The sequence below is a fragment of the Cupressus sempervirens genome, chromosome 1 (assembly GCF_028749045.1).
Source record: "Cupressus sempervirens isolate cs-2001-9-10 chromosome 1, ASM2874904v1, whole genome shotgun sequence".
NCBI lineage: Eukaryota > Viridiplantae > Streptophyta > Pinopsida > Cupressales > Cupressaceae > Cupressus > Cupressus sempervirens.
Genome location: NC_143118.1, coordinates 634,695,775 through 634,767,863, shown reverse-complemented (window position 1 = coordinate 634,767,863; position 72,089 = coordinate 634,695,775). Strand labels below are relative to the sequence as shown.

Below are 72,089 nucleotides of genomic sequence, written 5' to 3'. Positions count from 1 at the left end.
TAAACATACACAGATTTTGCACAAAGACAGCTATAGATTCTCTCACACAATTTTTTAGTTCTAAGTTGTTCTAGAGAAAAAAAAGAATCGATAAAACCCAAAACTTAAAGCTTGACATTACCCAATTGTAACTCTCCTTGTAATGAGCGAATACAATTTTATTTAGCATTAGTAAGAGAAGAAGAAGATGAACAAACAACAATGACCAATCGAATAACAATGTTAGATTAAAGATGAATTTTTGTGAATTGAAATTTCTTAGCAAAATGTTGGCTTGAGCTCTAATTAATGTGGTTCTAAAGAGAGTTCAAAAAAAGGACAATAAATACCATTAGGTCATTTTGAGTTGTTAACTATGGCCCTCTTCTTGGAAATTTCACAATGAGGTTAAAAAAGGCGAGGAAATAAATTACCCAATAGGGGAAACAAGATAATTGTCGCCCATGTATGCATAACTGCCACATTAACTATTACCTTTACCCCCCATTGGCCACCCTCAAAAAACCCTAGTAACTACACACAAACATGCCGAACAAAATCACCATGAACACCAATACTTGTTACCTTTTACACTAATACATACTCACTGAACATGGGCAACTATTGGTACAAACATGTTTAAAAGGTGTCATTTGTATTAATGAAAAACACAATGTTGTACATAAATGCATATTTATATGATTGGTTTCAAAATACAAAGTAATTGTATTTGTGTTCACTTTGGATTACATTCAAGTGCACACATGCATGGTTATAAGTGTATTACAAATTATTTAACATAAAAAAATGCATAGCTATTGGTACATAACTAGTTTTTTGGCATTCCCTTCTGCATATGGACCAGAAACAAATATGGCAGCTTATTGTTTTCAACCCAAATTCAATTGGTACCTGCATGCACAACTAATGGTGTAAGGCTTGCCACTTGAATTAAATTAAACAGATGCAAGAACAACAAACGAAATTAATTAAACAGGTGGATACAAAAAAAAGAAGGCACTAATAATATAAATTTTAATCCAGGAATTCATCACATGAAGCAAGCATTAAATGCAATTCATTGTATGAAATGACCAATCACTTCCCACCATAATTCAAAAATCAAATCAACAAATCATTCCTATAATGACAAAATTCCTATAAGAATGATACAATGCAACATTTTTATATCTTTGAAAATTCCACAAAAGGAAATTTTTGAAATGTGATATGATTTTTGGTTAAGGGTTTCTAATGATTTAAGGGTTTTGAATTTTGTTATTCTACTCAAGGGCCTTTAATCAAGAAATAAGTAGTGTAGAATGTCGATAAAATCATTGTTGGTTGTTATGTTCCTTTCAAATGTTTGAAGTACATTGCAGGTTTCTACAGAATATTGGGGTTTACTTTGAGTCTATAATTTTCTTCGACGTGTTTTCCAGAATCATTGCTCTAATTATTTTGAATAATTAACTAATGTTTTATAATAGCTAATAATAGTGTACATTGTTGATTATATCATTATTTTTTGGTGTACTATTTGTGTATATCCACAGTTTATACCACTCTTTGTATTAAGTATGGAGAATTCTATGTGTTCATCATTGTCTTCCTTGTACTAATTTTCTATAAAGTTCAACACCCACACATGCTTCCCACCAACCTCATTTGGAATAATAACATTTCCTACAACCTTTCTTATATTGTCATCCATTTTTTGGCCACCTTGAATATACTCATTTGTATACATCTATTCAATTGCAGTGCCTCATTCAAGTAACTACATGCTTTCTTAGGTTGTCATCAACCTATGTATTGTTCAGTTGACATTGACTGTGTGCATTGTTAAGTTCACATTGACTATTTGAGTTCTTTACTCATATTGATTGTATGCCTTGTAAAGTTGACATGACTTGTATGATATGTGAAGTTGACATTGATTGTATGCATTTATTGAGTTACTATTCTTGTAGGGGTGTGCATATTTCCATTAAAATTTTTTCTATGCATATGTGTAAGGATTTATCCATGCTTCAAGTCACATGCATGTGTAGAAGACTAAATCCATTATTCAACTCACAAGCATTCTATGCATTGCTCTAATTTTCAATCTACTACTTTCCATCATTGAGCTAACATTCTTTCCTTATTTTTTTTGCATTATCATGACATATCACTAAATCTCTATATAGTGTCAAGCATTGTTGTCATCAGGATAGTGGCAGTCGTAGACAAGTTCAAGAAAGGATAAAAGTACAATAAGTGCTAAAATTAGACCTCAATAGTCAAGGATGTCAAGGGGATCTCATGGAACTATTATAGTGTCTCCCAGTATAAGTTTGATTGATGAAAAATCTATTTGGGCTAATGTTGTAGGTACAAAAGTATAGCCTAATGCTACCCAACACTAGTGGAAAAACTTCCTACTACTGGCAATGGAGCAGAGGATGATAGTGTTGTAAATCAAGCAATATTGAGAACTACTCATACAAGTGCCAAAAAAATGGAATGAGGAGGACGTGGAAGCTGCTATTGCTAGCATTGGGAAAGAAAGGGGCTTAACTCATGTTGTTGCAAAGAAGTGTGGGATGCCTCCTTCGAATTTGAGGACATGATTGTATGGCATTACTATAACAAAGTCAAAGGGGCCCAAAATAGTGGTCTAAGGAAGAAGAATTGGATGTTATTCATCAGTGCTTCAAGTGGGCATGGGTGTGTAGGTTGTGGACTTGCAACAAACTATTTTTCAAATAACAATAGGGAGGTTTGTTCATTTTATAAATGGAATGCCCGACAGATCGTGGTGGCTTAGATTTAAATGCTTCCACAAGGACTTGGCCATCATAGAAACATAGGGGTTGGATACAGACAGAGTCATTGTGCTTCATCTAGTTGTGGTAAAATACTTCGATGAAAACTTGGAAAGGAGTACAACTACATATCTAGTTGAATTTGGAATTACGATGAGATAGGAGTGCAAGTAAGCCATAACTTTGGAATGAGAGTCATTGTAGAGTTAGGGGCCAAAAATTTCACACATACCATAGAAAAAAAGCAGAGAATGAATTATTGTTCTCTCATGTTGTAATGTTGTTGGTTAGTGCGTTCCAAATTTTTATTTGTTCAAGGCTAAGAGACACATAAAATAACATTGTCAATTGTGAGCTCGAGGCTTGCATGGTAGTGTAGGAACATGCATGGATGACAAAAGAATTTTTTTGAATTGGTTGCACCATTTTGCGTGAAAAATTCTTGATGAGGTGTCTCCCTCAAATAGGTTCCTTCTAATATTTGACGGTCATGGTAGCCACATGGGATGGAAAACAATCAACACAACAAGGAAACTGCATATGGATTTTGTAACACTTCCAGCTCATACTAGCCATTGGTGTCCATCATTGGATGTTAGCATTTTTCCACCATTCAAATGTTACTTCAAACAATTTCACAATGCATGGCTGGATAGTAACCCTCAAGTCGATATTGGTTGTGAAGAGTTGACAATGCTATCTAGCGAGGTTGCCAAATTGGCATTTACACTAAGAAATATAATGAGTGGTTTCTGTAGGATATGGGTTTGGCCTTTGAACATGAATGCGTTAGTGCATGATATTAGCCCAAGCTAGTGCTTCATTATTATTGAGGATGGTATAGACAGATTAGACACAAACCACAAGTAGTGGATCGGATGCAATAATAGTTGTTGCTGATGCAAATAATATTGATGCTAATGTTAGTGATGAAAATATTGTTGATGCTAATATTGATGTGTTTGAATGTGAGGGGGAGTAAATAGGTATTGAAGCCTTCATGAAACTCAATGGCTTCTTAAAAGAATCAATTAACACTTTATTTAGGAATTATGCTTAAAATAATGACAAGTTAGTCACCAATTCACCTCACATTGACCAACCGATGAACTAGGAGTAGCCAATAGACTATAACAAGCCAACAAGCCTTGACAAGACAAGAAACATTGATGTTGGACTAAGTTTTCCAACACAAGCTTCTCAACCAAATTGGCTACAAGAGGCTACCACAAAAATTGGGCACCTAATCACTACTAGGGAAGAGGATATTTTCCTTTTAATGTCATCCCATCCACACGTTCCCCCTAAGGAGGTCATCCACTACTTTGCAAATGGTGGAAATTAGGATGAAATTGGTAGCCAAAAATTTTCTCAGATACAAGTTGAAAGCGATTGTGATGGGGATGTAGAGTTCATACATTGCATGCCACTAGATGATGAATAGCACCATAGTTCAACCAATAGATTCCTATAGCTATTGATGCAAAAGATGAAAGCTTCTATAAGAGTTGTGTGAGTTGGGGCACTTTTTCTAAGTAGGAACTCATAGATTCTTACTTTCGATGAGTATGTTGAGAAACTAAGAAAGCAAGAAGAGACTAAGAAGCAGTCGGAGGCCAATGCACTTCACAAGAAGGAGAAGATTAGGCAGAGAAAAGCTGAAAGAGATGTAAAATATGCAACATATGAGATATTAAGGGCTAAGAGACAATGACAAAGAACCTTAGATGTTGTCGAGAAGACAAAACATGTTGTAGAGAAGACAAAACATGTTGTACAGAAGGCTGCACTAAAGGAGAAGAAGAGGAAAGAAAGAAAGGAGAATCCAAATATTCAAAAGTAGATTAGAGAAAACCATGGAGGTGCTACTTCTACAACCACAACAATTGTAGTGACAACACCAATGGAAGGATGTATAAATGCACCAACCCTAAAGCCAACTAGTATGCCTAAAATGTAGCTTCCCCCACAACATAGAGCACTTATTGATATGTTCAATGCTCTAATTCCCAGATTTGTAGATCTTGTTACTAAAAACGTGCAACAACAACAATTTTCACCATAGTTGGCAATAGATGCCCAAGACATAATGAAATAGTGCATAGTCCAAACTATTGCTAAGTTGTTGCGGTTGATTCCTATATTGTATACATCACCTAGCAGTGGAGAGGAGGAAGATCAGATTGGGAGCATGATACCTATTCCCTTTCCCAGTTTTATGGACAACTGATAGAAATTGAAGCAGTTGGGAGAAGTTCCAATTTTTTGAAATCAGTTAAGTTTTGTGATGTATTCAAAATATCTAAGACAATATTCTTTTGTATCATGAACTAAACCATATTGACATTACTATTTAAATTACTACTATTGTGCTAATGGTTCTATTGTTGGTCATGGTGTGATGTTATTTGAATACAACCAAAAATTAACTATTTTATATTTACTACTGTTATGCTAATTGTTTCATTGTTGGTCATGTTATGGTGTTATTTGAATACAATCAATGTCTACTTTGAATCAATGAATACAATCAATGGTGAACACAATAATCCAATTTATTATTATCATCAATGATGAAGTAACAATGCATTTAACTTAACAACCCAATATATTATTGTCATATTTGACAATATAACAATGCATGTAGGAAATCTAGTCCAATAGAAGTAAATAAAAATATTTCATCATGTCTCCCATTGAATGAGAGTCTCGAACAAATATAACTACTTATGTACTATAACTATTTATGCACTGAAATATGCAATGTATCTACTTAATAAATGACATATAAGCCAATGAGTAATGCAATGTAACTACATATGTCATGAATTATTTGTGATAAATAATAATGCACTATAACTATTTATGCAATGTGACTATTTATACAATAATATTTGTAATGTAACAATTTATGAAATCTAATTATTTAATATCCTTTTATCTTGACATATTTGTTCTACACTGCCAGTGAAATGATAATTGTATCACCCCATATGTACACACATACATACATACATAGATATGTATGCACATACACATACTTATGAACACATAATTATTTATGCATTCACATGTATGCATACATACATACATACATAAGTACATATGTACATACATACATATATTGCCACCTTTTTTAGGAATAGAATGGTTACATATGACTACACAAATTGAATAAAATATGACAACAACATACAAACGAAAAGGAAATAGATGGGTATTCATTGAGAACATGTAATATTTACATCCACATTTTATACTTTACAATTATAAGTATACCAAAATAACACAATTGTATGAAATATTAAATTAAATGCAACTATTTTAGTAATGCAATGACTATACAATGAGTAGACTATTGTTTTCACATTTTCATTCTGTGTAATAAATTATGTATTGTACCTATATAAGAAATGGCATGTGCAATGTAAGTATTGAAGCAATAAGATGTGCAATTTAACCACTTATGCAATGAAATCAACAATGTAAGTAGTTGTGCAATATTACAACACATGCAATTGTTGGAAATCTGATTGAAAAAGATCATTATTGAAGATCAAAAAAAATGTTTTCAATCATTGTTTTGTCATTGATGTCAAACCTGCTATTTGTAGGAATGATAATTTCTTATAAGATCCAAGTACTATCACTTAGTTGATTGATGAAGAGGATTTGATCAACAAGATGTAACAAGAGTACCTAAGGGAAAGGTTGAGTTATGGTTTTGTAATGAAGTGCAAGGATTAGTTAAGACAATGGTTAAATGTTGTATTGATAACATACTTGAAGATATAGATGTTGGCCACACTTATAAACATTGGAGGAATAAGTTGTAATAAGGTTGACTGCAAAGCTTAAACTAAGTTCATCAATGGGTGCCGAGCAAGCTAGTTGGAGCCGAGAAAATTCTCAGTTGGAGTTGAGCAAATGAAAAATCTAGTGTGTGCCGAGTGAATTTCAGGTGTCCAATGAAGTTCAAGTGCTAATCAAAGTAACATGTGGCAAGCATCAAAAAATCTTAATAGGTGCTGAGTGAACTTCAAGTGCCGAGCATCAATAAAATGTAGTTGATGCCAAGTAATACAGTATGTGTCAAGCATCAAGATTTCAATAGTGTCGAGCTACTGCATTATTGGAATAATTGAAGATTCACCAAATCTAAGCCGACATAGTGGCTACCTTGAATTTTGTGAACTAGTTCGAGGATAAGGATGATGAGCTGGTGGCACATAATTCTATTTAAACCATTTTTGAGTGAATTCAAGAGGATTCTTCATGATGTTTCTAGAAGAAACAAAATATGAGTTAGATTCAATGAATCCTACCTAATCCATACAAATTAAAATTAAAGGAAGGAAGAATTGAGTGGGAAAGGAAGTTCTAGACTTCTATTTAAGAAGTCACAGACCAAGAAGCAAGAGCTGCTAGAGTGCCAAATTGTGAAGTGGTTAGAAGGGTGTCAAGGAGAAGACATCTACAAGAAGGAAAAATAGAGCACTGAGACTGTGCTTCAATAAGTGGTCAGAGAAAGATGATTGCACTGGTACATTGAGCATGAAGACTCAAGGAGACTAAGCTTGAAAGGAGGGCAAGCTGTCAAGAGTTGCAAAGACTAAAGACCAGGCAATGTTATGAGTTGAGAAGTGATCTAAAATCTATAAGTTGAGTTGTATGTTGTAATCAGGTCAAAACCCCTTATTGTTACTCTCTAGCAATTGTATCAGTTAGGGTAGAGGAAAATCCTATGGACTTAGGTTGGTCTAACAACCATTTGTAAATCCTTTAACAGGGTAACATTCCAAGCGAATGTTCTAAAGTCCTCTAACTAGGCCCACTTATAACATGGTGGTTAAATCTTTTAACCAGGTCACATTTAATAGTGTGTTGTAGCCTTTAACAGGGCGGGCCTTTCATAGGGCATCACTACAGAAGAGTGAGAATTGAGCAGCATGTTACTGGTGGTTTTTCCCAAATTAGGTTTCCACATAAATCACTGTGTTATGTGTTGATCTTTTTATGTGTTATGCTTGCATGTTGATTTATAGTAACCTGTTGAATAGGATAGTTAAAACTTGGATGAATGAATGGTTTTATGGGCACACTTTACTTGATGAAAAGAAGTTTGATTAGGACATTTGGACCTTGAATAAATAATTCACCCTCCCCTCTCAATTATTCTAAAGAATTTCTAACAATTAGTATCAGATCCATTTGTTGATTTAGTTTCAAGGTACTGGAAGTAGGAAGATCAAAGATGTCCAAGAGAGAAGTACCCAAGCTCAACGAACACAACTTTGTTGCATGGCAAAGTTTGATGAAATTGCACCTTAGATCAATAGGTGATTATGAAAAAACCTCAATAGGACCAGAACATGTAGACCCAACTGGACCTCTTACTGTAGATGATTTGAACAAAAGGAAGGAGCACAATTAGGCAATGCTGGAGATTGCCTTTGCACTCAGTTATGCTAAATTTGATGATATCAAAGAATTTGATACTATATTCAAGATGTGGAAAGCCTTGACATATATCTATGGAGGAGATCAGAATGTTTAGAGAGCAAAAAGAGAAAGCCTCAAAGGAAATTTTGATGACATGAAAATGGAGGAAGGTGAGAATGCTACTCAATATGGATCTAGAATGAAAGAAGTTGTAAGTGCAATAAGAAGTCTAGGTGGTCAAATTGGAAGAAGAGACTATCAATAGAAAATAATTGAGAACCCTTCTCCCTATCTATGCCATTAGAGTTTCAGCCATTCAAGAGCTAAGGTGTGTACAAGGAAACACACTAACCTTTGAAGGAATTGTGGGAAGACTTACTGCATTTGAATTGTCCAATTTTGACAACTACAAACCTAAGAACCTTGAATCTACTTTCAAGGAAAAGCTAACATTGAAGGACACTAAGGAGGTGACATCAAACAAGAAGAGGAGAAAAGGAAAACATGCATCCAGTGATAGCAACACAGATGAGGAAGATGTGGAATAGTTGGATGCACTACTGACTAGGAGATTACATAGAGGCAAAGGTAAATTCAAAGGTAAGCTCCCTATCATATGTTTTAACTACAATGAAGTAGGTCATATTGCTGTAAGGTGTACATAGAAGAAGAACTACAAAGATAGAAACAAGTACAAGAACAACAGAGAAGATGATAATAGAGATTACAAGGACAAAGGCAACATATGCTACATTGTTGAAGAAGATTCTAATGAGAATGATGATGAAGTAGTCTATGTGGCCATGAAGGATGAATCAGATGAAGATGAAGCAATAGCATTGATGACTTGTGTGAACAAGAATGACAAGTGGATCATAGACAGTGGATGCTCACATCACATGACAAGAGACAAAAGTAAGTTTATTACTTGTACTCAATATGATGGAAATAGTGTTAGATTTGGTAATGATGCTCCATGTCAAATCAAAGGAAAAGGTTCCATCAAACTTACTGAGAAAATATCATGTGATAATGAATACTATGTTGAAGGATTGAACTACAATTTGTTGAGTGTATCACAGTTAGGCAATATAGGTTGCAAAGTAGAATTTGGAAACAAAACTGCCAAAATCTATGACACTGATGGAAATCTAATAGGAAAAGGTGAACAAAAAAAAGTAATCTATTTTACCTAGATATGGAAGATGTAACTTGTCTTATTGTTAGACTTGATGATGTGTGGTTGTGGCATAAAAGATTATGTCATGTTAACTTTGACAATCTCATTAGCATCAACAAGAAAAAGAAAGTCAGAGGTTTGCCCAAACTAAAGAAGCTTGAAAACATAATGTGCAAACAATGTTAGCTAGGGAAGATGACTAAGTCTAGTTTCAAAAGAAAAACATACACTTCCAAAGAAGTACTAGAGTTAGTCCATACAGACTTATGTGGTTCGATAGAAGTGTAAAGCTACCTAGGAGATAGATATATAATGTTGTTTGTAGATGACTATTCCAGGATGATGACTATTATATTTTTGAAGTAAAATCCTGATGCATTTCAAGTGTTCAAATGGTATTTGGCCAGAGTTAAGAAGGAAATAGGTAAGAGTCTGAAATGCCTAAGATCAAACAGAGGAGGTGAGTTTACATCAAAAGAATTTGAGATATTTTGCAATGAAAAAGGTATCAAAAGGCAAACACCAGCACCAAGAACTCCACCTCAAAATGGCTTTGCTGAAAGAAGGAATAGATCAGTGATAGATTGTGCAAGAATCTTGATGATGGAGAAAAATTTTTCTCTAAAGTACTAGAGAGAAGCTATAAGTACTGCTGTTTACACCCTGAATAGAGTCCAAGTCAAGAAAGGTACAAATGCAACACCTTTTGAATTGTGGTATCGTCACTCACCTAATGTAAAATATTTCAAAGTATTTAGTTGTAAATGCTATATTCTTAAAGACCCTAGAAATGGAAAGTTTGATGCAAAGAGTGATGAAGGCATATTCCTTGGATACTCCACTAGAAGTAAAGCATACAAGTGTTTGAATACTAACACTAACAAGATTGTGGAGAGTGCAAATGTAAATTTTGATGAGCATGCAAAAGTCCAAGTTGATGAGTCCAAGCAACTAGAAGATTATAGATCTTTTGTATACTTTTATGAAGGAATGGTTGTTGAAGACAGTGTTGCCAATCAAGTTGGGAATCAATAACAAATCTTAGTATCAGCTGAGTCACAACTAATGAATGTCAAGTTGCATTCAGAAGCCGAGTTGCAAAATGTATGAAATGCACATTCTAACTCTTAAAATAGTATACATGAAAGAGATTATGAAATATCAGAAGGAGAAGAGCAAAATGACTCTGAAGCTAAAGCTTCATACATGGAAAGAAGGATAGAACCAAGATTAGCCAAGTATGTAAGAAGACATCACTCTGCAGATCAAATCATTGGTGACAAGGATGCAAGACCAATGACAAGGAATAGATTAAGGAATGAATCATGTTTGCTGAGAAAGATTGAGCCCAAAACAATGAAAGATGCTCTACAAGATGATGACTGGTATAAAGCTACAGAAGAGGAGATAGATCAGAAAGAGAAGAACAAAACCTAGACCCTAGTTCCTAGACCAGCTGACAAGAATGTAATTGGTACGAAATGGGTGTTTAGGAAAAAACTTGATAAGAATGGTGAGATAACAAGAAACAAAGGCAAACTAGTTTGCAAAGGCTATGCACAAGAAAAAGGACTAGATTATGGGGAAACATTTGCACCTGTTACAAGAATGAAAGGAGTTAGGACATTACTTGCATATGTTGCCTACAAAGGTTTCAAAGTCTACCAAATGGATGTAAAGTCTGCTTTTCTAAATGGTATACTGGAAGAGGAAGTTTACATAAAACAACCAGAGGGATTTTTTGATGACAACAACAAGGATATGGTATGCAAACTGCATAAGGCACTTTATGGTTTAAAACAAGCACCTAGAGCATGGTATGAGAGACTGCCCAAATATCTTGTGAAGATAGGATTTGAGAGAATAGATGACAACAACAACTTGTAAATCAAGGTAGAAAAAGGTAAAGACATTTTGATATCAAAAATATTTGTTGATGATATAATATTTGGAGGAAAAGATGTTCTATGCAAATATTTTGCTGATCAAATGAAACATGAGTTTGAAATGTCAATGTTTGGTGAAATCAAGTTCTTTATTGGATTGCAAGTACATCAATTGAAGCATGGCATATTTGTGACCCAATCCAGATACATCAAGGAGATACTCAAGACATTTGGATTAGAGGATTCAAAACTAGTTAGCACACCAATGGTGATAGGACACAAGTTATCCAAGAATGATGAGTCAGCTGAAGTGAATCAGACATTGTATAGATCAATGATTGGAAATTTATAGTATGTTGTACATAGTAGACCAAATATTGTATTAGCTATTGGAATAGTGGCAAGATTTTTTGCAAATCCAAGAGAAAATCATCTGATGGCAGTAAAGAGAATACTGAGGTACCTAAAAGGAACTGATGACTTTGGTTTGTATTGCAAGAGAAGTAAAAAGTTTGAAAAAAGAGCCTACATTGATGCAGATTAGGGAGGTAATATTGATGATAGAAAAAGCACCAGTGGATGAGCACTTTTCTTGGGAAAAAGTTTGATTACATGGACCAACAAGAAACAAAGTTGTACCGCACAATCTATTGCAGAAGCAAAATATGTTGTAGCTACTATCAATTGCACCAATATTGTATGGATCAAACATTTGTTGCAAGGTATGAAGGAAGAAGTGAATGAGCCTGTGATAATTTTTTGTGACAATACAAGTGCTATCAACATATCAAAGAACCCTGTAATGCATGCTAAAACCAACCACATTGCAATCAAGTATCACTATGTAAGAGAATTGGTGGAAGACAAAAAAGTGAAGATGGAATATGTTAGCTCAAAGGAATAGATTTCTGACATCTTCACAAAAGAACTACCTAAAGATGCTTTTGAGTATCTTAGAGGTAAGTTAGGGGTGATACCCCTAGCCAAGGCTACTTGAAGTAAAAACAAGACTGCCCTGCATCAGAGGAATTGATTGTTGAAATATTACACACTGATGCAGAGGATATTTACTTTAGGATTCATGCCTAAAGTAATTGAAGTAATGAAGTTCCAAATTAGTCAAAAGCAAGGTGATAGAGAGAGAAATTGAAAGAGCCTACAAATTCTACACTTGCATGTCAAGATGCTAAGATAGTATGTCTTTCGCATTGTTGTCAAAGAGGGAGAAATGTCAAGAAACTGATCAATAGAAATTATCAACAGTTGAGGGAGAAGATGAAGAAGCTAATTAGAAAAAAAAATAGAAGGAGATGAGCAATGCATATAGAGGGAGAGAAGAAAAGATCAAGGATACAACAGCTAAGAGGGAGAAGCTGAAATGAAACAATCAGGATAGTAGATCAAAAAGTGGGAGATGTGAAAACTGATGGTAACATAATTACTTTTTGGCATTTGACTTACTGTTCTAACCTAGTTAGTATTTTGGTAACTTGGTTAAATAGTTTGGTTTGAGGGTTGATCAGTTTGGTCTGCCATTAATGCCAAAGAGGGAGATTGTTGGAAATATGATTGAAAAAGATCATTGTTGAAGATCAAAGAGGGAGATTGTTGCAAAGAAGTAAGTTGATTGATAAAGAATTTTTTCAATCATTATTTTTTCATTGACGTCAAACCTGCTATTTGTAGGAATGACAATTGCTTATAAGATCCAAGTACTATCACTTAGTTGATTGATGAAGAGGATTTGATCAAAAAGATGTAACAAGAGTACCTAAGGGAAAGGTTGAGTTATTGTGATGAAGTGCAAGGATTAGTTAAGACAATGGTTAAATGTTGTATTGATAACATACTTGAAGATATAGAGGCTAGCCACACTTAGAAACATTGGAAGAATAAGTTGTAATAAGGTTGATTGCAAAGCTTAAACTAAGTTCATTAGTGGTTGTCGAGCACGCTAGTTAGAGCCGAGCAAATTCTCAGTTGGAGCCAAGCCAATGAAAAATCTAGTGTGTGTCAAGTGAACTTCAGGTGCCAAGTGAAGTTCAAGTGTTGAGAAAAGTAACAGGTGCTAAGCATCAAAAAATCTTAATAGGTGTCAAGTGAACTTCAGGTGCTGAGCATCAGTAAAACATAGTTGATGCCGAGTAACATAGTATGCACTGAGCATTAGGATTTCAATAGTGTCGAGCTGCTGCATTAATTGAAAATCAAAGGTCCACCAAATCTGAGCCGACATAGTGGCTACCTTGAATTTTGTGAACTAGTTGGAGGATAAGGATGATGGGCTGGTGGCATAGAATTCTATGTAAACTATTTTTGAGCGAATTCAAGAGGATTCTTCATGATGTTTCTAAAAGAAACAAAATATGAGTTATATTCAATGAATCCTACCTAATCCATACGAATTAAAATTAAAGGAGGAACGAATCAAGTGGGAAAGGAAGTTCCAGACTTCTATTTAAGAAGTCACAGACCAAGAAGCAAGAGCTGCTGGAGTGCCAAATTGTGAAGTGGTTAGAAGGGTGCCAAGGAGAAGGAAAAATAGAGCACCGAGACTCTGCTTCAATAATTCGTCAGAGAAAGATGATTGCACTGGTACATTGAGCATGAAGACTCAAGGAGACTAAGCTTGAAAGGAGGGCAAGCTATCAAGTGTTGTAGAGACTAAAGACCAGGCAATGTTGTGAGTTGAGAAGTGATCTAAAATCTATAAGTTGAGTTGTATGTTGTAATCAAGTCAAAACCCCTTATTGTTACTCTCTAGAAATTGTAGGGTAGAGGGAATTCCTATGGACTTAGATTGGTCTAACAGTCATTTGTAAATCCTTTAACAGGGTGACATTTCAATTGAATGTTCTAAAGTCCTCTAACCAAGCCCTCTTCTAATAAGTTGGTTAAATCCTTTAACCAAGTCACATTTAACAGTGTGTTGTAGCCTTTAACAGGGTAGCCCTTTCATAGGGCATCACTTCAAAAGAGTGAGAATTGAGTAGCATGTTACTAGTGGTTTTTCCAAATTGGGTTTCCACGTAAATCACTGTGTTATGTGTTGATCTTTTTATGTTTTATGCTTGCATGTTGATTTATAGTAACCTGCTGAATAGGATAGTTAAAGCTTGGATGAATGAATGGTTATATGGGCACACTTTACTTGATGAAAAGAAGTTTGATTAGGATATTTGGACCTTGAATAACTGATTCATCCCCCCTCTCAGTTATTCTAAAGCATTTCTAACAGCAATTACATATGCAATGAAACTAATTAGTAATGCTACTTTGAAATGAACCAATATAAACCAACAAAAAACAAAATAGTTCAAAAAATTCAATCGATTTCATAGCCTTAGTAAATTCAAGAAGACTTTACCTTTATAATTTATATGGAAGAGAAACCAATAGAAATCAATATAGTTGAGGACTTTCAATTAGTTTCAAATTGTTGCCCTATCATACAAGGCTACCTACCAATAACAGAATTGTTGAAACAACATATATTGGTGTGGTACATGAAATTTGAAGTAATTAAAAAGAACAATAAATTAACTAGAAATACTATGATTTCCCAAAATATATGGAGTGTACATAAACACAGTTAAGTAATATTGAAATGATAGTGTTGAGAAACACATATACATGGACCTTTAACAATCAACAAGCATGTTGAAGTCCTCACTGCCTCACATAACTGCAAATTGTTTAAACAACACGAAGAAGCAACAATTTTAACTGGAATATATCATTCATATACTATAAGCATTGTAATCTTACACTTACATTAATGTCTACACATAAATCCAAATAAAATAAGTATACTAGAGATACAAGCATTATAAGGTTAAGGTAATGTTGTAAGGCTCACCAATAAAATTATTATTAACATGGTATGTGTATGTAAACATCAAATTGACATATGACTGACTGAATTAAATAATATGCATGCATGTCAACACATACATATATACATTCATATACACACATACACATAGAATTGCAAATTTTAATTTCATCAATATATGCATACATACATAAATACTCATCCATGCAGAACAAATACATATGTATGTACTTATGTAGATGCACATAGAGAACTGGAAAGTTCAATTGCACATATTTGCACATACATACATAAATATGCATCCACACATACATGTACATACGTACACACACACATACATGATTGAAAAGTTTAATTACACACATATATACATACAGACATATGCATCCACAAGAACACATACAAACACATTTATAGACATTCATTTTCATTATATCCCTTGTGAAGCATGAATTGATTGCATGCATGATAAAGTTGACATTGATTATAAGCATTGACAAATTGGCATTCAAATAATTAAAGTAAAACATTATAAATTTGCAACATTACATAACTGTAAAAGTTTTCATTACATAACAACGAACTAAAGTTTAGTTTCTACACATACAAATGAAACAAAAAATATTATTTATATATGTATGTGTGTGTGTATATATATGTATGTATATATGTATGTATGTATGTATGTATGTATGTATATATACATACACATACATATATATGTATATGTGTGTGTGTGTGCACACATACATACATACATATATATATATATATATATATATATATACTTTTATTTATTTTTATACATATATATGTATGTATGTATGTATGTATATACATACACATACACATACATATATGTGTATATGTGTGTGTATGTATGCATGTATATATACACACACATATATATGTATATGTGTGTGTATGTATGCATGTATATATACACACACATATATATATACTTTTATTTATTTTGATCGGTAATAAATATATATTATTAAATGGAAAGAGAAATTACATGAAGATCATAGCCTCATCTAAGGCCATCAGACACCCAATATAACCTCTTCAAACCCACAAATCCATAGCACCCTCATAGTGTCTACCTAAACACAAAAGCAATTCCAAGAATACTATCAAAAGAATTCCAACACTACCAACAACCTCCTACTCATAGGTACACAACCATATCATGCTTTTCTAAATTTGTTTCCCTTTGTATGCAAATGGAGAGTCATATCAAAAGACACCATCTTTTCCTTCCTTCTCCCTTGCCTTTAACAATGTGCCAACCCTCTTCCATTTGAGTTGTGTCTGTATGCCAATCCATAGAAGAATCATGAGTTTGCTCCTCCACAAAATCCTCTTGGGCTTTCTCATCTACACATTCATTCTGTTGTTGGGGAGACACACCTTTCTACTTCAAATTTGTCCAAATCACATGTTCCAACTAGATTTTTTTTCTCTTTTAAAGTTGAAGTAGTAGCCCCATCATTCTCCACTACCTCCTCATCGCCATTTCGCTCATCCCTAATGTTACTAAATTTTTCTTCAGTCATCACCTTTGAGGGAATTTATTTTTTCTCCCTAGAGACAACTTGTGTGAAACTCATTTGATGCTCTTCCCTCCTTTCCACTATATAGTGGTGGGCTTCAACATCCTTCCATCACGTCATTGGTTTCCAAACTCTTCCCTTATTTCATTTCGCTGCAACATGTCTAATCTGAAAATAAATCCTACATTTGAAGGGGATCCCTTCATAATCCACTGGTTGGATCCAACTACCTTTTAAAGTCTTAATCACAATCTCATCTAGGAGTATCGCCACACTTTCCATTTTCATAAGAATTTGAGCATAGGTAGAGTGAAGTAGGTTTGATGATCCTTCATCAATCATTATAAATTTTCCTAAAGCATCCCCTACTACTTCAAGACAAGAATCAAACCAAAGATGTAAGGGTAAATTGGGTAGCCTTACCCATACATGAAATTTCTCAAAAACTTCCTTAGCTAGATTGAAATCTGGATACCATGGTTTTAGCATCAAAGGGAAAAAAAAAATTCCAACACCATTGATAAGCACACAAGATCCTATTTATATCTTTTGCAAGTTCAAAACCAACAATGAAAAAACCTTTGGATGTAGGGTAGATCTACACATAACCTTCCATAATTGACTTCCAATATTTTGAGATCCATTTGTGAAGATTTGTAAAGCTTGGCCAAAAGCCTTTGAATCACCTAATCAAACCAAGCTCAACAAAAACACCAATATGACCTCTTCCTCCAACTCTACCTCCAACACTACAAAGCAAGTCATTTGTGATGGAGAGATGGATTTCAAAGTATGTGCTTCCTATCAAAGCTTAGTTGAACCCACACTCCGATCACATTTTTGGACACCATCTGCCTTCATCTTCGGCTCTAATGGACAAGCCCTAACTTCTACCTCGATTTCCACACGAGATGGACCATAGTCCTCAAAACCATAGAAGTTTGGGCATTTCATCCTCCATTGGAGATACTTAGGGTCCAAACTAGTTGAAGTGGGATTGCAAGAAATGAACTCACTGCCATTGTCACATCGTCATGGATTGTCTCCATGATAGGCATATTCATTTGTAGAAAAAGAAGAAACCCTAGCCTCCATTCGTCCTCCGTAGTCACACACCATTTTTATCATTTGTATATATATGTGTGTGTGTGTGTGTGTGCGTATGTGTATGTGTATGTGTATGTGTATGTGTATGTGTATGTGTATGTGTATGTGTATGTGTATGTGTATGTGTATGTGTATGTGTATGTGTATGTGTATGTGTGTGTATATGTATATATATGTATATGCATATATATGTATATATATATACACATATATACATATGTATACATATGTATATACATATACATACATATATAACATATATAAATATAAATATACGTACAAATATATCATATACAAATATAAATATAAACACACACACACACACACACACACAAGTCTGTATCCACACAAATATATACAAACACATTTAGACACATTCATTTCCATTATATCCATGACAATGTAGTGCCTGCCCCTAAGTCGCATTTTTGCTGTCATTGTCAAGCTCTTTTGGAGCTAGTTTCATGTTGATGGTTAGCAACATTGTTTTGAGACTATTAGATATTGTGCTATGGATTCAGTTTATTATGTGATCAGATTACTTAGACTCTACATTTCATGTATGTATGATGATTATTTTTAGTGTTCGAAATTATTAATGATGATTAGTAAGATGATTTATTACCACATGTGTTTTCTTATGGATATTTACCCCATACTTGCATGTGTATGGTGTGTGTGTTTGTTTTGCGTGTTTGCTTTTGTATGGCGTGTTTGATGTGGTTAAGGAAGGGAGTCGTAGTCACCTGCTAGTCGGGATCTACATGATGCACCACTTCCTGCCATTTCCTATTTAGTTTAGTATATATTGTGCTTATACATGCATGGTTTTATGCAAGTTGCAGGTACTGGGTATCGACTTCCCTAAATTGCCAGGATGAGCATACCCTATCACATCATCTCAATGATAAGAGAGGGGAGATAAATTCTCAAGTCCAAATCCCAACACTTTAAGCCATTTGTTCTAATTGAAAAATTAGGACAAGTATCTAAGTTGAGTACCCTCCGAATACGTCAGATGACGTAATTCGTGATATTAACCCTTGGTTTGATTTTGTATGTATTTTGGCTATGATGGATTTCTGTATTTTATCTTGAGAGTCTTTGGAGTATTTTTCTATTAATTAAGCCTAATTAAAAGATTTAATTAATGGTTTAATTTAATGGAAAATTAATATCATATTTTAATATTTATTTTATTTAATTAATTAAATAAAATAATTAAATTTGGAAATAAGTTATAAGTTTAAATTTGGAATGTGACAATATTTATTTTAATAATAATATATTTAGTGTTCATTTTCAAATAAATGACTAAATAATATTATTATTAAGCTAATAAATATTTTAGCAAATTAAGATTTGAAAAATGAAATTTAAAAGTGGAAAATATATTAAAATTATTAAAAGATTCTAAATCTCATGTGATTAAAATATAAATATATTAAGATTGAAAAGTGGAATTATTAAAGTTAGTGCATGAGATTTAATAAATTAATTAATTAAATTGGAAAGAGTAAATTAATTATTATATTAATGATTGAGCATTATTTTAATATTTGCTCACATAGGAGTTGGCAAATTCTCAAGAGTTGTCATGTAGACAACACAAGGGTTTGCACTCTAAGAATGCATAAGTTGTCTACACTTAGGAGTTAGCATTTTATTTGAGCACATGGTGTCTACAATCTTAAGACTTATCTAGAAGGTTGGAGAAGACTCATGCTTGGTTGTAATGCTTATCTTCTAGTTATTTCTAGACACACTCTAGATGCATCTTAGAGGCCTTTAAATAGAGGCTCTCCTAGTGTGTTTGGATAAGCTGAATGAAAGCTACAAGCTACAAGCTTAATGGAAGCTACAAGCTACAAGCTTAATGGAAGCTACAAGCTACAAGCTTCAAGCTAAAATAGAAGCTTCAAAGCTTACATGCAGAAGCTCATATGCTCATATGTTTCTACATGCTCTTATGCTTCTTCAAGCACTTTTAGTCACGTGAGAATTTTGGTTGGCGTGGATCATGGAGGAATTGCGAATGTTGGAGAAGGAAGGGATTTTCTATGGACTTTTGAGGCATGGCAAAGTTAGCATCAATGTCCAGGTGCACTCGTGATATTCACATACTCTCTTTGCATTATTTCTCCTCGTGTCTTCATCGTGTTTGTTATATGTGTCTGAATACTCTCTCTGATTGAATCTACAATTTGAAATTGGAATCTAGATATTTTATTTGGTTGAGAAGAAAACAATAGAAAACCCTAGATCCAATTAAGGAGAAATAATTAGATATGAATCGGGTTTGGGTTTGAATTTATATTAAATTAGAAAGACAAGATTTGGAATTAAAATAGAAATTTTATGGTGAAAATTCAAATGATTAGGTGTAATCTTTCTATCAATTATATTTTTAGATGCGTAGGGACAAACTTATTAGATGGATGAATGGGTAAATTTAGAGAACAATTACCTTTTAAGAGAAATTCTTAATTTATCACAAATTGTCCTGTCATTGCCCCTTGGATAGACCCGAACTCAGTCATTCATAACTTTTTATCGTGATCGAATTTATTCAATTGCTTCAGTCAAAATTGGCGCAACTTGGCCCTATCCAACATATTTCAATTTCAACCCGATCCAATAGTTCATTAGGGAGATATGGCCCTCGTACCGGGACTATTTTATTCAAGGACAGATATTTTTCCATTTTCCATAACCAAGAGTTCTTTATGCTTAAACTTCACAAAAATAACATATCAAAACATGGAATGAATTAAAGATGTTATTGCAATCTTTCCTTAGTAGAATCTTATTAATATGCATTAGTTTTATATGGTTATTATCTAATCTAATTAAATCAAATTTAATTAAGATTAGTTAATAGTAGAAGAAGTGTAATTAATTATTAGTCAATTTAAGTAAATAGATTTTTAAGTGAGGAAAAATTAAAAGAAAAGAGATATTAATGATTTAGTTGTTATTCATTGATTGGTTCGAATATCAATCATTATAATTGAATATTAAAATTATCAATAGGTTTATTATTTATTAATAATTGTTAAAGTTAGCAATTATTAATGAATGATAAGTATAGTTAGTATAACTATTAATTAATTTAGTTAAATTCAAATTGAGAATAGTTAATAATTGAAGTATAGCAATAAGTTATTGGTTTAGACAAAATCTTAGGAGATATATGACGTAAGGTTAAAGTAGGTATTAGCTAATGAGATTGAGAGATAGTTAACTTTACATCAGTTGGAATACATCGAAAAATAGTTATGAAAGTTTCTATAGATCGAGTGATAATAGTTTTGATGAGTTTATTATTTATTAATGTTTGTTGGGTCTAGCAAATTATTAATAAATAATAGTATAATTATCTAAATGATTATTGATAATACGGATTAATTAAGAAAATATCAGTATTCATATAAGAATGACGAATGTGGTCATTATAGAATTATTATTAAGATTTTCAATATAGCTTGTTATTAAATATTAACAAGTTATTATTATTGAATTATTAATATGATCATTTGAGTATTGAATTATAGTTAACTTTTATCTTATAGAATTCTAGTTAGTTATTAATGGGAACGTTGCTATGATTATGTAATTATTAATTAAATCAATTAATGAGAGTTAATTAGATTTAATTAATAATTAAGTTATGTAATAGAGATTTAATTGATATAATTCTTTTAATGAGATTTTAAAAATACTAATATCAAAGTTGATAGGTCTTATTCTGATGACTTGAATAATGACCTTAGATATTTTAATAGTGAGACTTAGTAATATTTAATTGAGAACTATTAGAATGTTAATAGGTCATGGATGGTGTACCTATGTTAATTGATTGATTTAATTGATCATTTTAATTAAGTTATAATCTTCTTATTCGAAGACTAGTAATTGGCTCTTTTATAAATTTAGATGATTAATGATCCTTGATTTATGTGAAAAGTTGAAGTAACATTATAGGAAAGTTAATCAATTAGAATATGGATCTTAGTTAAATAAAGAAAACAATTTAATTAAGGATCAACGATGATCAGTTTAATGAGTAAATATTTATCCTTAAGTTATTCTTAGAATGTAATTCTTAATAATGGAAGGATAATGCTATCGGGGAACAATGGGTTGACTTGTAGGTCAAATGATGAAACTTAAGACACTTGAAGTATACTTGCAAATGAAAAATTGAAACTCCACACATTATTCAGAACCAAAACATGTGTTTGCATTGTGTATTCTATATGCTTCTTGTTTTGGGCTTTTGGGTTGACTAGTGTTGACTAGTCTTAGGTTGTTACCAAAGGCTCGGGGGTTATGAGATGTGATGGCATGTTGATCTTATTTGGTCTCGATCTTTATAATCGCAACCATGGTTTGTGATGGAATGCTCTATGTATTGGATGTGATTACTGATTGTTATAGTTGAGATTCTTGTGTATGAGACTCTTGACCTAACCATTATTTTGGTCATCGATCAGTTATCCTTGATTATTTTCTAGTCGCCATGATGGGACTGAGATGTGGATTTATTCTTGATGATGTCATGTTGTGACATGTTTGACTCAACCATTTTGGAGTCTTTAATCAGTATTATTTTGAGATATTTTTTGTTGCTTGTTAAGAACCAATGGATATTGTGATTCATGTTGGAGATTATATTTATGAGGTATATTTTGTGGAGCTTTTATGTGTTCTTGGATGGGAGAACCATTTTATTACCAGGTTGCCTATTAAGGAACCGAGTTTGATCTTTATGAGTGTTGAGGTATGGGACACAACTATGGATTTATGTGCCTAGGAGAGGTTGTCTAGGTACATGACTATGGGAGTGGCTTGCATAGGGGTCCGGGGCCCAAAGTGGTCAGTACCAGGGTAACCTAATGCAAGTTATGTAATAAGTGATAATCTAGTAGTTAAAATTTATGGGGGGAAACACACTAAAAAGATAAGTTAGAGATATTTAAACCACCCATGCCTTGAGTGCTTGTATAGACTAAGGATGAGAGAAGTGCCTCATCTTCTTGAGAGGGCTTCTTGGTTTCCACATGTGCCACGTTGAGGGTCCGGGGTTCAGAGTAACCAGTCCAGGGTAACTCAATGCTTGAGGGTCCGGGGTCTAATGAGAGACCAGTCCAGGGTAACTCAAGAAGCCATGTGATGACACTCCCTAGTATGTAGCCTGAGTCTCCTCTATAGATTTTGTGTACTTTTGGTGGTGTACTTATTGTTGTGCCTCTGGGATTAGATGTCAATATTGTGATTGGAACCTTTGAGTTAGTATACTTTTAGGATTCCTGGACTTAGAGAGTATTCTTATGCTATGTGATTTTGATAGCCTGTTTGAGACTTGAGATTATCTCCTCAGCACAGTGGGAGTGGACCACTTAGGTTCCACGCGGTCGGGTGGTAGTGTATTTTCCACTCTTATCATTTTGAGATTCATTGAGACATCATGGCTGATGCGTCCTTCATGATGGTGAATGTGTATCCTTTTTCATTGATGATTAGCATATGTTAGATGATGTTATCTTATGCTTTTATTTTCATGTTAGATTACTTTCTACATATGATGTTGTATATATTAGGAGTGACATTCCTACTATGTTAATACCGATGATCTCTTCGGTGCTTTGGAATGTTATGCACGGAGGGATGGCTAGGATCCACGATGATCTAATGATGCTATTTACGATTGGGAGGAACCATGCACTTAGTTATTTATGTTTGTGATATATGGTTATCTTGTATGATGGATGTTTATATCTTTTGTAATAATGTATCATGTATGACATGTGGTTTCATTTACTTTAATTGCATCATGGATTAATATTGGATGTTGATGTAGTTTATTTACACAGATGTTTATTCTTTTAAGCCTTTCATACCTTGTATCATGTACAGTGGATGATTGAGCTAAAGTAAGATGTAGTTACAAAAAGGACACTTGTATATGGTTTAAGAATGTTGGATGTATCATTGTTATTTCATAAGAATGTGATGTTAGATGAATGGTTGATTTAGATGTAATTCAAAGTTAAGGGATTTTTAAAGAATGTAATCTATTATGTTATGTTTACTTTCAGTTGAATGTTACTATTGCTTCTGCAGATGTTATGAATGGTTTATCTTTCATGTTTTAAAAAAAAAAAAATGTTTGGCAAACTTTAAGTTAATTCTTTGGATCCCTTGGCGGGGCATTACAGACAAAGCTAACATTGACTGTATACATTGAGAAATTGGCATTTAGAAAACATGAGTAAAACATTATAAATCTGCAACATTACATAACTGTATGAGTTTTCATTACATAACAGTGAAATGAAGTTTAGTTGTTGTACAAACAACGAAAATAGAAAATATTAGGTAGTACAAGGGTAAAGAGCACTAATTGTTTACAATATGAGGAGAACAAAAAAAGACATATACAAGATGTTAGTTAACACAATCACATCCCTCTTTCCTAACACCTTGATTAATCTCACATATCGAACATTTGTAGGGCACATATTCAAGATTTTGAAATTGGGCATCAAAGAAGAGGTATTTAATCGAGTCTGCAATGTTCAATAAACTTTTCTCGAAGTATTGTGGCACTATGGATGTGTGCTTCTGAAACATAGTATGGAAATCATTGTCCTCAACATCCACTATATAATCCATTACTATTCTCAATATTAATATCATCTCATTGTTATTCTTTAGCATCAAGTGTGGTACAATACTGGCCACATAAGCCTCGCCACTATAAATGTCGTAAGACCTCATGACATCCTCCAAAGTATTCCCCTCAAGGAAAGACTTGTCAACATAACTATTTGCAATGAGTTGCAGATGAGAATTGGATTGTAGCAAGTTCATGCACTATGATAGAAATATTGAAACTAGTTTTAAATGAATAAATGGTTCTCCTGTGATTTTGAATGAGTTCTCAACAAATAATTTCACCAATACAACTTTGCACACGTAGACAAGAGTGATATCATAAGAATTGCATCATAAAATCCTTAGACAGAATGTAGTCCAAAGGAGTATCACCTAGTGGATTTGGGAATCCAAATACAATAGCTTCTTGGTGTTAATTCCATTGATCAACAGTATCTCGTAATACAATTGTATAGATGTTCGGACAACATAAGTTACCCAAATGAATAAATCTAATCATGGTGGAAAAATAAATTAGAGACATACATACGACCAACGTCATGTGTGCTATCAATGTCAACTAAATAACGGATACAATAAATTCAAGCTTAAGAAAGAACTACAATGCTAAAAAGAGAGCATTTTGCATCCATGAAAATACTAAGTGAATGATAAACAACAAGAAGATATTGTTACTTAGTGAGTCCCCAACTGAAATGAAGATGAAGAACAAGGTTGTGTAAAATAGTAGAGATAGAAGTAGGTGGAAGTGTTGGCGGGAGCTTTGCGAGTTACTTCTATACAACAAAAATGAATTGGTTTAGGGTCCACAAAGAAAATGAACCAATTTAGGGTAAATTTTCCTTAATAAATGGGTTACGTATTGTGGTAACATGGCATTTTGTGAATGGTAATATGTGTCACCATTTTGGGTAATAGGGTTGACCATGGTTAAGTTAGGGTCATAGTGAGGTGTAATAACACAGGCATTTGATTTCTGCTAAAGATAATGTATTCTAATTAAAATGACCCCATCACCATATTTTCTACCCAATAGCCTAGTTCACTTTATAATGTAGGTTGGTATACTTTTTTAATGTATGTGTACACAATTAGAAATTCAATCGATCATAACGATATGATAGAAGTCTAATGTATTCATTGACAACAATGTAAAAAATGTAGAGGGATTTGTTGAATATTCATATAGAACATGACAAAAGTAAGAGAGCAATGTGTAATCACAAAAGTTACAAACTTTTGATGATATTAATTCATTGATGACATTAGATTTCTTATTCTATACTAGGCAGAGTCGCTTGCACTTTGCTAACTCACATTATAAAGTGAACATTCATAGATAGACAAGAAATTACTAATTGTACACATTTATTTTCCTTAGCCAACATTGTATTACAATGAATAGATTGAATACCTGTGATACCATTTGACCTAATTTCCTTTGAAACATATATTTGTAGACCTCTACAAATTTATTCAAGTAACAACTTCTTTGAGTACATTACAAACAAAGGCAAAAGTATGCAAATCTAGTTTTTTAAGGTATTTGTATATTACATTAAAAATCTAAGGTTGTACAACTTTGTCTTAGTTTTGTAATGTATTCAGCGAATACATTGCAAAAAAAACTTAGCATTGTGAATCTTCACCAACATCTAAAAAAATTCATATAGTACGAAACAATATCAACCATTATGTTGTCAATGTTCCAGCATATTAAATGAGTACATGAGAAAATATAAGGTTGGTCAATGTTGAACCACGTGCACAATTTAATTAAATAAACCTTATATATATATATATAATATAATTGTTATTTAGTTGGATGTGGTGTGCACAATGATGTCTACACATCTACATAATGTTTCACAAAAAGGCCTATTCCATTGAAGTAGTCTTCAAAAATAGATTTCTCATAGTGGGTGATAAAATCCTTATTTCTTGCAATGAATATCAAAAAGTAATTGTAGTCATCCTTAAAACATGACATTCTAAAAATCTCCCAAGCTTCTATCATAAGATATTGAGAGCCATCTATTTGAAAATAAAATAAATGTGAAAGTTTTCCAATGTTGTCATCGAGATCAATATTATTAATTCCCATAACAACTTTTGACTGATTTGTTAGAACCACAAATAGGATAAATAAGTCAAAGACCTAGTCAATTCTACCTATAACATCAAGAAGGGCATAAAAGACAAGCTCATAGATGACCCAATCATGCAGATAGGGGTCACCTACATTATGCCGCACAAGATAGTTAATAGCGTTACATATGTCTTCATTTGGCACAACACATAATTGAGAGCATTGGTCTTCCAATGACTTCTGACAATAGATCTAACATAGAATACCAGAAGTTTTGTTCATAAATAACACCTAGAAGAAAGAAACATACATAAGCCATTCCTATTATTTGATTGAATTAGACAACTTAGACACCAATCTAATATATTGTGAATTGAACAAGTACTAAGACCTAGAAAAGAACATGCATTGGAACCACTATAATAGGAAATAAAATTGGTAGTAGAATGCATTAGAACCACAAATAAAGAAAATAAACATAAAATTAACAATGTGTTACCAACCTGAACAAGTGCAGAGAAGTTACAGATTGCAAAGACTAAACTAGGAGCGTTCAGACAAGGAATTTTCAAAGATATAAATGTGACATTGTTGTTCTTATAGGAATTTTTTCATAAGGAATGGTTTGTCAATTAGAGTTTTACATTGTGGTGGGAAGTGATCAGTCATTTCAAACAATGAATTCCATCTAATGTTTGCTTCATGCGATGACTTCCTAGATTCAAAGTTAAATTATTTGTGACTTCTTTTTTCTACATGTATCTGTTTAATTAATTTCAATTACTATGCTTACATCAATTTAATTTACTATAATTGGTAAGCCTTAGAACATTACCTTTGACTCAAATGCAATTCTAACAACAAATGACAATAATACTTCGCATTGTATAGAGATTCAATAGCACATCACGATAATGCAAATAATATAGGGAAAGAATATTAGCTCAACAAAGGAAAATAGCAGATTGAAAACCAAAGCAATGCATAGAATGCTTGTGAGTTGAATAATGGATATAGTCTTCTACACATGCATGTGATTTGAAGCATGGATAAATCCTTACACATGTGCATACAACAAATTTCATTAGAAATATGCACACCCATATGTGAATGGTACCTCAATGAATGCATATAGTCAATGTTAACTATGTAGATCATACAAGTCATGTCAACTTTATAGGGCATATAGTCAATACAAACTTAAGAATCTAAATAGTCAATATGAACTTAACAATGCACATAGTCAATGTCACGTAAACAATGCATAGATTGATGACAATCTAAAAATCCATGTAGATAATTGAATGAGGTAGTACAGTTGAATAGATGTAGGCAAATGAGTATATTCAAGGTGGCCAACAAATGAATGACAAAATAAGCAAGGTCGCAGGCATGGTAATTATTCCAAATAAGACTAGTGGGAAGCATGAGTGGGTGCTGAACTTTACAGAATAATAGTACAATGAATACAATGATGAACATGAGAAATTCCCCATACTTAATACAAAGAGTAGGAGTAGTTGTGAAGATGCACAAATAGTACAATAACAAGTGAAAAATGAATCGATAATGCACACTATTTCTTTACCATTTATTCAAATTATTTCTTATTGTCAAATGACATGTAATTGATTACATTGCATAAATAGATGCATTGCATCTATTGGTGCATAAATAGTTATGTTGCACAAATAGCTATATATGTTCGAGACTACAATGCGATGGGAGATACAAAAATATGCATTGCTTTACTTGTTATGGATTGCATTATCTACATGTATTGTTGCATTGTCATTGATGGTAATAATATATTGGATACATGTTGGTTGTATTCATTAATTCAAAGTAGACATTGACAATATTCCAATAACAACACACCATGACCAATAATCAAACCATTAGCGGAATGGTAGTCAATTTAAATAGTAATGTCGAAATGGTGTTGTTCAGATTAGAAACAATACCATCTTCTAATAAATGTATAGAAATATGTATATTCAGGGTGGACAACAAATGAATGACAAAATAAGAAAGGTCTTGGTCTAGGTAATTATTCCAAAAGAGGGTGGCGAGAAGCATGAGGTGGCGCTAAAGTTTACAGAAATGATAGTATGAGGAAGATAATGATGAACAAGGGAAATTGCCGCAATTAATATAAGTACTTGGAGAAAATGTGGAGATATGTAAATAGTACAACAAGTAATGATATAATCAATAATGTGCACTATTATTACCTTCTACAAAACCATAGTTAATTATTCAAAACAATAAGAGAATTGATTTTAGCAAACACATTGATGAAAATTATAAACAAAATTATCAATTATTTTATCGACATTGTACATTACTTACTTCTTGATTGGAAAGCCTTCGGTTGAATAACGAAATTCAAAATCCTTAAATCATTGGAAACCCTTAACAGAATATCATATCACATTTTAAAGATTCCCTTTTACATTTCATCTATATCATTTGAAACCAATTTGAAACCCATATTTATCATTCCCATGTTCTTCTAAAAATTATAAACAAATACAAAACCCCAATATTTTGCAAAAAATTGCAAAGTACTTCAAACATTCCAAAATAATACAACAATAACCAATGATTTTTTTGACATTGTACTCTACTTAAATCTTCATTCAAAACCCATCTATAGAATAACAAAATTTGAAAGCCTTTAGTAAAAATCAAATCATATTTCAAAGATTCAATTCAAAAATATTATCTATATAATTTGAAACCATTTGAACCCCCCTATTTATCATTCACCTTTTCCACTATAAGTTTCCTGAATTTCTATTAAAGGTGGAAGAAAACCCTTTAAAAACCTATCGTTTAAACAATGATATGAGTAAACCCTTGAAGAACCCTTGTACAGCTTGAAAAAATTACAAATTCCATAACAAAAGTCAATGATTGAAAATCCCCCAAGAAATCAATGAATAAAAACACTTCAATCATTACAAGCCCTTGAATCATTATAAACACATACAATAACCCATCTTTGAACCAAAACATGCAAGAAAGTTCTAAATATTACTAGACATTGTTCACTTTTTTTTACCATTTCCTTAAATTCCTAATTCCTTTCAGACTACCTACAATGTACTTCAAACATTCAAAAGGACCACAACAACAAGCAATGATTTGATATTTTATACTACTCATTTCTTGACTATAAACCCTTGGATACAATAACATAATTCAAAACCCTTAAATAATTAGAAACCCTCAACCAAAAATCATATCACATTTCAAAGATTCCCTTTTACATTTCATCTATATAATTCAAAACCATTTGAAACCCCTATTTATCATTCCCCTTCTCCTCTAATTTTTTTTTGCATTGTTGTTAAAGGTAGAAGAAAATTATTTTAAAAATTGACATTTTAACAATGATAGTAGTAAACCCTTCAAAGAATACTTGAAAAGATTGACAAAATTCACAAATTACACAACAAAGATCAACAATTAAAAAACCTTCAAACAATGATTTTAAATCAATCATTTCATGGTGAAACCCCAAATACATAAAACAAAAACTATAAGATAATCATGGGAACACTAAGTGAATGATAAATAAGAGGAGTAAACACATAGAAAATCTCATTTTGAAATTATTCGCATAAAAACCCAAATACTATAATCATTCGCAAAAAATATAACTATAAGCTATGATTCTATCGACATTGTACACTACATATTTACCATATTCTCAAATAACTACTCTCTCACAATACATGCATCATTTCTTAGTGAAAACCCAAAGACATAAAACAAAAATTGTAGGATAATCATGGAAACACTAAGTGAATGATAAATAACAATAAGATATTGTTACTTCATGAGTCCTCACCTAAAATGTAGAAGAAGATCAAGGTTATGTGCAATGTTAGAGATGGATGTGGTGGGAAGAGTTGGTGGGAGCTCTGGGAGAAACCTTTCGATGATGAAACATGAACAGGTTTAGGGTTATTTTGCCTTAGTAAATGGGTTAACTGCGGTTGGTAACGTGGCCACCGGTGAATTGTAATACATGTCACCATGCACAGTAATAAAGTCGGGTGTGGTTAAGTTAGGGTCACAATGGTGTGTAATAACATGGGGTTTTGATTTCACCTAGGAACAAAGTATTTTAATTAAAATGACCTCATCACCACCTTTTCTGCCAAGTGGGCGAGTTCATGTTATAAAGTGAACATAAATTGATATCAAAGCAATTTCTTATTGGATCATAAAGTGTTCTTTTAGTCTCAACGACAATGGTCAATGGGGGGTTTTGGTGCCGAGTTCTGGGTGAACTCTTTTATTGGCCACTTTTAGACCACCTTGCACTCTACATATTCTAGAGAGATTTCTATAAATGTGGGATACCTAAAAGGTTAGCTTAAGCTCTTCACTCACCTACGAAACTTCATTGAAAATTTAGCAAAGTCTGACATACAATTTAGGAACTATAGGTGCATGAAGTTGGCCTAGGTAGCTACTAGGTCATTTCTCCTAATACATTTATGTAAGTGGTAGGAAGTCAGAAAGAGGTATGGTAGTTTAGGAATTATCATCTTCAATGTCAAAAACTAACAAAAACTTGTAGAGCTATCAACAAAAATATATATTGACCTTTCTAAAATACCATTAGATATCAAGCAAGATCTTTAATTCAAATTTAGGGAAAAAAATAATAACATGATTATAAAGAGAGGGATTTATGGTTAAGTGATACTATTGATAAATAAGGTTCATAATGTTATATTTTATATGTTATTCCTTCACTGCTTACAAATTTATTGAGGATTATTTTTACTATAGGTGTTTAATTTTTGTAGTTCAAATTTAGAAATAAATTTATTTTAAAAATTTAATAAATAAGAAAGGGAATTTGAAAAGTGATGTGGTATTATTGATGATATGTATTTTTTCTAAAATATATGTTTCCAAATCCTAAACATAGTTTCTCTATCAAATAAAATATTCCAAGTTATCATTTTGTCATAATAATAATAGTTTTGATTACAAATGTCACTGCCTTAAACAAATCTAAATCAATTGAAATAATTTAAGTAAAATATTATGTTTTAGAAAACTCTAAAGTATATTTTATAATTATTATTAAGTATATTTGACTATAAATTATACTAATACAAAATATTGATTTAAAAAATATGGTACAAATATTTAAATTCATATAATATAAATATCATGTATAATCTTCTTACAAACAATTTAATTTTCAAACATAAAAGTAAATTGTAAATCATAAAAGCCCATTTCTAGCTTTGCATTTCATTTTACATCTTATAAATAGTTGAACAAAAGTTTGTTTGAATTAACTTGGAATAATTAATTGGTTTGGTATACCATCTAATAACAATTGTACAGATAAAATGTGAGTTCTTATATATAAGAAATGCATATATCCAAGACATAATTTTTGTAAATTTATTAAGATTCAAATTTGGGACTTCACATATATACATATGATAATATATATTATCATTTAGTTTATATATTATCATTTAGTTTATATATTATCATTTAGTTTGTGTGTGTGTGTGTGTGTGTGTGTGTGTGTGTGTGTGTGTGTGTGTGTGTGTGTGTGTGTGTGTGTTTATTTGAAATGAACTTCTTCTTTTCTTTTTTTGATCGGTGAAATGAACTTTATTTATAGTATAATGTAAAAAAATTGAATGTTTAAAAAATTAAATATACAAAGGCTAATTTGCATTCTTATCTATCTATTTACAAATCTCTTTCATAGCTTGATCTTTAATCAAATCAAATTTACCGATTCAGATTTAGATTGATAAATTGTCACACACTCTTCATGAGGTAGTGAGTCAAGCTCGAATAGAGCTCTTGTTAATGATATGTATGTGTCTCATATTTATGGTATTTAACATGCATTAGAAATATTTCCTTGTTTTATGAGTTTGGAATGGTATTACAATATTTTCATCATAAAATATATAGACTAAGTTTAAACTAATAAGTTGGAATTGTTCTACTTTAATTTTTAAATACATCAAATTTCTTGCATAAAAATATTTGATACTTGACAACAATAATAAGGATTAAAGAGAAGAAATATCATGTGTGAATTTAATATAATGAGTATGTTATATTATAATGACATTTGATTGTTATGGAACTTATGTATATTACAAAATCTAACATGTGATTGAAAGCAACACTCATAAGTCTATAATCTTGTTCTTGTGATCTTATGCATCTTGAGTCCATCATAAATAACTCTCACATCAAAATGTTATAACATTCTTGTACAACTTTGAACACATTAACATATGTCACACATGGTCAAAAGAGTCACCTCAAAGTGAGATGCCCTTTAACACATTTGAGGATAAAATAATAAACAAATATAATTTAATGATTAAGAAACATTAGGATGTGAGGTAGATACCCCTTTTGCAACAAATTAGAAAATGTTCATATCAGGAGGTAGTTGCATTAATGAGCTCCTTTATTTTTATTAATTGCTATTAAAATCAAAGTTCATCCATTTACTACAAAGAAATTAGAATGAATATGAATTTTCTTCATTTCTTCAACAATATTATCGCTATGTGTAGCCTTCTTTTTTATAATAAAAGAGATAAAACAAGGCTTCCAACTGTATACAATGACAAGCTAAACAAGTCACTTACAATTGGACAACAACATACTACTGATAATAAATTTCATAATAACCTATTTTAAAAAATCTAGAAAATATAACAAGAAACCCATATCAAGGGTGGGTATAAATCTCATCCACAACTTAAGGAGAGTTTAGGAAGAGGAGGAAGAATGATATTTTCTTTGTCAGTCAACAACAATCTATGAGGCACTACCATTAAAAATAGCATAAGAAGCAAGAGAAGAGATAGGATAAGCCCTTAGTGAGATTGTCAACACAATAAGCATAACATTGACAAGGTGATACATCATCCAACAAGGGCTAGATAAAAACATGAGCAATAGGAAAAGGGTCCATGGAGCTACTGGAGGCCACAATAGTAGTAAGAGGTAGAGTAGGTAGAGTAAGATACATGGGTGAGGAGACTATACCAAAAATAGGAGATATAACACCAACTTGGGAAAATTCATCATTAGTTTGTGAAGAGTTATTAGAGAAAGAACTAAAAGTTGAGACAATTAGGTGATTAAAATTAGCATTCTTCCACCAAGTGGCAATGCCTAAATAGAATACAAAAGAGAACAAGGGATGAAAAAATTAAAAAAGGGAGATCCTCATAATCTAACAACTAAGTCCATCGTCTATGCCCAACCATGGGAACCCCATGCCCAAGAAGAGGTATGGAAATGGTAATATCAATGTGTGCAAAATTAGTAATACCCTTGGAGTGAGTGGTATTATCAACCTTCAAGAAGCAACCAATAGAGTTGCCAATGTCTTCAAATCAAGAAATCTACCAAAAGTAAAGGGGAAGATTAAGAAGGTGGTCCCACACCAAAAACACATTGAGTGGTTCAATAAAAGAGTTGAAAAAGATTATCTACATATTGACCAAGAGAGAGTAAGAACCGTAAGCCCATAGTTTTATGTATACCAAATCAAAGTCACAAGAAGAGATAAAAGAAGGAATTAAAGAACCCTTAGCATAAGAGAGAAACTCAAATTTACCAACAATTAAGGGCTTCCAAGAATCCATCACCTATCAATGAAGATCTAATGAGAAGGAAAAATATTATCCAATCTATACACCAACACATAGTATCGGTATAAACCCCAATTCTCCATCGTGCAGCTTGGCCAAAAACCACAATAGGGGAGGTCTTAGAACAAGAAAGCGGAAGAGATTTCCTCTTGGAAGGGAGAGTGGTAGTAAATCTATCAACATAAGAAAATATTGGAGTGTTAGTAGTAGAAAGAGGTTCTGGGAAAGGGCCTCCATAATAATACATTAGAAGACTAAGGTGTAGGTCTATAAGAAAAATGTTGAGTGATAAATGGTGCATAAACACTGCCAAGGAGGGCCTCCCACAAAACCTTAAGTTTTGATAGTACAAATTGTACCATGAGTGCAATAACATCTACACTAGAGAGCTCAAGTCCTAAGAATGGTGCAACAACAACCACACATACACTAGAGGAGACACAAAAGAAGTCAAATGTTTCCAACATGGAGGTAAGAAACAAAACCATTGCAAGTGCATTTAAAATCATCTCATGCATGTCAGACTGTATCCTTGGTTTTTAAGGTCCTCTCAAATAATTTTAATAATATTTTTATGGTTAATTGAAGGTTTTTAAGCACCCTCGCCCATAAAATAAAACTAGAAAATTGATAACAAGAAACAATAATGAAATCCAAGCTAGTTTAGGAAAAATATACCATCTTAGAGACAAGATCTTAAAGCTAAAACAATGCTTAGAGAATAAATGTAAAGCCCCAAAGAGAAAAGAGAGTAGAGATATAATTAAACTATTAACCCACACCACTAGAACCACCTATAACACACCCAAATCATATCTCGCACATTCCCCAACAAATAATAAGTCTTAAACATGGAAGTAAATAGATGTGTAATGTTTCAAGTTAGTGCGTATGCTACCATGTAATAGATCCCTTCCATTAGAAACCCACAATAGCTACCATCCTCCATAATAGGATGGACATACGTGCTAAATGTATGGGAGAAGGAAATATTTTGACCCTTAAAATGAATTCCTTTGACATACAACTTACCTACAAAACATTCTAATCCAAAATCTTTACTCAATATTATTCACCTAACATAACGTTAAAATTGAAATCTGTCAACCTTCTACTAATATAAAGCTATATCTGAAAATCCCAATAAAAAGGTTGAACCCTAAGACTCTAGTAAGATGATCTTATAAAAAGTATATAAATAAAATATTTTTATTTATTGATTAAATATGTTAGTCAAATATATGCAATTAATTAAGCGTTAAATAATAAAATGTGCATAATCTAAGGTCACTTCCACAAGAGGAAAAGTGATTTTTGCAATTGCAAAACCATACTAGTTTATGAAAGTAACCTTATAACTATGAAAATCATTTAGTGTAATGCCTACCCCTAGTTGACTTTTCTTGTCATATTATTAGATTCTTTTAGGCATGTTTTATGGTTATGTTTTATGATTAGCGGTACATGGTTATCGGATTTGATTAGATGTTATTTCATATTCAATTGATATATGTGTTGAGTTGGTTATTTCATGTGTTCATGATTATTTTGATGATGATATATGTATGTTCATACAACGATTTCAATTATTTCATGATGAAAGCTAGATGAAGTATTTATATACAATTTCTATGGTTACTTACCTCATACTTGCATGTGTATGGTGTACTTGTCTGTTTTACTTTATGTATGATGTTTCTGATATGGTTGAGGGAGGGAGTTGTAGTCACCTGCTAGTCGGGATCTACATGATGCATTACTTCCTACCATTGCCTATTTAGTTTAGAATATATGTGTATGTACATGTGTGGACTTTATATAGATTGCAGGTACTAGGTATCAACTTCCCTAAATTGTCAGGATGAGCGTACCCTATCACAATATCTCAATGGTAAGAGAGGGGAGATAACTCTTGAATCCAAATTCCAACCTTAAACCATTTGTCTTAAAAAGTAGGGCAAGAATCTGAGTTGTTTACCTTCCAAATTTGTCAAGTGACATAAATTCGTGATTATAACCCTTGAATTTGATCTAGTTTTTTGTACTTTATTATGGGTTTTCATTTCAATCTTGTAGGTCTATGATTATTTTATATTATAATTAAATCAAATCATAGGAATAATTAATGATTTAATTTAATGAAAATTTTATAAAGAAAATTTGATATTTAATTATATTTAATTAATTGAGAAATCAATTAAATTTAAAGATTTAGTTAAAGTCTAATTTTATGCATAATAGTATTTATTTAATTTAATAATAATAATATTTAGGAATTCATTTGTAAATAAATGCTAAATATTATTATTACTTAATAAATATTTTTATCAAAAACATCGCAAGAATTAATTAAAAAGAGAAAAAAAATTATTTAATAAAGATATTTTAATTAAATGGCAAAAAGGTTGTGCATGACTATTAAAATATAATTAAATAATAAAGTTAAAGGGCTTTTCATGTGATTGCACAATCAAAGCCCTAAATTGGGGAAAAACTCTTTATTAGCAATTTAGAGTTCATTTCTCAAGAACTGGGTTTTGAAGGAGCAATTCTTCGAGAAGAAGGCTTTCAAAAGAAAGGGGATTACTTGCATGCTCCATGCATTTGTTGTATTAAAATCAAATTCAGGTAGAATCTTGTGGATTATTTGCACAGTAATTTTTTGTTCTTTGAATTCATGTCTTCTTCGTGTCTGTATAAATCTAATTTTGGAATTTTTAGATTTGGTTGAAACCCTCTTGTTGAAACTTAATATTTTTATGTTCTTGATCACATCTATGAATGGATGAATTAAATTGAAACGCTTGTCATATATTTTAATTATTCATCATTTTGAATATGAGTTTTGAGAATTTAGAAACCCTCGTTATGTTAATTTAATAGAATATTTTTAATCAGGTAGGGTTTGGGAAGAGAAATTGATTTTTTTAAATGCAAAATTTGAATGGTTATTGAGGTTTTCCCTATCATATCTAATTTCACAATTTTATAACAAAAAATATGAAAAAAGGGGGAGGGTGAGTTGTTTTTTATTAATAAACAAAAAAATTTAACACACACACACACACACACATATATATATATTAGTGGATGGGGCCACAAAAACCCCCACCCCGCCCTCACACAGTGGCAAGATTGCTACCGACGGTCATCTCAGCTACCGCACGACAAACTCTGTTGTCGTGATAGCAGGTGATGTTGTGACAATAGGTGTTGTTGTGACAACTCTCTGTTGTCGCGTTAGTAGAGCTATCGCAACAACACTACAACCTACAGGCTTTAAAAAAAAGATGGTAATTTAGTTTTTTAATTTTTTAAATTATTAATTTTATTAAATTAAATTATTTTAATAAAAAAATTATTAAAAATTAAATTGAATAAATGTTAGATTTAATTTAATAAATGTTTATAGTTATTAAATGTTAAAATTTATCAATATTATTATTATTTTCTTTTAATAACTATTATTTTATTATTAGATTAATAATTACTATATTAATAACAAATAGATGAATTTTCAACAATACAAAGTTGAACACGACCTCTCTCTTTAATAAGTTCAAAGCAAGCATAACAGAAAGTCATGAATAACTACCTTATAATAACAACTAAAGAAGAAGGCTCTTTCTTGGAATGGGATGCATAAATTAAAAAGAATTGGCAACACTTAATCAACCCCCTGCTCTACTATTTAAAAAAAGACTGTAAAGCAAGAGGTGAATGCAAATGGGAACCTCCACCAATAGGATGGAAAAAAACTCAATTTTGATGGAGCCTCTAGAGGAAATTCAGGGACAACAAGAATTGGATTTATAGTTAGGTCTAGAAAATGGATCCTTGAGAGAGCTAAACCCTTGGGCATAACCTCTAATAATATTGCAGAACAAGAAGCAGTGCATGAAGGTCTAAAATACAACAATAAATTAAATATTAGAAAGATAATAATTGAAGGAGACTTCCAAATAATTCTCAATGCTCTTAGAAAAAGAATTACACCGAATTGGATTTTAAATTCCAAATTAAAGAGTATTCTCCAACTAATGGATAAATTTGAAGAGGTAAGATTCAAACATATATATAGAGAAGGTAACTCAGATGCTGACATATTAGCAAATAAAGGGACTGATGGAGAAGATATCCTATTATTAACCCCTAAACTAGACTTTGCATCGATTCATGAATCTTTAATCTTTAACCTTAGTTTCCATTTTATCCCTCACCCTCCTTTTAGTAGATCATCATGAAAACTACAAGCCTGAAAAACTGCTTTAAGTTCCCCTATTGTGTCATTATTGGTCAACACTTGTTATCATTTATTATCACCTTTATTCAAATTTCTTATAGCTGCCATTAGCTGATGACATCAGTGGTTTCGCCATGTCTAGATCCTTCCTTTGCATTTTGTTTCCTTATTTAACTTTGTCTCTAGTTTTCTCTGCTCACTTGTATCCCATCTCTTAGCATCAATCTTAGTTCTAGTTTTAGTATGGATTCTAACATTAGCTTATTTCATTCCTTAGAGGTTCATACTAGATGGCCTTTAGAGGCAATGTAAAATCTGAGAGATGGAACCAGATTTTAAACACTATGGATGATATGACCAGAGTTGCCATTAGCCATTCCCCTAGGGACGGAGTCTTCAACAATGAATTTACCTAGAAAACCAATAATGACATTGTAGGCTCCTTTATAGGGTGTTTGGCTAGAGCCAAAGTGGATAAATGGGCAATTGTCAAGATTTGTTCCAATATTTTTAATCCAATTTGGAGGGTAGGTCTTGAGGAATCTATTAATAACATTGATGACAAGCTTAGGATCCCTCTACTTGAGCTATACATGGCGCTCCCACCTGGGAGTTTTGAGCTTGTCATTGTCCCTAGACACCCCTCTTTGGTAATTCGAGAGAATACCATCTTTTTTGTGAGTGACCTAAAATGGAAGCCAACATCCATTTTCTTCTCCGGTGGAGAGGCACTATAGCAGATCATAGCAAGGAATGGCTCAAGAACTACCTCTACATCTTAAATTCCTACATTCAAGCGGGAGTGGAGCTCGACAATCTTGTAGCTTTGAATTTATGCCTCCCCAATTTGGAAAAGTCTAGTAGGGAAAGAAGCTCCTTCAAATTTCTACCAAACATCCAAACTGAGAACCCTAAGGACAACAGAGATTATTATGGTGTATTGGAAGAAGGAAGGTTAAGTTTGTTGGCTTCTCCTACTTGATAGTTTTTTAGGAATGTCAAGTTTTGATCATCTTGATCGCTTGTTGGAGGTTTTTCTCTTCCTATTCCTCCTTTCCTACCTTTTGGCTTCTGTGTATTTCAAACAATATTAGATTATGTCTCTTAGTTTATGCCTTCTTCATTGTTAAGGTCATGTTTTCTTTTTTTGGGCCCTTCCTTTTCCCTTGCTTCTGTTGTTATCTAGTATTGATAGGATCCTCTTGCCTTGGGCACACAATATAAATGTAACCCCTGATCATCTTGTTACGGAATATAATTATAGTTTTTGATGAATTTGGTTTTTTAGTTTTTTCAATATCTGTATGATGCATTTAGGCTCTTCATATCTATTTTCTTCTAAACTTATGAATAATGGCAGAACCTTGGTATTATCACCTTCAGGAACTAGTAATACCATTTTGAAAGTTTACATTTCACATATGTCAACTCATGCAGGAACAACCAGAATTAAATTAAGAAGTTTAACATTTGAAAGAAACATATAAGGAAATAAATGAATCAACTATAGTAAGCAACATCAAAGAGGCAATGAAATCTTTTAATGGAAACTTTTAATCACTCCTAACCCTTTCCAATATAGTATAGTATAGTACAATCAATATATTCACTAATCTAGATAGTCTAAGCTCGTATAAACATCAAAAGGACACTAACATTAAAAAATGATAAATGAAAATCAACTAGTATTTTACCAACTCATAATAATCTACATATAGCTAAAAAGAAAGTGTTAATTTTTTTTTATAGAAAAGGTTCCTTCATCTAATATTGCTTTTGATCCCTTCATTTACTCTTTTGGACTAATACTACTAACCCCCTGTAACGCCACGCCAAGGGATCCAAAGAATTAACCTAAAGTTTCACTAAGTTTGCTAAACATTTTTTTTTTTTTAAAGTAAGAAAGTATAACATACACATCAAACACATAGTAGCGGAAGCAATAACATGTAATCATCGACAAACATACATTGTAAGTTACATTTCTTAAAGATCCCAAGACGTTGAGTCACGTTTAAAATTTAATTAATTATAAGTCTAACAACTATCACATGCATATGAAAGAATAATCAGAAAGTCCAATGTCCATAATATACATTTGTTCCGAATGCCTCTTGGCAAATTAATTCGGAATGCTCAATCATCCACTGTACAAGTCACAGGGTATGAAAGGCTTAAAAGAATATACATATGTAAAGATTAAGATACAACATCCTCAAATCCATGATACAAAGTACAGTAAAAATATATGAAACTATTCACCATACATGATACATCCATACATCCATAATGATAAAACATCTATCATAAAATCTAACCATCCATCATAATAATCCAAGAACATAGTGAAGGTAAATGCCAATCACGAAAACTCCAGCCACGGTGACCACGGAACGGATCTCAATGGTAAGAGTAAAAGCACTACCACCCGACCACATGGAACCTAAATGGTCCACTCCCACCACGCTGAGGAGATAGTCTCAAGTCCCAAATAGGATAACAAAACCTATAATCATAAATACTCTCTAAGTCCAGGAAATCCTATAAGTATGCTAACTCAAAGGTTCCTAAAAAGATCGACATCTAAATCCCAGAGGTACCACAAGACACGTAGGAAACCTAATATGCAAGCGGGAAAGTGTCATCGCAAAAGTCATGTAGAAGTTACTCAAGCAATCCCTTAGGAATCCTGGGTCCCTACTGATCTTGCGGCCACTAGTATCCTCTCGTACTGACGAGGCCTACTATGGAATGCAAGGTCGTAACCAAGCGTTCTCTCTACCCCATCCTAGTCTGTACTAGCACTCAAGGCATGGGAGAGAACATACAATTATCTTGTTAGGTTCATTTTCTCTCATTTAGTGTAAATGTTTTCACTTATTTAAAAATGACTTACAATGGGTTTCTCAAGGCAGCCTCTTAGGGCTCCGACCCCCATTGCAAGCCACTTCCCAACTCTACACATAGATAACCTACCCTAGCTCATGAACTCATAAATCAAAGAATCATAATAAAACCACCTCAATCCTATACAAGCAACTAAAAAACATCATAAAAGATAATCCACAAAATTACATCAGTTCTTCATGAGCAACAGATAATATCAAATAGTAATCATATGATCACGACAGTTCTCTATCAGCAACTGAAGGCATCAATGATAAGTCACAAAATCCAATGGTTCTCCAATGAGCAACCAAAAAGTAATACAAGTATAACGGATCGAGACTCAGAAATGGTTAAGTTAGGTATCTCAAATACATACACCTCAGCTTCACACAAGGAAACTGGAAAGCAATAACAAACAGTAAACACAATCATGTCATAGAGCACTTCATCACATTACCATGGTCGGGTTAAGAAAGATCGAGACCAATTCATCATGACAACACATTCACAACCCCGAGCCTCTGGTAACAACCTAAACTGGTCAGCGCTAAACCAACCCCAAAACATTCAAAGTACAAAGACAACATCAAAGTCTCAGAGATTGGATCTGAAAGTATATTATTTGAGTTAAGGTAAGGTTTATGTTTCAGTTTAATGTCGAATTCAAGTAACTAGGTTTTCACAACTACCCTTTACGATTAACCCATTTTTATAATAACTTTCATTAAATCAATAATTCAAATCTATAATTTAGTCAAATAATATTCATTATTAATTAACTTAATTAAACTAATTTTAATTAAATTAATCAATAATTGCCTGTTCTACTTACTTATCTTAATCTATTCACTAATTGTTAATTTATTAATTTTATACCAAAATTATTAATAAATTAATATTTACAAACTATGTTTATGCATTTAATATTTATTTATTAAATATTAATAAAGTTAAAACTATTATTAATTTAAAATATATTATAATTTTATTAATTAAAAATTTTAAATAATAAAATTTGTTTTTAAAAAAATTAAAATTATATATAAAAAAAGCGAAATTAACAAAGTTTTTTATTTATTTAATCAACGTTTAAAGCCCGTCGGCTTGGCCGCAGGGCCTGCGGTGGCAGGTACTCTGTACCTGCCGTTGCAGTACCTGCGACACAAGTACTATCGGTTCGCCGACAGTGGGGGGCGGGTACGGGGTGATTCCTTCCCCCCCCACTAATTACATTATATATAATATTATTTTTATTTTTTATTTTTTATTTTAATATAAATAAAATAAATTAAGTTTTATTTTAAAAATTAGTTTTGTTTAATTTCAATAAAACAATTTCTTCCAAAGGATATATATATATATATATATATATATATCAAGAACTTTCAATTTCAAAAATCAAAACCCTTACTAAATTAAATCTTAATTTCTAAATCAAGAAAACAAGGGTTCTAATAATTCATCCAGTCTCCATGGATACAGAAATTATTGAAGAGCAATTAATAAATTCACAATATTGAACAGTTAAAACTTTCATCACAGAGAATTCAGATCTACAAACCCCAGAGACGAAGAAGACAGGAAGGGATAATTGCATATTTAATGGATAATCAAAAACACAAGACCCTACTTGATCCTGATGCTATTATGCAATCTCCAGGAACTATATGCGAATTCGCTCCTCTCAATAACCTTCCCCTGGAAAACTTTCTTGGTATCAGCCTTCTGAAATTTGCTTCCAAAAATTGTCTCCCAAAAATTCCTGTCCAAATTCGTCTATCCCAAAAATGAACCCCCAAAGTTGTGATAAGCAATTTCTCCTCAAATCGGGGCACTAATTGTGCGTTTACCCGAGAAGACTCTTTGCACAACTCAGTTAACTCCAAATTAACCTTTATTATCTTTTCTTATTTTTTTGCATTCAACTTTCATGCACATTAAGTTGAATTATTAAATAACTTTATTTAAAATTCCACTTGACTTCTATTCTTAATTAATTTATTACTTTAATCTTATGTGCACTTTTAAGAAATTAAAATAACATTATTAATTTCTATAATTTAATCTTTTAATTTAATTCTCATATTTAAACTCATGCTTAGATCATGCGATCTAGAATTCTTAATAATTTAATATCTTTCAACTTTTAATTTATTTTAGAACTTAATTGATAACATATTTAATTAATTTAAATAACAATAATATTTAGCATTTATTTAAAAATGAACTCCAAATATATTATTATTAAATTAAATAAATATTACTCTGTTCTAAATTCATCTTTGAATTTTAATCTCCAAATTTAATTCTTTTATTTAATTAATTAATTAATTAAATATAAAGCTATCGTAATAATTCTCTATTAAATTAAATCATTAACTAATCTTTTTAATTAGACTTAATTAATAGAAAAACAACAAGAACTCATAAAGCAACATACGAAAACCCATCATAGAAAAATACATACCAAATCAACAAAAAGGGTTATAATCACGAAATTACATCATTTGATGCATTCGGAGGGTACTTAACTCAAATACTTGTCCTAATTATCAATTAGGACAATTGGCTAAAGGGTTTAGGATTTGGACTTAAGAGTTTATCTCCCCTCTCTTACCATTGAGACAGTGCGATAGGGTATGCTCATCCTGACAATTCAGAGAAGTCGATACCCGGTACCTGCAACCTGCATAAAATCCACGCATGTACAAACACAATATTCTAAGCTAAACAGACAATGGCAGGAAGTGGTGCATCGTGTAGATCCCGACTAGCGGGTGACTACGACTCCCTCCCTTAACCATATCAGAAACACCATACATAAATAAAACAAATGCACACCATACACATGCAGTATGGGGTAAGTATCCATAAGAAGCACATGGAATAATAAACCATCTAACTAATCATCATCGATAACTGAAACCATTGAATAATCATCATACATGCATGAAATATAGAGTACCAAGTAATCTCATCATATAATAAACTGAGTGTAAACATCATCTGATAATCTCTAAAATAATAATACTAATCATCAAACATAAATTGGCCTAAAAGAGTTTGGCAATGATATCAGAAATGTAGTTCGAAAATGTAAACTAGGGCAGGCACTACACCCCCTATGGAAAGAAAGGTCTTCTTTGATATGCAAGTTAGTATAGAAGTACTATCTTAGGAGGTATATTTAGTTTCAACCAACATCAAAAGTCTGAATTTGGAAAACAAGTTGAATACTACAAGAAAAGTTATTCCCGTCAATATAAGATCTAATAATGGTCATTGTAAGATTTCATTAATTTTGAATATATGGGGGAATGCCCCTTTTAAAATCTGTATAATATAGGACCTCGGTCCCAGGCAAGACTCGAGGTTTTCTTGCTCCGTTCTTTACTACCAATGCCCATTTGAATAGAGAACAATGTGACTTTCTTTTTAACATTTAAATATAATATAAAGGCTTCGGTCATTTACTGATAAAAATACAAATAATAATAATTACTTTATTAATAATTTAATATAAATTATTTTATTAATAAATTAGTGATTATTATCTTTAATAATCTAATGATTATTGATTAAAAATTAATAATATTTGATTAAAATTAGAATTAATGTACTATGAAATTGTAGATGTAAATTAAATTTGAATATTATAAACTTTATCAAACTGAAAACTTACAACGAAATGAAGACTTGAACCTTACTATTAACTCAAACTGTGTGTTTTCAAAACCAAACAAAACTATAAAACTACACTGTATGATATATGTTTTCTTGTATGTCGGGTTTGAGGTTGACATAGGGGTTGACCAATTTTAGGATGTCTACTAGAGGCCAAGAGTATATTATTTTGGTGATGTCATAAGTTTGTAGATATGTACTCTCTCTTTTTAAATCAGTCTTGTTAGGATGATTGTATAGGTAAAATCTATGATTTTGATCTTTGATGTTTTTTAGTATTTTTCAGTTACTTGTTTAAGAACTGATGTGTATTTTATGGTCATATGAGACCTACTTTTACTAAGCTTAGGGTAGGTTATATGTATGTCTTGTTGGGAAGTGGCTTGCAATGGAGGCTAGAGCCCTAAAGTGGCTGCTTGGGTAACCCATTGTAGGTTATTTTTAATAAGTGATAACACTACATTAAATGAGAGTAAAATGAATTAATAAGAGTCATTTTTTTTCTTCATCCATTCCTTGAGTACTAATACAAGCTAGGATGGGAGTAGAGAGGGTGCTTGGTGGTGACCTTGCTTCGTTAGTATGCCTTGTCAATATGAAAGGATACTAGTGCAACATAGAGTCATTAGGGGCCAACATCCAGTCAAGTTGCTAGGGTCACCTTAGAGTTGGCTCATACGATGACACTTGCCCACATACATAGTAGATTTCCCACGTGTCATTGTTGCCTCTGGGTTTAGATGTCACTTGTGTCTTGGTACCTTGCGTTAGATTGCTTTTAGGTTTTCCTTGACCTAGATGTTTCTTTTGAATTTTGGGATTGTTATCTTGTTTGAGATTTAAGACTATCTCCTCAGTGCAGTGGGAGTGGACCCTTTTTGGGATTACCACTTGGTCAGGCGGTAGTTCTTTTTACTTTTACCATTGAGATCTGACAATTCGATGTTATGGCTAGAGTTCCTTGTTTTGTATTTCTTTTCATTTTGTTCTTGTGTACTATGATGGATGGTTATACGTATTGTATTGTACTTTATTTCATAGATCTTAAGAGATGATGTAATCTATTTTATGATGTATATTCTTTCAACCTTTCATACCCTGTGACCTATACATTGGATGATTGTGTATTCTAATTATTGCCAAGTGGCATTCGAGATAATTGTATAATATTTTTAATGGATTTTTACTTGTAGTTATTCTTTAATATGGATGTGTTATATATTGGTTTTAGTATAAATCAAACTTAAATGTGATTCAACGTCATGGGACCCTTAAGAATTATAATCTATTTTTATGGTATTTGTTTATGTGTATGTTGTTGCTTCCGCTATATTATATCTATTGTTGTTAAGATATTATCTTTCAAAAAAAAATTTTGGCAAGTTTAGTGAAACTTTAGGTTAATTTCTTTTGGGTTCCTTGGTGGGACATTTCATTTAGTGTATGAAGGTAACCTTGCAACCTATAAAAATAATTTGCAATCAAATTATCTAAAGCTTTAGGTATATGAATCTAATAAGAATTGATTGTTGAAGAAAACTATTGAGGATAATTCTATTTATATGTGTGTGTGTGTGTTTTCATATAATTTATTTATTAATAATTTTTAATTATTAATAATAATTCAAACAAAATATTTTTTTTGTTAAAATAAAGATACAAGTTTATAAAGTCATTTCAAAACATTCTTAAAAACATGATGCCTCTATAAAATAGACAATTTTTTTAGGCACTAGAGCTCATAGATCTCATAGATTGAAAGTTTAATTGCTTTCCCTCACTGTTTGTAATCACCCAATTGCTATTTGAAACTAAGAAAAGTATAAACCAAGCAAATTAATGTTATACATGCTATAAAACTAAATCTAGCTTCTTGTGAAGCCTCATGGCCACAACAAATGGCTCTTATCCGATAAGATGTTCATAATATGAGTCGCTCAATATGGGCTTCCATTTTGGTAATGTCAGTGGGATTTTAATAAATTTATGGTCCAATGCTCCTAAAGTAAGATTTTTTTTCAGGAATACGAAATGAATCCCAAGAAAAAATCAAATAAAATTCAAATGAGAGATGATATAGATGTTATTGTGATTGTGGACAGAAAAAATAAAATATTATTCAAATGGGAGATGATATAGATGTCACTATGATTGTGGACAGTAGAAGCATTCAGTAGTGCATCATTAGCTAAGCTAACAAAGCTTTCTATTATTATTTTTATTTTTATTTCTTATTAGTTTTTGTCGAAGGCAAAATACTTACACAGTCGTTCAGTTTCTATTAAAATTTATTAAAACTTTCAACTAACCAATAGTATCAAAGTATTATTCATGCTTGATGTTTTTTCCAAAGTTTTTTTTTTGTTATATTTATTCAATTGTAAAAATACTAATTATTTAAAACCTGATTGGTTCTATGTGAAAATAGCAAGGAGGAAAAATGTTTTTGTGAAACAAAAACTAAGGAAATTAAAAAGCCACAATTGAATACATCATCCAATAATAATAATAATTCGTGAAAGTTGTGAAGACATCATCCACACATGATAATTCTCAAAACTTCTAGAGTTCAGTGTGGAACATTTTTCTCAAATTTCTTAGATGCACAATTTGGGCATTTTCTTCCATTTATACAAGTCTAAAAAGCCCTGAATTGTGCAACACATCTCTCAGTGATTTCACAGGTAAATCATATTCTTCTACTCAGATTGTTTGTTTTTCAATATCTATTTTTCTCTGTTAATTCTACACCCAAGGGTAATGTGGCTTGCTATCGAGTATAAAAAATCTTATACGATTGACCTTCATCAAACATTATATGAGTGTATATTAGTCTTTATAACTTGTGATGTCACATGGATGCAAAACATAAAGTAGTCATAACCCAATATTGAGAAACCCTCCTTGAATTAATTATATTTATCTATTAAATCTTTAATTTTATTTTCAAAATTAATTAAAATTAACAATTTAACTCTTAATTTTTTTTATTGATATATGATTTTATCTATATTTTATACATAGTTGATTAACTCTTACTAGGTACTGGATATTCATTATAAATATTCTTAATAATATTACAGTTTAATATAATATTATTCATTATACTTTAGCATACTAATTACATTATCAATTTTAATTGAAGATAATAGTATAATATTTATATATTGATTTAAAACTTTAATTAATATAAAAGCATTTTTAGAATTATCTAACACATCTATATAGATAACTAATTTTAGTTATTTGTTTAATTTAGATTTATACAACATCCCTATTCATATAACGAAGTAATAATTATTCCTATAATTTAACATATTTATAGTTCAGTTAGATGCATTTGATCTAATTAAATTCTCTTCCTCATATCTCCTATTCCATTTCAACTTCATGGATGCACAATTATTATTAATATCAACATAAGATAATTTTTTCTATATTTGCATATATGCATATATACACCCTTTTGAACTCCAAACAAAGAAAGTTTTAAATCATTTGATGGATCAAACATAAGATTTTATCTTCAAACCAACTAATCTCCCAGGCTTTTCCTTAGCAAAAACGTTGAAGGAAGCACCGACCCTACTGCATTCCAAATTCTGTAGAGACGGGCGTGGCAGTTGACTATTACGGAAAAGTTGGAAAGAGTAATAAATAAATAAAACACCAATTGGTCCTATGGTCTAGTGGTGAGGACATTGGACTCTGAATCCAGTAACCCGAGTTCAAATCTCGGTAGGGCCTTTTGCAAAGAAATCCAGGCCAGGGAGATTATGGCTCTTACATGTTAATTGAATTAAAAAGTGAGTCTTAAAATGTCTTAAGTAGAAAAGTGTAAGCTGGAATAGCTCAGTTGGTTAGAGCGTGTGGCTGTTAACCACAAGGTCGGAGGTTCAAGCCCTCCTTCTAGCGTCAGAAAGAGTCTGTTATTATTAGCCAAAATTTTAAATTTTAATAATTTTGGCACTCTCCGTCATGTTCTAATAGTTTTAACTAAATAATTTTGGCACCCACCGTCCTCTTCCAAAAGTTCAACTCGCAATAGATACAAAAGAAGATGGAAGAAGTAGAAATTTCCTAAAGCTGCAAATTAATCGAAAAGCTGCTTTTATATTCTCAACTATTCATTAATTTGTTATACAATCTAAGTCTGATGATTACTGTGTAGAGCGTGCACAAACAATTTCATGGACTTGCTTCCTTGACCGTAACAAGATTTTGTTAAAATGATAATTAAGAATTCTGATATTGTGATTTTGTTATAGAATTTAATTGTATGATTTTTTTAGTCCAAGGGCTCATGTTTCATGAGTAGTTGTAAACATGAACTTGTCTCTTATGAGAACGAATAAAACACTTAGCACTCATTGTATCTCGAAGATGCTCATAGACATGAAGTGCAAGGACTTCTTTCACTTTCTGGAAGATCACACATCTCAGTACTACTTTGTTTTGAGTGTGCTTATCTACGAAGTTGTCTCCATGGTTAAACTCATTATGCTTGCAACCCTATATACAAAACCTTCAACAAGTGTTCTAACTTATGAGTCCTTCATTAGAAAGCTCCTTAAGCTCATCAATTGATAAGTGGGAGATATTTTCCAGAGCAAGTCAAATTGTGATTTACTATCATGATTCAACTATGTAGTTTTTCAAGTCAAACTCATTGACCCATGTTTCATGAGTAGTAGGTAACATGGACCTATCTCTTATGAGAATCAAAAGAACACTTAACACTCATTGTGCATCTAGGCTATGCTAAGAGAGGTGAAACACTGCGACTACTATTTTTTAGATGAAGTATCAAATGAATGTCATTATACATTTTGTTTTTGTTATTTTCAATAGTTGAAAAACACACACACACACACACACACATTTCATGTAGATTCGTGTATCTTTCTGTTGGAATGTGTAATTTCCCCCTCAAATGAAATGTAAAAGCATAATAGAGCATTCTAGAAATTCTTCAATTACTAAATAGGGTTAGGTAAAGTTCTAGAAGTTATTTATGTTTAGGTAATTCTAGAAAGTCTATTTGTTCTATGCTAGTTAATTCAGATGTTTCCAGAAATGATCTAAGATCTCTATAAATAGAGGCATCATGTAATATTATTGATATGGACAAAAATGGTTAATGAAATATATTAGTGTTGCACCACATTGAGTATTTTTCCATTTTAGTTTATTTTGTTCATCCACCTTTTACAAGGTGTACTAGAGCTATCGTGGGTTTCTACGAGTCGTATCGGAGCAAGGTTAAGAAAATCTTGTCACCATTTATGACAGACGAATCAGAGCCAGGTTAATTGGGAGTATCCTATCATTATTTTTTGACAGAAGCAACTAATCAATGGATAGCTAAAGAAGGAAGGAATTTGTTTGTCACCATTTGTGACAGCAAAGAGATTTTTTATTTTGTAGAGCAAGGTTATTTGGAGAACCCTGTCACCATTTGTGACATATGAAGCTATCAAGGGGTATTGTGACAAATGAGGCAAGATTGTCAGTGGATCCCGTGAAAAGAGGAAATCATTGGCAGCCAATTGTTGACAAAATATTTGTCAAAATAAAAGGCCGCAGTCTTGGAAGATACTATTCATGAAGAAATGAACAGATACAAAGATTATCATAAAATAACATCAAGCAAAAGAAAGAATTTGGATTCGTATGCAACAACATTTGAGGTTGAAATTAGGGGGGAGTGTTGGAATGTGTAATTTCCCCCTCAAATGAAATGTAAAAGCATAATAGAGCATTTTAGAAATTATTGGATTACCAATTAGGGTTAGGTAAAGTTCTAGAAGTTATTTATGTTTAGATAATTCTAGAAAAGTCTATTATGCTTTTACATTTCATTTGAGGGGGAAATTATCAGCTAAAGCAGAGTATGTAGCAGGAACAACAGCGACATGTCAAGCAATATGGATGCAAAAAAATTTGAAAAATACTCTAAATAATACTCTAGATTATTAGGTTTATTATTAGGTTTAGGTATTTTGGTTGTGTCGGCTATAGTATTTTCCAGAAGTACGTAGATATTTTGTCTTGTTGGCTAATGCTAGACTTCCCTAGAATATTGTACACTTGCCTATAAAAAGGCACTATGTGTTTATTTGAAATCACGGTGAATGGAGTACAATATATTTTATTAGTGCCGCAACACATTAAGTATTTATTCATTTTAGTTTTTTCTGTCCATCCACCTTTCACAAGGTGTATCAGAATTGTCCTAGGTCTCTTAACTTTCAATGTGCAACCAACTAGTAACCTACTTCCTTTAAGTCTAAGTCAATCATAATAACAATAGATATTTCTATTGTATAATTATATTTTACAAAAACTATGCAAAATGAAATTGAAAATATCATTTTAAAATTAATATTAAAATTTCAATTTTCTATGTAAAGATATATGAGGCCTATTATTTTATTTTAGTTTTTATTTTTTAAATAAAAGTGGGCTAACCAGTGAATATTTTACTAATATATATAACTGGTTCAAAGCCTCACTAGAGAAAGAACCAAGAAGAAAACTTTGAATCCCAACCTAATTACAATAGAGAAGTAGAGAAAGAAGAGAAGAGAAGAGAAGGGTTGATCTAATTATCAAGATTTAATACAATAATCCATGTAACTATTGTAATTAACCTCCAAGGCAAACCGTTGAAAACATACAATAAACACTTCATTATGAGGTCCCTTTAGCAAGCAAAATGGTGAGGTGTCAAATGAACTACCAAGTAGGAAATTGAAAAGCATGACCAAGAAGGAGTTGAGATTCCATCAACAACATTTCATTGAACCAAGAAAGGATTAATCCTGCGAAGGCAAATAAAGGTGGAGTGCCAAAATGAAGGTTGGACCAAAAGAACAACGGTGCACCATGGAAGCAATCAAAAACCCTGAATCTGAGCATCCAAGTCGTAGGATTGAAGAACACAAACCCTCTATGATATGATAGTCATTGTCAATAAAAAAAATACCCAATATGACATAAGATGGGGAATAAAAGCTCATTATTGATGTGTGGAGCTCCCACTTAAAAGTTGTGACTTTAATTCTTAATTAAAAAATTGGTAGCCTAATGTTAATATATCAACATAAACATTGTGAAATATAACATAATTGGATGATGTTTGTGAATAAAAACATATGCACTCTGAATTAAATGTCAAGTTTATCATGCTTAATAAGCTTATGTAATTGTTGTCATTCAAAAAGTTGAGTATGAGGGTTGAAAGCTTCAAAATTAACATCACCACAACCTAGATTAGCAAGAAAATCTACTACTTCATTACCTTCTTGGTAGGTATGTGAGATACAGTGATCATCAATAAAGTTTATAAGATTTCATATTTGATTAATGATATACATGATTTTCAAATTCATGAGAAATTTATTGATGCATGCATTAATTATTACCACAGAATCACCTTCAATATGGATTGTTTAAAAATGTATTCGCTTAGCCAACAAAAGCATGATGAGTGAAGCTTGAGCTTTAGCCATGTTGTTAGTTCCCAAGGGAATTAGGCCAATTTTAATTACTTATGCTATACCGCTATGGTCCCTTATGCAAATGCAAATGCTCGATTTACCCAGGTCACCCCCATATGCTTCATCAAAGTTAAGCTTCACAAAACTAGTAGAAGGTAGAATCCATTTAAGTATTGAATGATTTGGTGGTAGTTTCATACTTCTATTAGGAATAGATCCAAAAGGTGCAAGAAAGCCTTTACATTCCCTAACATTTTTTCCATCCCAAGATGAAAACAAATAATTGCATTTAGCATTTGAGATTTTAATGTTAACAACTTGAGAGATGGATTTATGAATGTCTTCCTGAACAAAGACTATTGAGTAAAATCTTGGCAAAAAATGCATTTATTCGTCTCCCACCATAGAGCCCAAACCACAATGATGGGGATGCATCTCCAGATACAAGTCAAACGAGATTTGGAATGGAGCACAAGCCTTGATTTAAATAGGTCCCATAGTTTTTGTGGTAAATGCATAGAGAAACTCAACTTTTTTAACACACAAGTCTAACATTGTTGAGAAAATGAGCATTTTAAAAGAAGGTGATCCATTGTTTCATCCTCATTCATGCATAAAATACATTTCAATGGTTGTGTAATTTGGAGCTTTTCTAGTTAGTCACTACTGAGAATTTTATTCCTTAAAGCCAAACAAGCAAAGCATCCAACTTTGGGGAGAATGAACTTATTCCAATAAAATGAGAATGTGCACTTAGGGACCTTGCTATTATTTAACTATTGTAAGACTTTGTATCCATCCTTTATTGTGTATCTCATATCTTTAAATGTAGCAGCCCAAAATAATGAATCTTGCTTATTTGAAAGAAAGACTTCTCTTTCTAAGAAGATGACTAATTGCAATTTCCCCTATGTATTACATCAATTGAAATCTCATCAGGATCCCTCCATATTACTTTTCTTGAGAAACTCTCAACAACAGACACATAGTCTAAAATTTCTGAACCCTGTAAGTCAAGGGTGACAGCCATAACATCGTAGAGATGGTTAGAGTTGGCCAATGGTGGGAATTCATTCCATGAGTTGCACCAAAAGTGAATACTATTACCATTATGAACTATCCATGAGATATAGTTTACTACTATCTCCCTTGACACAACATAAAGTCCCATATAGTTGAACCCTTTGGTGGAACAAACAAGGAAAAAACTCTAGATGGATCTCTATAATCCTAGTATTTCTATTGCATGATCCAATACCACTTGTCCAATTTTGTATACATTTTCCATTCTAATTTCCCCTCATGGACTTTATCTATTAGAGGTAGATCATCGATGCATCCACCCCCAATAGCTTTAGTATATGTCATTTCTTTTAAAGAGATTAAAGATATATTTTCTTCTTCTGATATATTACATTTCCAAGGAAAATTTCTAATGATCTTTTCATTTTGTTTTAAAATTGAGAAAGGTTCCTTACAAAAATGGTTGATGACAGTAATTAAGAATGGTTGATGAGACTGTTTTAACAAGAAATACATGACCAACAAAAGATAGCTAGCTTGCTTTCCACACTGAAATTATAGATTTTAATCTATAAATAATTGTTACCTAGTAATAATTTTTACATGTCCCCACAAAAAAATGAATTCCAAGATAAGAAGAATGAAGATAATCAATAGGAAAACTCAAAATGCTCGCAATTTTATTAGAGATAGCCACACTTGTATTGAAGAAAAAGAGCTTTGATTTTAGAAAATTTACTTTTTATCCCAAAAGAGGATGGTATAGATCAAGGGTCATTTTAATCTATTTGGCTCCCTGAATATTTTTTGCTCCAAACAAAAGAGTGACATCCACAAAGAGGGGATGAATGACTGCAACTGAAGTTTCTAGAATGTGTACCTCATGCCAAAGATCCAAGTCTCAATGTTTATAAGTAATTATAATCCTACTAGATGCCTCAACCATTAAGATGAAGAGTATAGGTGACATTGGATCACCTTATCTAACCACCTAAGATAAAGAGAAGAATCCAACTGGAACACCATTTAGAATCACTGAGAACCAAGCTCCTGAAATACATGCTCTTATCCATTTACACCATTTGGAAGAGAATCTAAATTTATGAAGGAATTTTAAAAGGAAGTCCCAAGAAACTCTATCATAAGCCTTCATCATATGAGGTTAAATGAAAAATTTGGATGATTGAGCAGAATTAATGGAATAGAGTGCTTCATGAGCCACCAAGGCACCTTCTATAATTTCTCTACCCAGGAAAAAGCCTTATTGTTTTGTAGAAATAAGAAAAGAAATGAAACATTGCAACCTCGAATAAATAGCTTTTGTTATAATCTTGTAAATTATATTGCAAAGTGAAATGGGTCGGAAGTCAACAAATGACTTAGGCTCTTTCACTTTATGAATGATAGCTATATTTGTACTATTGAAATATTTCAACATGAATTTGTTTCTCCTAGATTCTTCTAAGACTATGCAAATCTAGGCTGATAAGGTTCCAATTTTTTGATAGAATAAAGCTATGAAACAATATGGACCTAGGGTTTTATATCTAGTCGGAGAGAAAAGACAACATGCCTAAGTTCATCCATTGTAAAAGGGGCCATTAAATTGCTATTATCTTGTTCGAAGACAAGATTGGGAATTGCCTCTAGAATTTCATTTGTATAGAATTTAGAACAAGAAAGACCAATAAGAGAGTCCAATAAATTCCTTAATAACCTTACACCTTCAACTTGAATACCATTAGCATTAGTTATGAGATTACAAAATTTTTGCATTAAATTTTGAAAAGATTGAATTACCCTCCCTTTTTTGCTTGGTTGAATCATGAAAATATTATGTACTCATTTCCCCTTCCTTGAGCCAGAGCTTGCATAATTTTTGCCTCTAGAATTCCTCCTTGCAATGGCACAACTCTTCCCAATCTATTTGTAATTATTTTTTCTTGAAGACAGTGTCTGATTCATACCCTTTTGAATAATAGTATCATTGATTATTGAAAGTTGTAGCTTGATCATGTCCTTTTGCTAAAAAATGTTTTTGAACATTGATATGTTTCAATGTTTGATGAGGCCTTTAATATGCTTCATTTTCCTTGAGAATTGGTATGTATCTTAGTTATATTACTCTTGGGCGCACTACTCCCCCATTTTTGTGAAAGAGTAAGGAAAGTCAGATACCAAAGCCACATCCTTTCAAATTTGAATAATGGCCTATGATTGTGCAAAGAGAGTGAAGATGCACTAGTAATATTCAATAGAATAGGGAAATGATTAGATTAAGATATTGATAATATTTATGATTTCAAAAGTGAAATGTTGAAGTTTTTATTCTTGAAATTAGAAACTTGTCAAGTTTCTTTGCTATTTGTGCAAGGCCAACCCTTTTGTTAGTCTGAGTGAAGAATATCTTAAATGCTACAATATCAAGCAAGTTTTTGTCCATGACAAAAGTAGTAAAGTCTTGCATTGTTTTGTGTGGAGGACAAATACCTCCACTCTTCTTTGCAGAGCTTAGGATAGCATAAAAATTACCACCAAGGAAAATATTGTTTTCATCAAGCTATTGAATGTTTTCATTTAATGTTGTCCATAATTTCAATTTTCCCTGGGTCGAAGAGAGTCCATAAACATTTATCAAAATGAAATATGTGTAAAAATGGGTGACTTTGGTAACTTGAAAGTTAGTGTTCTACTCTATTGATTTTCCGTGAATGGCTTTTAGAATCCACATAATAGAAAGCTTGGTTGAGGCTCCAAAAAAAATGTAACGTGTAGACTTCCATAAATGCCACTTACCAATAGATTTGGAATGGATCTCCTGTGACATTTTTTTCTCTTGCAACAATACTAGGTCAACCTTTAAAGAATCTAGAGATAGTTATGGATCTTTAATCTCTTGTCAGAGGCATTAATGCCTTTGACACTTCATGAAAAAATCTTCATTTTTGACAAGGAGAAGAATATTTTAACTAATGAAAACTTTTCATCAAGTGTGCTTTGGGTACCCACCACAATTTCTTCTTTACGTTGACCAGATTGGATTTTCTACTCCTAGTTTTAGGGGTTCTTGTACTTGTTGTCTTTTGAGATGGTGTTTATATAATTAATAAAATTAGTGAGGGATCAAAAGCCATATTATTCTGATCTATTTCTAGTAATGACACTAAATTATTTTCTTTGTTGTCATCCTAGATGTTTTTTTGTATAGGAAAAATGTTTATGTATCATGGCAGTGTTGGTATAAAGTGGTCTCATTAGGTATCATGTTGCAAGGACATTGAAAAATGTCACATGGCTCCACATCCATATCATTAAGTTTTTCACTTAAACAATATAATGAAGGATTACAAACTTAATTATCCCACATGTCACTCCATTTAATTTGGTCAATCAGCTTGGGACTAGCCAAGTCAGAGACAAGTTTTGGAGTGTCACCATCAATGTAAAGTTTCGCTTGTAAATTTTGTAAGCTATTGAAGCTACCATTTTGGGAAGCAATACAAATGATCTCCTTATTCTCATGTATCTCATGTTCTTTTTTTTGAGACCCTTATGTGTATTCACTTGATTGAGTCATTTTACCATGTAATGTAAGTCTTTATCTAAATAAGATTTACATTCCTAGCATGAGCATTCTTCCATAGCTACAAAAACATCTTCTTTTACTACAATCTAGATCATAGTTTAGGCAAGGGTAGTGAACATTTTCTTGGCCATTCTCTCTAATTGTTGTTCACAAGGTGCATTAGACTTCAAGCCCATGTATTAAAATGGGATTCGTATTTAGTTGTCTTGAAACATTAGTTCGAGTGTCAAATCCTTAATAGTCTAAGTAAAAATATTTTTATCATTGAACTCTTGAATTTGAGAAAACATGAAATGAGATCCTGGTGCCAAGATGAATTTCTTATTGACTATATCCATGTGTTTCAAGCAAGCTCCTATGAGTGAAGTAAAAGACTAGTTATAATCCCTTGTAGTTGAAAAAACTCCATAGATTCTTTGGAAAAAAATTGGTGACAAATAATATGCTTCATGTTTTTATAGGATGTCGATGTTAAACATGAAACATTATTGACCCCATTATTAATGAGAGTTTGTGCATTGTGAGGACTAAATAAACATTATTTAGTGTTGGAATACAGATATTTGTAGATAATATGTATTAAGATGACCCGAGTGCTTTTCAAATCTATCCACAAGAGCCTCATCTTCAACGATAATATGTTGTTCCCATTTTCCCCATTTTGAGAGGATGGAGAACTTTTGAGTCATAGGTTTAGATAGAATGAGGAACAATAAGAATCTATCATCATGATAAGGGAGTTCATAAGGAATTAAATCATGCTTAATAAAAAATCCCCAAACTATTAGCTAGTATTTCAATAATATGTGGATTTGTGTATTCCAATAATAGAGTAGCCAATGCAATAAAAAAAAGGTTGAAAAACACGTAGAAAGGAGTCTAGTTTGAAGTTGGGAACCCATCGAAGGGTAAAAGGGCTTAATCCTTTGTAGATACATCTATTGAATTGTGAGTTATGTCCTGCCCATATTTTGACTCAAAAAGAGCAATAACGATCTTAGGTTTTGAATTTAAAAAGATGTAATTTAGACATGTTTAGTGCTCAAAATTTTTAGGATTAACCATGGATAGAAATAAAAATTACATACAAATATAATCAATATCAAAAAATAACAAATCACACAAAAGAGAACACAAGACACAAAGATTTAATGTGGTTCACCCAATCCTTGGGCTATGTCCACCAACAACAAGTCCAATATTATTATTATCCAGTGATTACAATTTGCAATCCCTTACAGCTCAATACTACCATAAGAAGCTACAATCTCATCATACATTATGAAATCTCTAACCCTAAGTCATTTTATACAAGATTTTTGCCACTTACAAAATTAGGGCAAGAATAAATCATCCAATAGAAAAATAGCAATCAATGCCTTTTGCAATAACAAAGTCTTTTTGGGCTTTGGGGAAGCTTCTCTTGAAAATCCCCCAAACGGGCATAGCCCCTCAACCCCACCCTGTACTTTGATATGGAGCACACCTGGGACTCTACCCCAAGCCTCCATAAGGGGTATTGCCCCTTGATCCTATCTTGGGGGTGTTTCCCCCAAACCCCTATAGTAATAAATTATGGGGAAACCATGTTGAATAAAGTTGGAAAATATTAACCTCCGTGTCTAATTGGGCTCAACATCACAAAAGAAATCCCAATTTGAAATGACCAAGATATAGAGGTTAGGGTTTGCAAATTTACTAATTAGTTTCATTTGCATAAGAAATTCCACTAACAAAGATAATGTGGTCTAACAATGAAATAGAAGGGTGTTATTGATCAGAAGGAAGAGGAGTTCCACTAATTCCTTCTTTCTATACACTTTAGTGCCTGTTTTTTAATTGAAGTGGGCTCGATAAGCATTACTAGCATGCTCCTTGGCACCTTTATGCTCCGATCATGTTGAAGCCTTCCCCAACAAAGGAATGTTATTAGGATCTAAGAGGAATCTTGGTTTGGAGACATAAATGGTGTTTTTCTATGATAGATAAGATGGGAATTGTTTAAATCTTGCATTAAATGAATCTTGGACTTGTGGTGCAATCTAAGGAAGGTGTATCCCCAAAGGTGATGAAAAAGACCCTAAAAATACAACACAATAGAAGTAGGAAAGATATAATTGCAAGAAACACTTTATTATCAACCGATCTTAAATTGCATCAATGCTTCACATACATTGCACTGATTCATAAGATAGCTTGCATGATAAGAATATACTATATGCCAGGTTGTAAGGCCTTCTTGGTTACGACCAAAGTACATTCCAAGCTACAAACCAAAGTTTTATATCCAAGCTTCCTCTAAGTATCTCCTTGAATTATAATACCTCATGCTTCCCTCCTTACTTACCAAGATTTCAAGATATTACGTATATAGCCATCAAGACACATAGGTTGGCTTGAGTTCACAATCTCCAATAATAGGAAATGTGCATTACAATATAGGAATGCCCCTCACATAATTAATGATCAAATACATAATACACGAGATAACATTATATGGCCTCAGGTATACGTCCATCAGTTAACCAACTGTCTAGATCCAAGAGCACATAAGTTGACTCTTAAATATTGAACTGCATCAAATTAAGTGTCAAACATCACATGAAGAACAACGTAGGAAATCGACACCTGAGATGATGAAGCATAACTTATGCCTAATTTCACATAGGATTATGGGCACTTAGGATTGATACATGATAAGTCAATAATATGAAGCCATGCTTGCAAAATCTAGAAGTAACAAACAAGTGTTTGCCAATACAAATTGTTAGACATGTAGCTATAAAATAGTAAACAACAATATCATTTTTTGGGTGATGCAAGATTACAAACAACCCAAGAATGCTCCTACATCAACTTGCAAAATACCTTCCTAGTCATTATAAGAGTTGAAATCTTTAGTAATGGGAAAAAAATGAGAACTCGATAACATACCAATACATATATCATTTATGGCTTGCTTTACATAAGATGTCTGAGGTCGATGAGGATTTTTATTGATCCCTTCTAGGACTTATTTTACTAGCCCATTGGCAAAAAGTTGTTTCCCTTGCTTAGAAGACCCATCATCCAAGGATCCAACCATGTGTTTCTTCCACAGGTTTTCCCACACAAATATATTTTGAAAAGTTTTTTCAAAAATAATTTTGGATATTGATGTGAATTTTGGACCTAGCATATCATTTAAAAATTCCCTTATGGTTTCTTCCCAAACCTTAGATGTCTCTCCAATCTCAAGAAATATTTGTAATTAAAATGTTATTGAGTCCTTGAGTACAGATGGCTACTTTGTCACAGGTACTTTCCAACTAGACTCTACACGAGGCTTACCCAAAATGCCTCAACTAGAATCAAAAGCATTCATAAGTGATTTGAAGTGTAATCTTGTTTTTTAGATTTAAAACATTGGGTTGAGAAAGAAAGGCTTAGCTGGTTGGACTATAGCCTTACCTCGAAAGATTATCCTAATATCTTGAAACTTGTCAACTAGGTCATACCTATTTGTGGTATGTACCTTTGATCAGGAGCATTCTTTGCAGCAAATAATTTTTTTAGACTTGCAATGATCAGCTTTGCTCCATCTACTCTGCTCTTCTCTACCATTGAGGCCTATTAAAAATAATCTTTCTGAGAAAAGAATATAAAATTTATAAATTAAATAATAGATATTTTAAATTGAAACTTTTTTTCTCTGGTAAATATTTTTTTATGTTTCTATTTCACCTAGTTGGTAGGTATATACCTTACCCCTTAATGGGATTTGAACTTGTGACCTCTCTTTCAAGAGCATCACTAGGCCAACATAGGTGAATAAGGCAACAAAGATAGGATAGATAGAATAGAACTGATCTAGATGTTCAGGATTGAAAATTTTTGGTTTAAATTTGCAAAATATAACTGAATTAATTTTTTTGGATTTAAAAATCAATTCAAATTTCTAATATATAATAGATCTATATTAGTTTTTTATTGAAGAAAAAATAAGCAATTTATATTTGAAAATTAATTAGATCACGAAGATATTTGATCATAATATTTTTTAGTAGATCATATAATTTGTTGACTTGTATATGAAACAAAAAAATGCATTAATTAATATATTGATTATGCCTAATCAATGAGGATAAAAGGGCCTAAATATATATATTTTAGTATTGTAGAATAAAATATAAGTTAAAGTTATATATGATTAAAATAAAAAAGATAATAATAAATAAATAACTAAAACTTATTGAATTAAATATCAACAAGAGATAGCAGCCATTACAACATAAATGTGATAACCTAATACAAGCTAAGATACACTCAAAGCATGTAGATCTTGATCAATGATTTATGAGATAGATGTATATCACAATCAATCTTCCATGAATCTACCTCTCTGATAATCCCATCAATCTTCTCGATACAACCCTCTTTGGTGTCTATAATTTCAATCAATGGATATACTATTTCATACATGAACCTATCACACCAATGGAAACCTTCTCCCAAACATATTGTCACTATACTTTACAAAATATGCAGACTACTATGTCAAATTAATGTTTCTTGGATAAGACTTCACAAGAGTCATTTGTATTTACATCTCCAAACATACACTACCTTCACTACAAATATGACATGCTCAAAGACTATCCCAAACCACAAGCATATGGGACACACCCACTGTAATACTCTCCATCAAGTTCATTATACTATTGATTCCTCTTTAAACCCACCCCCCCCTTCCCCCCCCCATTATTTTTAGATCTTCTCATCCCATTTTGAGAATTTAGTCTCCTTTCTAAATTTGACTCAAGCGTTGGATCCATTCTTTATTATATTTGATTTAATTAGAAAATCATATGGGCAACAAAAAAATCTTACAAATATTAAACATAAAAATATAATTATAAATATATTACATAGCTTTCTATGTATCCATGTATAATGTAATCAAATCTAAAAGAAAAATGATTATATATTAATATATTTATAGCTATAAATTTATTTATTTTTTATCAATATATATGTACCTTTTTGTTGGGATGCTTTAGAATAATTGAGAGGGGGTCGAATAAGTTATCTAAGGTCCAAATGTATAGATAAAACTTTTCAATACTTAACAAATACTTGTGCATGCATTGATCATCCAATATCTCAAACCATAGTATATTGTTGTCCTAGGTCAAATGAACTTTGTAGAAATGTAAAAATGAAATACCACAAAATCATTCACACAATTTGACACAAGGATTTTACATGGAAACCCAAATTAGGAAAAACCACTGGTAACATGCTACCAATTTTCACTCTTCTAAAGTGAGCTTCGTGAGGAGCCAACCTTGTTAAAGGTTACAATGCACACTGTTAAATGTGACCTTGACTAAAGGATTTCAATTACCCTGTTAGGAGTGAGCCTTGTTAGAGTACTTTAGAACATTCCATTAGAATGTTAGCCTATTAAAGGATTTACTCATGATTGTTAGGTCAACCTTAATCCAAAGGATTTATCCAGACTGATACAGTTGTTAGATAGTAATAGTAGGACTTGATCTAATAACAAAATAACTCACTTGATGTAGTGCCCACCCATGGTTTGTATTTTTTTTTCTGTGTCCTTAACTCTTGTAGGCATATTTTTATGCATGTGTTAGTTTCAGATATATTTGATTTATAGTTATATGACATTATTCCACAACTTGATTTTATGGCTAGATTAAATACTTTCATAATGATGATGCTTTGAGGATTTCTGGTTAGTAATTGCAATTACTTTCATCATGATGTCTTACAATGTGTTTTTAAACAATGATCATTGTGTATTCATGAATATGGATATTTATATAGAAATATGGTGTTCCTTATACTCGTGAGTAATTATGGTACCTACCCCATACTTGCATGTGTATTAACGTGTCTAATGTAGTTAATGGAGGAACTCATATTTACCTGCTAGTCGGGATCTACACGATGTACCACTCCTTGCCATTCTCTGTTTAGTGTTTTATATATATATATATCATGCACATGTACATAATCATCTTTTATGTAGGATGCAGGTATCGAGCATCGACTTCCTTGAATTGCCAGGATGAGTGTGCCTTATTAACACATACTCAAATGGTGAGAAAAGGCAGGTAATGATCAAGTCTAATCCCAAACATAGCCTAAACTAATCCCAAACATAGCCTAAATACTTGATTGACTATCCTTTTTAAAGCCTGTGAGTATTTTGTGCGTATGTGGTTTGATTCTTGCTATGGTTGGTTTTCCTTATGCATTTTTTGATGTTTGACTTGGTGATTTGTCTGATAGACTATTATTTATGATTCTTGAATTGATCGTTGATATTAATTTATCAAATGTTATTTGATTTTTTTTAAATGGAAAAATATATAAATAGGATGATTTTGCATTTATTGGAATTATATGAATTTTTTGTTAAATTTAAAGGTTTTATTTTAAGTCCTAATTTAGAAAATTACATTAAAAGCTTTTGGAAATTTAAATATTAAATATTATGTAGCAATATTATTTAATTAATAAATATTTAAAACAATTTAGTGGCATTTAAATAATGCACTTAAGTTATCTTTATTAATTAAATAATAAATAAATGTCTTTTTATGAATTTACTTTAAATAATAAAGTGGAGAAATAAATAAAAGAATATTTTCAATTAAAAAGTGAATTAAGTGTGCATGAAAGGAATAATTAAATAAAACAATTATAATTTTAGAGTTGTGGAGATAGAAACCCTAAAAGGTAATTAGAGTCCTATATTAGAAAAAATTTCGAGTCATTATTACACACAATTTTTGGAGAGCAACTTTGGGGTTTGGAAAAGAAGGGAATTCTTGTGGCTTGAAGGACTTTTGTTGCAATAGGAATTTCACTGGCTGTTAGACTTTAGCATCAGCATGAGGTAGGCTTTGAAATTCTGTGAATGCATTTTCAATTGGAAAAATTTTGTTTGCTCTGTGTTTGATTGGGTGGTTGAAATTATATCTGTCATCTTGATTTTTTTCCAGATCTAATTAATTAAAATTAGTTTCTCATCATTTTACAGAAGAAAATTTAGAGAGAAAACGAATTTCTCTAGCTAGGGTTGATTGGGATCAAATTTAGAACTATTCTACAATTTGTTCTTTTGAAAATCTACTCATTACTATTTAATTTTTACAACAAATTTTTTTTTTTAAAATCATTAAACCAACTAGGGTTTGAACAAACATATATGTTGATTAAACCCACAAAATTACTTGTTCTCGCTTTTTGATTAAAACATATAATTTTCTTATTAATAAATGAGTAAAAATAAATCATCATTAAAAAAATTCTTCTTCTTATCAAGCTAAAATTTAATTATAACACAGAACTATATGAACAGGAATATAAATATATTTGTTTTGAATTACTCATTTTTTCTAGTCAGAGGATCTCCATACCAATGCCAATTTAGAGAAGAAGAAGGGCAATTTATTTGTTCTTCTTTTTTGTTGTTTATTTTCCCCAATCTAATTTAATGCATGTGCTAAAACTGTTGAACCCAATAGAAATCGGCATTGATTTTGAAGGTTAGAAATATTATTTCTTTTCTTAACCCTTGGTTGACCGTATTTTATTTTAAAACATGGTACTGAGCATGAATAATGAACAAATATTTCCAATTGTCATCCTCCAAACAAAAATTTGCCTATAGGCATGTGGGCCACATGATCTCTCAACAAAAAGCATGCTTTATCTTATACTTCTTAAATTACTCATCTATCCTAAATAATCGGTGAGTTTCTAAAGATGACTTTTTCCTTCATTTATAAGCATTTAGAATAACTTTAGAAAAAGGTATATAAATCATTTTATATTTAATTTTATTAAGATATATTTAATATATATTTATATTATTTTAAATCTATTTTTATTCACATTAATTGATCTTTTAAACTTACTTACCTTTATATATATATATAATTTCTTTAATGTATAGTTTAAATTGTTTTATATATACGAAATTAAATATTAAAGAAAAAATTAATTTTAATTATAATAAATAGATATGAGTTTATTATACTAATGATTGTCATTAAATTTAATTATATTCAATGCTAAATGTATTGTGTGGTCAATTGGAAATTATACACTTATGTATTTTTAGATATTTTGTAAGTGGTTAATATTACTTGTATAATATTGTCTGAAGATAGATCTTATTTTTGAACTTGAAAATGTGTGTGTGTGTGTGTGTGTGTGTGCGCGCGCGCGCGCGTGTGTGTGTGTGTGCACATATATCTCTCTCTGTGTGTGTGTGTGTGTGTGTGTGTGTGAATATATTATAGTTTTTATACTTCCAATCTTGGGTGTATTATATATTTTTTTATATCCAATTAATGTCATGATCATGTATGTGTGGCCCAAAGGGTTATGTACTTAGCCAACTAGGACATACATCAGAGGTCGTCTTTGTGATTTCTTTCATGATGTTTCTCTATTCCATAAATTCTAATGAGCTTGTGTTTTCAATTTGAAAGTTGCATTTATGAGTTTTTCTATGTGGTAGATTTATGTTTACTTGGGTTAGGAGAACCAACTTGTTGTCGGGTTGCATGTTAAGGAATCAAGTTTGATCTTTGTGGGTGTTGTGGTATGGGACACAACTGTGTTTTATGTGCTTAGGAGAGGTTGTCTAGGTATATGTCCTTGGGAGTGGCTTGCGGTAGGGTTTCGAGACCCGAAGTGGTTAGTGCCAAGGTAACCTATTGTAAGTTATGTAATAAGTGATAATCTAGTAATTAATATTTTGGGGATACACACTAAAAAGATAAGTTAGAGATATTTTCCCTTCCCATGACTTGAGTGCTTGTATAGACTAAGGATGGAAATGGGATGATACCTAGTGAAAGGTATGAATAGCTTGCCTTGTCTTCTTGAGAGAGTATTCTGGTTCCGCATGTGTTATGTTGAGGATCTGGCGTTCAGAGTAACCAGTCCAGGGTAACTCAACAATTGAGGGTTCGAGGTCTATTGAGAGATCAGTCCAAGGTAACTCAAGTAGTTTTACCATGTGATGACACTCCCTAGAATGTAGCCTGAGTCTCCTCTATAGATTTTTTTTGTACCTTTGGTGGTGTACTTATTGTTGGATGTGTTTATTGTGGTTATTTACTTCCATTGATGGTGATTAGTGATTCATGGATGATGTACTTTTCACATGTGGTTCTTAACTTGAAGTGGATATCTTTTTTTGACTTTATCTTATGATTTTGGTGATTTGATCTATTCTTGGTATATGTATGATGTTAGTATTGGATTGAATGTTCTTTCTTTTGGAGTATCTTCTTCTTGAGTAGTATGTGTTACTTTTGAGCTAGTTTTCGCTATTAGGTATTCCTTGCCTAGGAATATTTTATGATTGATTACTCATATGTGGATCATTCATTATCTTCACTGCATGGTGGGAGTGGAAGCCTAACTAGGTAGCCACACGGTCAGGAGGTAGTGTATTCTTACCATTTGGGTCCCCCTTATGTTGCCAGTTGTTGGATGGTCAATGATATAGTTGTACCTTTATCATTCTTCTATATTGGAGACTTCTTTTCAATTGATGTATATATGTTATCATGTATTCTGATGTATTATATCTATTCTCAAATACCCTACGACATGTGCAGTGGATGTTATTTATTAGATGTACTTTCAAGGTATAAGTTATACTTATGCATTTACTTATGTGATTATGTATCTATTATTTCTTTATGATCAGAAGACATTATACTTGAAACTTAAACTAACTAATTTAAACTTATTAAATGTGACTCAACGTGAAGGAACCCTTAAGGAATTGTAGCTATATTTGTAATTGCTTATGTGTATGTTCATATCACGTCCGCATGAATGCTATCTTGATGTTGCTTAAACCTTTAAAAAAATAGTTCGGTAAACATTGTAACATATTAGGTTTATCTCTTTTGGGTTCCCAAGTGGGGTGTTACACTTGCAGATTACAGATCTCTTACTCAATCCTCCATTATTCTTGGCATTCATCCCCTTCATCTCTAATAGCATGTTTACTCTTCAAGCCTTCACCTCCTTAAGCCTTCTTTCTTAGAATGCCAACTACAGATTCATCCCTTCAGCCCCAATTGAAGCAACACCACAAGACTTCTTGTCTCTCTCTGGTTCACACTATGACACTTTGCTTCTAGCCTATTGTCTCCTTAAATAGAGAATTTAGATCTTTTTCTACTTAACCACAATTTTCCATCTTAGGGTTAGTTCAAATTCATCAAATCTACCCTCTTTTCCATTTTGTTCCCGTCTAGAAACTTCTCTTACAATTCTCTTCAAATTCATCTCAACTGATTTATCTTGAATTCTGTGCAAGTAGCTCATCATACTTATCTTCCACATGCTTCACACAATTCAAGAAATCAACTTTTTTGGCTCAGATTCATCAAATCTTTGATCAAACTCATTTTACCGGCACTCGACAATCACTATCTTTTGATGCTAGGTCAACACTAGGTTGCTCGGCATACACTAAGTCTTTACTAGTGCTCGACACACACTAAACTTCCTTCTCTTGACACCTACTAGATTTCTCTTTGCTCAGCACATATTGAACTTCCTTCACTTGACTTCAACTAACTTTCTACTTGGCCTGCATTGACTTGCTTAGCTTCCACTGTTTACTCAGTTAGGCTTGGCGGACACATTTCTTTGCTTAGCCTTCTTCTTGTCTTTGCTCAAGTATCCTTTCATTATATCCTTGAGTAGATAAGAAATACACTTATCATCAAAGTCTTAATGCTTCTTTTATACACCATATAACTCAACCTTTCTCTATGCACTCTTGTTGTCCTTTCTTTTCAAATCCTCTTCATCAATCAATCAAATGACAGCATTCAAACCAAATTAGCAATTGTCTCACCAAGTATCATGTTTGACATCAGCAACAAAATAATTATTGTTCCATGATAGGTTTCATCAATCTTCCTCATTTCTATACTTCAACAATCTTTTTCAACACCTTTATGCTCATCCCATTTTGAAAATTGTCTCCTTTTTTAACCTACTCTCACATTGGATCCACTATATATACATGTATCTATATATACATACATGTACATGTATATACATGTACATATATATATATATATATATATATATATATATATATATATATATATATATATATATATAGACACACACACACACACACACACACACACACACACACACACACACATATATATGTATACATGTATATATATACATGTATGTATATAGATATACATCTATATATACATGTATACATATATATATATATACATGTATACATATATATATATATACATGTATACATATATATATATATATATATACATGTATACATATATATATATATATACATGTATACATATATATATATATACATGTATACATATATATATATATATACATGTATACATATATATATATATATATACATGTGTATATATATATATATATATATATATATATATATATATACATGTATACATGTATATATGTATACATGTGTGTGTGTGTATAGAGAGAGAGCGAGAGAGAGAGAGAGAGAGTCACAACCCATGTAAAATGTAATCAAATCTGGAAATAATTGTATTACATATAAAAATATTCATAACTACAAATTTATTTATTTTGTACCTATATATCCATACCAGATTGATTTACTTTTTAGAATCACCTTATATCCCTAAAAGGCTATCACCCTCCACATCTTGTAAATGTAATTGAAAGCTTTCATTTCATTTCTTAAACAATATAAGAAAAGTTTCATTGCATCTCAATATAAGTTTGTTTTTCTCATTTCTTCTATAAACAAGAGCTTTGCAAAGCTATAGTCATGCATTTTGTTTTAAAAAATGAAATTTTGATAAAGGTGTTTGTCTATAAAGCTAAAATAAAAGTGGTAAATACTATTTCAATAGTAAACATTGTGGTTGGTAAATGTTTAGACATTGCCTACTGTATGGTGCAAATCTTGACTATTTTCAGTTGTTGATTTGAAAATGTGCCACAATGAATCCTAAATAGTTAACATAATTAAAATGCTAGTCTTATAGCATGGAGTTAAAAAGGATGTCAACACAACATAGATATAGGTAAAAGTGACATAGTACTATATTCAAATAAGTAAAACGAGACAAGGAAAAATTAAGACCCTTTAACTAAAGTGAAAGATATGAATTCAAATATTTTGTTCAAACCATACTATTGTATATAGCAATGTATGTGCCATTTATATGAACTCAGTATGAAAAATGTGTTAGCAAAGAAATTTTAGGCTTTTATTTAAAAAAATAAAGAATGCAGGTCAATATCAAGTTTCTAAATCTAAAAATATAGAATGTGAAGAAAATATTGTAAAATCATTAAGCCTTGCTCACTAATATGTTTTAAGATAACAACTTAAAATAACTTGAATGTGAATTATTAGAAATAAAAATTGAATATCTTTGTTCATTATCAATAAAAGATTTGATCAATATGATATTGACTATAAATATAAATGGTATAAAGTATAAGCAAATGTATATAGCACAAATGATATATAATAATTAGCTGAAATTTTTAGACATAAAGCTATATAATCTTAATATACAAAATTTTAGAAGATATAGTATCAAAATTCGTATCCTCCCTTTGTTCAATTTTGAGTAATTATATACTAAGTTAAAGGTACTTGATTGTGAGTTATTAGATGAACTTGTTTCGAGAAAACTAGGAAATTGCCCATTACTATAAGAAAATAGGTTTACAATTTTTGAACCTTCAATAGTTGTGTGAGAAAAACTAATGTTTATAAATCCAAGCTAGTTTTTACTTGTTATGTGTTGATCTATTTAATGAGGTATACATGAGCTCTTGGATTTTTTAAGTTGTTATCAAAGTCACGTATGATGGAAAATAATGAATTGGAATGGAGCTCCATGAAAGAAGCAAAGAAAAAAAAATCAATAATTATACATCAACATAAAGAAAACATCACACATAAATAGAAAATGTTTTTAATTTTGGCTTGCTTAAATACTAAAAAACTTAACTTTGGCATGTCCAAACCTTATTATAAAGCAAGATGTTGGCCGAAGTGGTGGAATTTATTTTAGGAACAACTACAATTATCTTTTATAATCTTGGGAGAATTTACAAATAATGAGTGTGCATTGAATAATACATGTGCATTTTAACAAATAGATTGTAAACATGTTTCATTGATGATATCTCATACATTAAGTGTTGATTTACATTCATATATGTATGTTTTGTAAATACAACTTTGCTACTAGTATTAACTTCTATTTTTAAAAAATGATAAAGTTAATTGAATACTTAATCAAATAAATACAAGCAATACAAACTTGAATTGTACTCAACACAATTTCATAGTTCTTTTGAGTCAATGAAATCTTTAACCAAGGCAATCCAAGCATGATTGGTAATCCCTTTTGGTAACTAAACAATCTAGTAATAAGAATTTGATAGTTTGTACATTCCACGATGGTTTAAGAAATGATCAAAGGCATTTCATCTCACAACTTGGTTCATTTATTAAATTTGGAAATTTGTGAATCTTTTTTTTTTTAAATGAGAGAACTTATCCTTGCAATACCATATAATAAATTGAAATAAATTATAGTACATGCAAGCAAAGAGTATATTGTATCAAAGAATAAATTCATCTCACAACTTGTCTCCTTTCATAAGTTTGAAAATCTATAAATATAAATAGTTTTAAAAATAATTTATCGATGTAATACCATACAATGAGTTAGAACATATTATGGTATAAACAAACACATACTATATGGTATAAATGAAGAGAATTGAAATTTTATCGATAAATTTTACCAGTTAGGTCGCAGGAAGTTTACAACTACCCCTTGTTATGTGCACCCTTATATTTGACATTTTTTTGTTTCATTTGTTTTAGTATGTAAGTACTTATAGACTCTTTTTTCTTGTTTATTAACATAAAGTTGCTAACTAGACCATATAATGGGCATGATGGTGTTATTAGTGTACATTGGAGCATCATGTTGAGATAGCTTACTATGGTAGTAAACATATGGTGTTATGCAAAGAGAGGTTTGGTTTTATGGTTGTGCATATATCTAGGGGTTTGAAACGAAATACATGAAGGCATTCACTTTCTTCAACCTAGAAAAATAAAGATAAATTATTAATATATCCCTTCAAACTTATCAATTTCAATTTTGTAGCCCTTGAAAAGTAATATAGACATTTGTAGTGAGTAATACATGAACATACATAAGTAATTGTATTTGATGAAATGAAACATCATGGCTCAATGATCACCATTTCATTCATGTTCCTCGATTTATTCTATGATCTCTTAAAGCTAATGATACATGTCTAACAAAGTATAAGATAAGGATTAGTTGATGAAGTATCACATTGGCCCTAAAATTTATTTACTTTTTCCCTTATTTTGTGATTTTCAAAAGTAGGTCATTATCTTAAATGACTAGGTACTACACGCTTCACTCCTAGAGTCCTAACCATACCAAGAGCCAACAATTGTCTAGGTCTCCATGTGGAAGATGTAGGATAACATTGATTTCTTTCTACTTATAGGCTTAATACTCCAAGTTGTGTAAGAAAGATCAGAAAATGAAGAAAATGACAACATGACCTACATGATAAATGGATAATATAAATTTTCCCTCTAACAACATTGACTAGAATTGCATTATATGGCATCAGATTTTCCTACAAGCTTACAATTACGTTAGAAAGTAGTACCCTGGTACAAAAGAAATGAAAAGAACACAAATGAATCCTCTCAATGATGCAAATGGATATATTTATTAGCCAAAACTAGGCAATACATTCAATTGGAAAGCCATCAAATAGTTTCATGGTTA

General features: G+C 31.7%; 2 non-coding genes across 2 annotated transcripts; both read left to right on the top strand.

Annotated features, from left to right (window-relative positions):
* Positions 1-48,738: 48,738 nt before the first annotated feature.
* Positions 48,739-48,810, top strand: TRNAQ-CUG (transfer RNA glutamine (anticodon CUG)). Its single transcript has one exon. It is a non-coding gene; the product is annotated as a tRNA-Gln (tRNA).
* A 94-nt stretch (positions 48,811-48,904) lies between these two features.
* On the top strand, positions 48,905-48,978 carry TRNAN-GUU (transfer RNA asparagine (anticodon GUU)). Its single transcript has one exon. It is a non-coding gene; the product is annotated as a tRNA-Asn (tRNA).
* The last annotated feature ends 23,111 nt before the right edge of the window (positions 48,979-72,089 follow it).